Source organism: Sciurus carolinensis, chromosome 9 (assembly GCF_902686445.1).
Source record: "Sciurus carolinensis chromosome 9, mSciCar1.2, whole genome shotgun sequence".
NCBI lineage: Eukaryota > Metazoa > Chordata > Mammalia > Rodentia > Sciuridae > Sciurus > Sciurus carolinensis.
This window is the reverse complement of record NC_062221.1, coordinates 8,772,630-8,844,718: the sequence shown is the minus strand read 5'-3', so window position 1 is coordinate 8,844,718 and position 72,089 is coordinate 8,772,630. Positions and strand designations below refer to the sequence as shown.

The window sequence follows — 72,089 nt, the reverse complement described above, 5'->3', positions numbered from 1 at the left end:
TGCATTGGGGTAGTTGTTACCCAGGATTAGATCATTGAAACATGGGAAGAGAGAAGAAGGAATCAGAAATAACCCCCACTGGTTTAGGCAAATAAGAAGATCATAGTGATGCAAGAGAGAAGTAGGAACTGTTCTGGGGCATTACTTACACTATTTCCTCTGTCACGAGTACACCTCTTGACCTTAGATTTCCACGAACTAGCAGTATGGGGACAGCTCTGATGTTGCACTCCCCAAGGGTTATTGTCTAGACCCCTCCCAAACTATGATCTCACTCTTGCCATCCTTGATACGTCATTTATGACCCATTTCAGATGGTTGCTACCATCCAACCATTTTTCAGTCCTAGAGAATACCTCATTCTTGGCACCAAATTGGGTACCAAATCTAGGTACCAAGATGCTTCTTGATTCAGCATTCAAGAAGAGAAGTAGGAGGGCTAGAAGATACATAGAACTTATTGCATAGCTTGAGCTTATGTAATGGCAAGAGTCAGTATAAAATTTTCTGCAAAGCTGTTATCTTTGCAGTTGATGTTACAGTTTAAAGTTTACAAAGCAAGAAATCAAGAAAGGAAAATAGAAAATAGAGGAAAGAGAATTCTAAGCTGAAACCCACCAGGAGAGACTGGAACCCAACCAGACCCTCCCTATCTCTGACTTCAATGCTGAGATCATCTTTCCAAGGGTTGACACTCTTTGACCAGGAACTAAACACACACCGAGACCAGGGGTCAAGGAGGCTAAAGGAGGATTCAGAGGAAGGTAGAGCATTCACGGAAGTGGCTAGTGTTCCGTACTGGTACCTGACACAATGCCGAGTTGTCAACAGCATTTGCCCTGACTTTCTATTCTCAAAATAATAGAGTGATTCATCTGCTTCCTCCAAATCTCACAAAAATCTCTCTTATGGCCCACCCCAATGGGAAACTTACAGCGAGGAGAATTCTAAGAAAGGAAGCTGAGCCTAGACCAGTTGACATGTTATAAAGTTACCACAGTCCACCCCTTGTCAACATGGTACCCAGGATACCCTTAAACCATACTTAGTTTCCAAGTAAAAACAATAGCAAAGTCATGTTTCTGGCCAATATGCTGTTACAATCTGGTGTGCAATTGAAAAGAGTACAGAAGGTCCTTGTCCACTGTGGAGGGATGTTCCTCCAGCTCCTGACCATGGCGGGGAGGTCTTCCCACCGTCATTCCCTCTTCCGGAGCCTTTCTCGGGCACACGATCCTGCGCGTTGCTGGCAGCTGCTGCCCCAGTGTCGGGGGCAGTACACTGTGAGGGTCCCAGGACTTCACGTTCTCTCACATAATGCTCCTCTGCAAGGTCTGATGTGTGCGATCCAGGTCACGTCCCCTTTTTAATCCAACAGTGTGGCCTTTCAAAATGAGTAAACCATAAAAAGACCATTCAGAAAATAATTTTTTAAATTTTCCTAAAATTTGATTGAGGAAAATATTTTACATGACTGCTAAAAAGAACCCAAGTAATTATATAATTTCCCCCAAATTAAAAGATTTATACCTCTATCAATTCAGACTCTATGCTATCTGAAATTCTTATTTTTTCTGAAAACTGAATTTATTTTCTCCATTCAAAATTACGTTTTTTGTGGGAAACTTAAATGTCAGTGTTTTGAGAAAGATTTACCAGTGATCACATATCTAACCAGAATGTTAAAATCTCATTTTCTTGTTGCTTATTGGTGTTCATTTCCTTCCTTTTTACATATTAAACTATTCTGTTACTCTTCCTATGTTTAATTGTGCTCTCTAAACATGAGGCTCAAGCCAACGTATGCCAGGTTTTTCCTTTATGACTCTGAAATATTTCCCATAGCTGGGAATAGGGCAAATAAGTTGTAATGGCAAGTAAAGCCAAGAGATGAGAAGAATTTCAAGCAAGGGTCATTATTAGTCTGCTTTTTAAATTAGCTGTGTTCAACAAACCTCACTCCTCCCTCCATTTCTTCCTCCAGGTCACCATAAGATGAGCAGCCCATGATGTTGTGTTTCATGATAGGCCAAGTGGCCATGGAATGAAACCTCTGAAACCATGAGCCAAAATAAAACAAATGTTTTCTCCCTATGAGTTGATTATCTCAGGCATTTTGTCACAGTAACAGAAAGTTGACTAACACAGAGAATACATTCATTTTCAGATTGAAGGGGTAAGACTTGGAAAATTTAATCTCTCCACAGTCCAACAACTGACATAATTCCAAGGCAAGACCCCATTGTCTCCTGGTCTGTATTCTTTCTTCAATAAATACATTTAAATGATGCTAAAAATATCAAACTGAGAACTGCTTTGTAATAGTAAAAATTCTTCCTTTCTTATCAAAATCCACTGCTTTGTTTAAACATTCAGAATTTGTTATATTTAGCTTATGTGTGTGCATGTGTGTAAACAGGGTCATATGTTAATAATGCATACAAATGTCAGTTTGGAAATTAAACCTGTGTTATGACAATTTAGTTTTTTTTTCCCTGATTGATCATAATTTTATCAATTTAATTTATCATTTGAATGTGTGCTAAATAACCGCACACAGGATAAGGCAGGGCTAATTGACATTTGCTCCTGTACTTTCAGTAAGAGGTGAATCTGGGGAAGTGGCTCAGCTGCTCTGGGCTTCAATTCCTTCTTCCCCATGATGAGAAGAACCTTCAAGTCGGCTCAGCAGTCCAGGCACACCTGTGCCATCCTGAGTCTGCGGCAAGCAAGACACACACATTTTATGCCTCGCTGAAGTTTTAAAGAGTGAGTGCTTGCGTCGCAGAACATCCTCCAGGAGAGGGGAGAGGGCGGCTTGCTGGTAGTGCATGGAGTTCTGTCTAGTTCTGGACTCTGCACGGTGTTCCCATACCACACTCTCCTGCTACGAAACCCAAAAGAGGGCTGGGGTTGTGGCTCAGCGAGAGGGCGCTTGCCTAGCATGTGTGAGGCACTGGGTTCGATTCTCAGCACCACGTATAAATAAAATAAAGGTATTGTGAAAAAACAACCACAACAAAAGAACTCCTGGGGATGTCCATCGACGTACCTGGAAAGGCCACCTGGGTTCCGCCAAGCCTGCTCCTTCTCCTGCCAGTCCCACTCAGGGTCCCTTCGGTCTTTGGCCTCCTTCCACTGTTTTTTTCCATGATGTTGACTGTTTTCCACCTTGTATTTTTCCAAGTATTGAACACATTCAATTAAAATACAGCCAAGGATTAGAAGGCAGAAAGGAAGCCCAGAAGCCAGGATCAGCAATTATATGACTTCTAGAAAATTATGTGTATGAATATGTATATAGCATGTCTGTGTGTGCATGTGTCTGCTTGTGTGTTTATACACGCAGAATAGATTCCACCCAAAGCCTCAGAAATTTCACTAATTTAAGAACTTTCAGCAATTCAAAGTTAAAAACAGAAAAGGAAAAATAATGACTCTGAATGCTGAGATACTAAAATGTCAAACATAACTGCGCATCTATTTGTACTGCAATATATGTTAAAACCCATTACAACCTTTGTCTTTCTATAGGGATAAATGTCACTGTCGTGTGTTGAACAAATTATATTTTGAATTTCCTTTTTATTGAAATGCTTATTTTTTGTGTTAGAAAGGGACAGTTGTAAAATTATTAACTGTACATTAGTCTCATACTGGTTTCAGATTCTATTAAGCAATACAAACAGCAGCTTAGTGTTGGGAATTAGCCCCAAATGCAGCATATTCCATAGGAATGTATTCCGTCCTTACGAGTTATTTCATGCTGCATGCCAAACACCAGAGCTATAAACAAGAGAATCATCAGTCTATCAAACAAAGTATAAACAATAATAAATTTTGGCCAGTATAAAGAATGAGAGCAGATCTCCTCAAGGAATGAATGATGTTTGGCTTTCTCATGATGCATGGCCTTTATTGAGTATCTATTACATGCCAGATGTGATTCCAATGGACATGAACATCTTGGACAATATTACACTGTCCTTTATCTCAGAAACAACATATCAAGACCAAGATTTAGAATAGTATTTCAGATATGTACCAAGATTTGTGTGTTCAAAGGGTCTAATTAAAATTTTTGACATGATCTTCATTATCTATATCTAACCAACAGTAACATAGTAGTGTCTCCGGGGTCAACTGAAAACATTCATGTTTATTTTTTGTTTTTCTTCTCTGTAGAGATGACCTTTGTGTTGTGCACTTAAATATTTGATCCTTGTAGAGAAGTAACCCAGATGGTTCTAGAGAGAGATTGCTACATTACATTCAAATTAAAATACAACTGTTTTATATATTTTGTGTGTATATTTTCCTCTTTTAAATAGAAATATCAGAAAATTGGAATAGAATCTAAGGTCAGTTAAAATGGGAAATTCATGTTCCTTCAAGTATTTGGATTGAATCTTTGACCTTATTCTTACATTTGGACTGTGATGTTCTCTCCAAAAAATCAGAACAAAAAGAAGTCAAATAAATTCAGGGGGACAATTTTCTTGGCCTGAAAGAAGAATCTCTTGAACACACTTATACAAGTAGGATGAATAAGAAATCTGTGTGAATTAGTGATTGAGAAAATTATGATGAATTTGACTATTCTCCAGTGTGCAGGAAAGGCAAATGGACTTCTGTTTGTGAACCTGGATTAATTTATAGGATACAAATTCCAATTCACTTTTTCTCTCATCATCTAATAGTCATTGAGTCTTTTGTGTCCTTTTTTTATATTTGTATAGCTCTCTTCATTTGTAATGGTGCTTTTCTACTTAAACCTAAAAGCAAATGTGACAACTATTCAGAAAATTTGAATAGATATTATATTTGATAGATATAGCAATAGAGAAACCTTTGCAATTTCTCAAAATGGGCATCAGGAATGATCCCAGCAGGAAACAGAATTTACCCCAAATGGTCCAACAAAGATTGTAAGATTTTTAAAAGCCTTACAGAAAAGAAAATAAGTGACAGCAAGTGTATAGACACTAATAGAAGAGGGAAGTTTTAACCACATGGGAAGAAATGGCAGGAAGACATGGCGGCCCTGGAACCTAGCAAGGGCTGCATTGCACAGAAGGAGCCTTCCAGGGGGAAATTAGAGACATGGAAGTGAGGAAATGCTGTCAGAGACTCAGTGCCAAAGCAGAGAGGGAGCCATTGATAAAACCTCCTCTCCCCCAGACCTCCTCATCCTATTAGTCAAATGCATAAGACACCAAAACTAGAAGCCAATCCAACCTACTGCTGGCCAAATTCAACCAGAAGCTAACCAGGAAGAAGACCAGGGAATGTCCTCAGTAGGGTCAACGTCCCAAGGAACAGAGCAAGACAGAGGACAGAGCATGAATGTGGAAGGTCATTTCAGGTGCAAATGACAACTAATTAGTATACCTAACAAACCCTTTAGAGTAAAGACACAAATTGGAAATATAAACAATGTGTTTGGGAAGGTTCACTGAGCAACAGCATGAAAAGTGAAAGTATTCAGACTGTAATAAATTGACTGATTTAAAGCCTGCATTCTTTCCTATTAGGATTTTTTGTCTACAAAGTATGACCCTATGTTTGGGGATAAAGAATAAAAGTCTCGAAACAAAGTGTAGATGTTATATCTCTTAAAATAAATTAGACTTGAAAATTGTTATTTCTGTATGCCCTGAGACCCAGTTATTCCATCCCAAGTAGATGTCTTTGAGAAATGTGCAATGGAGACAGGTCCAAGAATGTCCACTCTAAGACTATTGGTAATAGCCAAAATGGCAGTCCAGATGCCTGCTACAATGGCATGCAAGTGCCAGGGATAATCCTTCTGTGAAATATCCTATCAGGTGAAAATTAGAAAATGAGAGCTATTCACAGCAACATGGAAAAGTCCTACCAATGTTATGTTGAGCAGAAGATGGAGGTAAATCTGTTAACAGCATGCTCTCTGCATATGAAGTTTAAAAACTATACTTCTTGGATTTATCCATATGTAGAAAAAGTATACAGAAAAACAAGAAAACAAATACCATAAAACTGAGCATAAAGACATCTCTATTTGGAATGCAGGGAGGTATTACATAAAACAGGCATCTGAGAAGCATCCGATCTGGCAATGATTTTTTTTTTTTTAACTTGGATGGTGTTTACATGGACGCTTGCTTTGTAAGTATCTAATGCTGTGTGTATTTGATCTGCTCTTCTATATACATGCAATATTTCACAATAAAAATGACTTAAAATTATTACCTGAGTTTCTGTTGTTCGAAAATTTTGCATTTCATAATGAGGATCTTTCTTGGTAATTAAATACATAATCCCTTTCCAGGAAACTTTAGTCTTTGAAATGATTTCCTTTCATTTCTAATCTTTAATTATAACACTCATCAGATCCAATAAATTAAGAGGAAGATTCAAAACATTTTGTTTCTGCAATCTCCACAAAGTTCATATTAGGTGTACTGCCATTGAGGAATACAATTTGTCCCCACATCACGCATGCCATGCTTTTTTAAAGAAGAGGAAACAGAATCAAAAATATACCTGATGGTTTGATCTCAAAAAAGGGAATTATAGTATGAAAATACCATTAAATAATAATTAAAATGACATCAGCATGTTCAAGATGATAGATAGATAGATAGATAGATATAGATAGATAGATAGATAGATAGACAGATAGATAGATAGATGATCAATAGATACAAAATTGGCTTCTGGTTGACCGGATTCAGGGTAGGGTCAAGGTAAGTGACAGGAGAAGCATCCTCAGGGATCTCTGGGAGAGAGTCAGGCCTGGGAAGGAGGGAAAAGTCTTACCAAAATTAAATGTAAATTGGATTAGGAGCCTGATTAAAGCTGTGAAATAATTTATTCATAGAATAAACTATTCTTCCTACAACGTATTTGACTCCTAGTCCTTGAAATTTAGAAAAGTGCTGCTACATCTTGACATTGCTCTCCTTTAATAACTAAGCATATTAGAGAGGTGACTTCCCATCATAGGGCAGTAAGAAATATTTCAATGACAATGTGCAGGTCCTGAGTGATGCCCTTCTCTGTCACTGGCCCTAACCTTTTATTGTTAGACAGAACGCATTCTGCAGCTGTGCTAAAGTTTCCTTCTCACGATGCGCTTTTCTCAAGACCTAACGATGTTTGCATGTGCACTGTTTTTATACCTGCTCATCTTTCCACCTTTCCTTGTTAGCACATGCAAGGGCTCATGCCAGTGAAGGGCTTAGTCATTGTTGCACCGAGGGGGTAGAGTAGCCCAATAAGAATGCAGGGGTCAGTTGCTTCTTGGCACATTAGGCAGCATAGTCTCCAAGCCACTCTGATGAATGGAAGCCCTAGCCATATTCAAACTGCAGGGAGAATTTAGTTTTCAACACTACCGCTTGTATTTCCTTATTATTCTTAGATTGTTTCTCTATGACAGTGTTCAAGGGTTTTGAAAATGGAGGGGGAAAAAAAAAAGAAAGCTTGGAGTGGTTAATATTAACATATATTTCAGCATGGATTTTAAAAAGCTCTCTTCGTTATATTTCAACTACTTGCACACATTCCTTAGTCTCAAGCAAGTTTTTTTGGTTTTGTTTTTGTTTTTTTGCACTCTCAGAAATATTCCATTTGCCAGAGCAGCTACGAGCTAGAAAGGAATGACCACGTTAAGACAGTTATCTTACAAATAACGTCACCAAAGCAGGTCCCTATGTGTGCACAAGTAGGCGTTACCTAAACACAGGCATGTGCCTAAGAGCTGGAATTCAATTTTCAACTTTAAACTCCTCTGTCAAACAGAATGATTTTAAGGATCAAATTAAATTCCTCTTAGCCTTCTTAGAAGATTAATTTTAATTCCCATTAAAATTCCAATAATGTTTTTCATAGAAATAGAAAAAGCAGTTATGAAATTCATAATTTGGAAAAATAAGAGGCCCAGAATAGCCAACACAATCCTTAGCAAGAGAAGTAGTGCAGGAGGCTGCACAGTACCTGACCTTAGATTATACTACAGAGCTATAGTAACAAAAATGGCATGGTATTGGCACCAAAACATGCATGAATACCAATGGTACAGAATAGAAGACACAGAGAACTATCCACATAAATACGGTCATCTTGTACCAGACAAAGGTGCCATAAACATATATTGGAGAAAACACAGCCTCTTTAATAAATGGTGCTGGGATAACTGGAAATCCATATGTAGTAGATTGAAATTGAAACCCTATCTCTCATCCTGCACAAAACTCAGTCAATGTGGATGAAGGGCTTAGGCATTAGACCAGAGACCCTGCTTCCACTAGAAGAAAAAATATGCCCAACTCTCCATCATGTTGGCTTAGGAACCGAATTCCCCAACAAGATCCTAAAGCACAAGAAGTAAAATCAAAAATCAATAAATGGGATGGAGCCATACCAAAAAGATTCTTCACACCAAAGGAAACAATTGAGAACATAAAAGAGAGCCTGCAAAATGGGAGAAATTTTTTACAACCTGCTCAGATAGAGCATTAATCTCCAGGATATATAAAGAACTCGAAAAATTTAACACTGAAAAAACCAAATAGCCCAATCAATAAATGGGCAAAGAAATTGAACGACCACTTCACAGAAGAAGAAATACAAATAGGAATGGTCAACAAATATATGATAAAATGTTCAACATCTAGAAATTAGAGAAATGCAAATTAAAACTATACTGAGATTTCATCTCACTCCTGTCAGAATGACAATTATTAAGAATACAAGCAACAATAAATGTTGGTGAGGATATGGAGGAAACGGTACACCCATTCATTGCTGGTGGGACTGAAATTGGTGCAACCATTATGGAAAGCAGTATGGAGATTCCTCAGAAAACCTGAAATGGGACCACCATTTGACCCTGTTATCCCACTCCTCACCTTATACCCAAAGGACTTAAATCAGCATGCTACAGTGATCTAGCCACATCAATGTTTATAGCAGCTCAATTCATAATAGCCAAGCTATGGAACCAAACTAGGTGCCCTTCAACAGATGAATGGATACAGAAAATGTGATCCTTATACACAATAGAATATTACTAAGCTATAAAGAAGAATGGAATTATGGCATTTGCAGGTAAATGGATGGAACTGGGGAATATCATGCTAAGTGAAATAAGTCAGTTCCAAAAAATCAAAGTCTGAATGTCCTCTCTGATATGTGGATGCTAACCACATATCAAGGGAGGATAGGGAAGGAAAGAACAGAAGTTCATTGTATTAGACAAAGGAGAATGAAGGGAAAGGAGTAGGAATGGGAATAGGGAAGACAGTGGAATGAATCAGACATAACTTTCCTTTGTTCCTGCATGAATATAAGACCAGTGTAACTCCACATCAGGTACAACTGCAAGAATGGGATCCAAACTCGAATGGATGCATTCCATGCATGTATAATATGTCAAAATACACCCTGCTGTCATGTACATCTAAAAAAACCAAGTAAAAAGAAGCAGCTCCTTTATCTAAAAACTAAAAAATATAAAAGACAAGTGACTTTAATCTCAATAAACAGGATTAATTCATTTGAATAAACCAAAATCCCTTTCCCTTCGATTGTTATTTAAATTTCTGTTTCCTTCCCTGTCAAACCTCAGGAAATCTCTACACTTATTCTGCCAACCCCTAATTACTCTCTAACTGATTACAATGGGGTATCTGCCCTTCCACCCTACTAAAACCACTTTTTCTGAGTCACCAACTATTTGCAAGACACAGCAATATTTTGGGGTGCTCATGTGTTGAATCGGACACGTAACAGCCCTATTTAAAGCAAGAAGCAAGCCACAGTCCACTTCCTGATTTCCTATGGTCCAGGAGCTTAGACTAGTTTTCACAGTTTTAAATGGTTACAACAATCAAAAGAACAATACTTTATGCCATGTGAAAATTATATTAATTAAATCTCAGTGTCCACAAATGAAGCTTGATTGGAACATAGCCAAAACTATGAGTCCATCAAATGACTGCACCATGGACGCAGAGTTGAGCTTCTGCCACAGGACAGGGTAGTCAGAGAGTCTGAGCTATTGACTCTGTGGCCCTTTACAGAAGATGGGTACCAATGCCAACTCCCTCCAGCTGCGTTTTGTGATGCATTTTCTGCAAAAGTTTCTACCTGTCTGATCAGTCTTGCTCAGTTGCCATGATGATTCAAGAAGGTCCTATATGCAAAGTACCTAAGGCAGTATCTGTCTCATGGTTCACTTGTGAATTGCTGTCCACTGGCGTCCTGGCTTCTCCACCTCCGCCCGTCCCTTGGTGCCTGGGATCACAAGGTTCCATCTTGGTTTCGGCTCTCCTCATTCCTCACACTCTGATCTCATTTCCTGCAACACCCTCAAGCATCGTCTACTTGCCGAGATCTCCCAAAGTCAGTCCAGTTTCTGCCTCATTTGGATGTCCTTCAAGGAAAAAAAAATTAGCACATCCAAATTAAACATGTCCTTCCTCTAAAATTTGCTCCATTTTTTTGCATTCCAGAGCTCAGTGAATAGCAGTCATCTACCCAAACTTACATCCCCAAACCCACTTGCTTTCTGCTCCCCTTCACCCTTCCTAGCCAAGCAGTCCGTGAATCACTTCCCCAGCATTTCTGATGCTGTCCCACCATCCATAGAGCCACCCCTTGAAGCCCTCTGCATTTCCCTTCTGGAATATCTGACTCTTCTTTCTGCCAGCAGTCTGGTTGTTTTCCAATCTATCCTCCACGTTCCAATAGAGTTAGCTGCCATCTTCCTATACAACCGGTGGGGTCGCAGGACTCTTTCAATGACCTAGTGATTATCACTGCCCACAGGATATGGCCCAAACACTTGAACCCAGCCTTTCACAACTCATTCATTCCCTCAGTCAATGTTTATTGAGCATCTATTACATGTTTAGCACTGTGCCAGAGTGTGAGTTGAGCAGTAAAGAAGACCAGCATGTTCTCTTCTCTTATGGGGATTTCAGCCCATCAAAGGTGATCAATATTAAAGTCATAAATAGTGCAGAAACTAGAGAATGAAGGATGGGGGGCAGAGTCAGAAAATAATTGCAACAATAACTATTCTAATCTTAAAATAACAAGGGGGAGATCCAGGAAATTACCAAGCAGCAAGCATGAAGTTAAGAATCATTCCACCCAAATCGCAAAGTCAGATTTTCATAGCGTCACCTGCAAATGTAGTGGTCTCTGACTGGAGGACCCTCACCTTCAAGGCATGGCCCAAATCCTACCTCCTCTAGCGTGGGGAGCTGCCCCAGCTTGTGTCTGTGACAGTTCATCCTAGACTTCCAGCTCATCTGTTATTCAGACACAGCATTATGAAGCCTCCCTTATCTTGCCACCCTAGATTATGATCTTCTTATACTCAGGGGCTATGTCTTATTGATTCCCCCATGACTAACCCAGTAAAAACTCTAGCTTGTTTAATTAATTAATTGTGTCCCTTCTGTGACTCAGGCCATAAATTGATTTATATCTATACTATTATAATAACAAATAGTTGATAAAAGAAAATCATAGAGATATTTAAAGACATAACAAGTTGCTCTTGGATACTAATCTAAAGAAAATAGTACTTTATTAATTTGCATTTTTAAGTAACAAATTTTAATATCATGAGTTTTCTCATATCAGTCACAAAAAGTCATGTGCTTTGTCAAAAAGGCTTATTTAGCTATTAAAACTCAATTTTAAGGCACCTTTTTTTTTAAATTTTAGCATACTCAAAGCATACATTAGTGACATAAAAATCTCTTTGCTAATAAATTTCAAGAGTAATATCCTCAAAATGAAATATGTGATTTATATGAATAATATATATACATTTTATAGATATTCAAGTCATAAACAATGCAGAAAATAGAAAATAAAGGATGGGATACAGAAAGAGTCAGAAAATAATTATAATGATAACTATTCCAATCTTCACAATATGCCAAAGTGGAGATCCAGGAAATTACCAAGCAGCAAACATCAATACTAGGGAAGAATAAGAACAAATAATAATAGAAGTGATCAGGAAGTACTTAAGCAAGAACAATTTAATGAGCAGCTAGCAGCAGGAGTTCACATAGATTGTGGAATCCAAACCAGTCAGGAAGGGCGAGAACCGGGAGTGCACGCCAGAGGAGCGTGAGTTTGTCTATTTTAAATTATACCAATGGCAATGTGAAAAAGGGTCAAGAATTAAAACAGTCCTATGAGGATAAAGATAAAATTAACTCTCGGCTCGTACACCAGAAGAAACAGTCCTTTAGTGAAATACAGCTCTCGGGAAGACACCTTGAACCCAGTTAGGCCTCCACCACGGGATTCCAAGTGGTGGGTGCCGGTGCCTCAGCCCATCTCCCCACTGACAGGTGCACAAATCCAGCTAACGAGTGGTTTCCAAGCCAGCCACGTCTGACCTGCCCATCCAGGCCTTCTCTGTGAACAACGCCAGGATGGACACTAGACTAGGTAAAGCCCTGAAAGCAGCTGTTAGCTATCGGGGGTGACAGGTGAGTGTAATGAGTTTTCCTTCTCTAAAGATAATTCATATGTAAGGTTTCAAAACAGGGAAGACTTTAAACTTGACTCTGGGGTCAAGTTAAAATTGTTACATGGGCCTTAGGCAGCTTCGTTTATGAGAAGCCATCTAAAAAAGCGGAGTGCAGGCCAGCTCCAACAGCTCTGCTCTAGAAAGACCTGCCTTCCACTGAGCAGTGAGGATCCTCTGCTTGGATGAGGAATGGAAAACCCAACCAGCTGGGACATGCGTGTGCTCTGGCCCACACAGGCATGCTCAAGGTGGCTAGGGGCCAAAGAAGTGTCGGCCAAGTGGACAGTCTGATAGCACGACCTCCACAGTAGGTAAAGGACAGCCAGCACTATTGTCTGAACAAACTATAAGACAGTACAGAAGGTGCCACCCACCAAAACTGAACCAAAGAAAGGAAGAGGGTAGAAATGCCTGCATCGCTTGGTAAAGACACAGCAGAAGTATAACCCAAGCTGGGGCAGGCGACCCAGCCTTTCCTCGGCCAGCTGAATTCAAGCACAATTTTACAAATGTCACTCATTTTTCAGAATTTTTCATCTGCAAGTCTGTTGATTTCTTTACATGGGTCAAAATACATATGCTTCACGATCCTAGAGTCCTAGCTTGTTCTTCCCTGGTGCTTCACTTTTCAGTACCTTCTCTTCCTGTGTAATTCTTCCTTCTTCTAAAGTTAAGTGTTTTAGAAATTGATGCAACTCTATAAATGCCAGGTCCTCTGTACAGAGCATGATGCATTTATTCAGTGATCATAAATAATGATGCTTGTAGTTTTAAAACATTCACATATAACAATTCTGCCAGGGATTCTGTAGTATTTTTCCATTCTTTCCCGTTATCTATCAACATTTTAATTAGAGAATGTAGTGACCTTGACATTTTTAGAAAGTGAAAGTAATTCAACATTAAAGTGATCCATCTTTTACTACATTTTATGTCCTCTTTAAGGTTAAAAACATTCTCATTCCTATTAGTTTTCTCCTCTTTCCTCATGAATATTTAAATACTTTTTAAAACAGTTAACTCATATTAATAACATTTTACTTAGACAAAAACACTTAACTGTTAGATTTTTTTTCTAAGCCTCTAGAGAGTCTATCAGCTTTACCAGTTTATTGGATAATACTTAAAATAGTCTCAAGTTCTAGCGAATCACAGAACCTTACAAATGGTTCATTACATCTCTGTAAATAAAGCTTGATAAGAAATAGAAATCCTGAGCAATGATCTTGGAAGTTTATAATTTTTTTTAAAAGGTTAAATTTGTAAAAGGTAGAAGATGAGGATAAAGCTGGCATTCCCTCATTCTACATAATCATTTCTGATAGTATACTATGTAGATAATTGAAATAAATCTCATGAAAAGTAGACGTTCCTCAGATACACAGTATGTAAAACTCAGCTGTATTTATGAGGCTTGCTACATTGTCCCCATTCTCGAATATTCAGCAATTCTGGGTTTCAGTCAAATTTATCTCTTTCTCCACATTTCTGTAAAGTTATTTAAAGCAGGGATACAAATTTTAGTAAAGTCATTGTGTAAGTAGATTTCTATAACATCAAAAGGATAAGGATTTCTTAGCGACTATTTGAATTTTGGGCAACATGTATGTGTAGAATTACTGGAGTTAATTTAAAAATAGCTAGTATTTATTTATCCCTAACTATAGACCAGGCACAGTTATATTTATTTTACCTATATTAACTCATTTATCCTCATTCACATCAAGTCCTATTATTAGTCACATTTCACTGATAACTATAACTGAAGCACAGTTTAAATAACTTGTCCAAGTTCACACACATAGCCAACAGGATTCTAGAAATCCTTCTTTTAAGTGACAGAAGCTATCAGGCTACCTGCTGGCTTGGCCAAGCTATCCCGGTGGGTCTTGAAGGAAAGAAAACCAACTCGAGGTCTCTGGCCTCCTAGTTAACATTTCTCCCCATTAACTCATGCTACCCTTATATTTTCAAAACCAGAGCACAAAGTCCAAAGGAGAAAGCAGTAACTTTGGGCAAATATGGAAAGGAAAGTTAAGAAACTGCAATTTGATCTGAATCTTTGAGGACAGACAAGTTTTCGTACAGCAAAGATGGGAAGGGGTCTGAAGGTGAGTCTGGAAGGGTAAAGGGTGAAGGTGGAGAGTAGCACCGAGAAGGGAATCTAGTGATGGGGGAGGGGTGTGTGAGAGCAGCTCAGGTGAGCTGGGATAAAATGGGGCTGTCCTAGCAAATTTTTGCAAATGGTTTTTAATTTTCTTTACTGATGGTGCTTGGAAATAACTTCTCCTTTTTAAAAATATTTTTTTAATTGTAGATGGACACTATACCTTTATTTTATTTATTTATTTTTTTAATGTTGTGCTGAGGATTTAACCCAGTGCCTCACACATGCTAGGTAAGTACTCTACCACTGAGCCACAACCCCAGACCCTTAGTAAATTCAAAGTTCATAAAGCTTAAGAATTTCTTTTGAGAAAAAAAATTTAGGGCAAGGAAAATATGGAGAAGGTTCTCTATTTTTTTTCTTTGTCATAGCAGAAGTGGCTCCTATGGGCATTCCATTTTATGATCTCCAGTCGCTGTGCGGTGAGTTCGCTGGAGTCTGCATGGATAGACTAACTGATCAGTGGAACCCAGTGGGCTCTCTGAGACAGTGAACTAAGATCTATGCAGGAGCAGACGAGGTGATGTCTGCCAGAGGATCCATCTCAAAAGCCGGCCTTGATTCTCAGCATCTCTTCAGTAGGACAGACTTCCAGATAGGAACACTCCTGAGCACAGTGAACACTTACATATGTTTTAGCACCCTTTAGCAAGCAAATACCAGGTACTGAGTCGCCACAAAATATGGGCGAACCAATCGTACATTTGAAATCAGGCAAGTGCCCTATAATACACACCTGAGCACCCTCTCAGGACTGAAGCCAGTGGGCCTTCAGGTGTGTCGTCAGCCAGAACTGTCCACAAAATTCCACCCATGAGCCCGCTTTCCAAACAGTTCCTTGCTAACCCCTGCCTTCTTGTTCATCCTGCTCATTTTCTGTAGTGTCTTAAAAAAACTCTGGACAATAAGCAGAAAAAAAAAAAAAATATATATATATATATATATATATATATTCAGAAATAGCTACTGTTAGCATTTCAGTGCATTTAGTTTTTTGTATACATATGTGTGTGGCTATAAAACACACATATGTTCTATACAATATGGATAATAGTATACATATTATTTCATTAGCTAATTTATTTAACTACCATATCATAAATATTTTCCATATCATTGAATATCTTTCCACCTTATTTTGAATGACTAAAAACTATCCTGGATGTAGCATAACTTATTTAAACAAACCTCCAGGGAGGGAACATTAAAGTTGCTTTCAATTCTGTACTATGATATAAAATAGTATGCAAAATATCCTGTGTGTAAATCTTTGTATATATCCATGATTGCTTTCAGAATAATTTCCCAATTGATGAGGATCCACAACAATATATATGAGAGAGCTGACTTCCTCCCACCCCAGCAAAAACAGAATTCTGAGGTGATCCTCTTTTCTTTTGAATCTTTGCTCATTTTATAGATAAAAAGGCATGGCTTTAAATAACATTTTTATTATTGGAAAGAGTAAACTTTTTTCACGTTGATTGGGCCTTGCATTCCTTCTTTTGCATGTCCTGTTGAGTCATTTGCAGATGGTCCAGCTCTGACCACAGCCCTGGCCTCAGCACAAGCAGGGCTCTGGGGCTGTCCCTAGTCCTTTAGCATTGTGAGGGCAGGCTTGTCCTTCAGTGGGTTCACACTGCCAGAAAAACAGGGAGAGTGCAACCAGATCCCACCTCACGCAGCACAGCCAGAAAGGAAAGAGAAGGACAATAGTAAACAGGACTCCATTCATATCACGATTTCAAAATGTAAACACTAGAAACACATTAATCAGAGAAATTTCAAGTTTTATTCCTCTTTAAAAAAAAAAATCAGTATTACGGTTTGAATGTCAGGTGTCCCCAAAAGCTCACGTGTGAGGCAGGGTTCAGGGGGGAAATGATTGGGTTGTGAGAGCCTTAGCCCAATCAGTGAATTAATTCCTGATGGGATTAACTGGGTGGTAACTGGAGGCAGGTGGTGTGGCAGGAGGAGGTGGGCACTGGGGGTGTGGCTTTGGGGTATGTATTTTGTATCTGGAGAGCGGAGTCTCTTTCTCTTTCTGCTTCCTGATCACATGAGACACTTCCCTCTGCCACACTCTTCCGCCATGACGTTCAACCTCACCTGAGTCCTAAGGAGCAGAGCTGGCTGTCTATAGATTGAGACCTCTGAAACCGTAAGCCCCCAGTTAAACATTTCCTGCTCTAAAATTGTTCTGGTCAAGTCCTTTAGACAAAATGGTGAAGAAGCTGACTGAAACGATCAGCAAGCCAGTATATCCCTGAAGAGCAAGAAAAACTGCATGCTTCTCACTGAAAATAGCTATGATCCATTAAGCACTGACTGAGTACAGAGCACAGTATCTGGAACTTTTGCAAATCCTCATTTTCTTAACCCTGGCTAAAGGGTAAGGAATATTGCTACTCTATGTGTTAAAAATCAATATCAGAGGGCAAATATGTCCAAGTACCCAGGACTAATAAGTAGCAGAATTAGGCTTCAAACCTCTGTCTCTGGTCACAAATCAGTATCTTTTACCAAAGGATGAATGTGCAGAGTTGCAGTCTGCCTTATCTGAAATGTTTAGGACCAGAAGTGTTTCCAATGTTTGAATTTTGGAATATTTCACATACATAATGAAATATCTTGGGGATGAGACTCAAGTCTGAACAGGAAATTATTTATGTCTCATGTATAACTTACATAGCCAAAACATAATTCTAGACAATATTCTTAAAACCTTTTGTGCATGAAACAAAGTTTCGTTTTGAGGAACTTTCCATATGTGTTATCACGTCAAAAAGTACCAAATTTTGAATCATTTAAGATTCTGGATTTTCAGATTAGGGATGCTTGACTTGTAGTAGAAAAGTCCAGAGGTTTAGCCACAGCATTGTTGGACCAATTCATCACAGTAACAACGAAGCTATTGATTTCTTGGAAGCTTCTCCTTCTCATCTGCTTGCTTCTGTTGCCATAATATCCCTGGGAATAAACCCCACCCTTTTGGAAGATCCCTCCAATACAGCACTAACTCTCTAAGAAATCTCCAGCCCTCAAAACTATAATCACATCTCAAACTAAGTTGGGATTTAGTGCAGGAGCGACTATGGTTAGTGATTCACAGAATCAACTAGATTTAAAAATATGACCATCTCCTGAAACTTGGACCATGATCACAAAGGCATTTCCTATTTTCATCCTCAGACCCTGAAGGCCGTTTGCCACCCACATCTGGCTTTTCTACAAAAGGTAAATGGTCACAAACATCTCTGATGCTCCAAGGTGCATCTCCAAGAGGGTCCAATTTCAAATCTGAGCAGAGCAATAAATGAATACCTAGGAGAAGCTTGACACGGGACAGAGGAGGCAGATGCGCAGGGTCTTTCTCCACTCACAGTAGGGGTACAGTGACCACCAGGGGTTTCCAGGCCACTCTCCCCAGCCCACTCCTCCTGTGGAGGGAAGGAAAAGCCAAGGTTTTTATCTCTGTTTTCCCATCACTTAGCATAGCAGCAAACACAAAGAAGCTCAATAAACATTTGCTAAATAAATATACCAGGAGAGACAAGAGAAAGCTGTTAGTCACAAGGAGGTGTCACGTAACATCAAGTATTATCAGCCTACACATTCTTGACTACTGATAGGCAGGGGGTTCACCTCCAAGACAGTGTTGACTGTTTAAAACAGGATCTGCTCCAGCCCAGAAATCAGCACTGAGGCAAGAAGAAGAAAGGTGGCCAGAATCCTACAAAAAGTCCTAAAAGTCCCCCGTAACTTCACCCTTTCTCTTTTTCTTTAAACTCCTGTCTCTGAAGGGTCCCTCCCCTTGTCATGGCCGGGGTGGGAAGGGGTAGCTCTTCTCCTGTGCTAGGTGCCTCAGGAGTAGAGTGAACTGCTAAGGCCCAGCCCTGTCTCAGAGGTTCATCTAGTGGAGAAGGCCATGCTGTTCCCCTCCTTGGTCAGCACCACTAGGACCCAGGGAATGTGACTTTTTCAGCTTTGCGTTCCCACCAAGTTCTCCTGCAGAAAACTGCTCATTATGTGCGCCATGATTACAGTCATCTGACATTGCAGAGCCAGGCACAAAGGCAGGGCCTGAGCTCCTCTGCTCTCTGCAGAAACCAACGTCGGACACCCATGCCTCGACTTCTCTACACAGATTTCATACTTTGCATTTGTAAAAAGTTTTATGAACGAGTATTCCACATACAATCCACCCACTCAGAGTGCACAGTTCACATGTTTCTAGTATATGTGTTAAATTGTGCATTCACCATGAAACCTAACTAACATTTTCATTGCCCTAAGAAGAAACCCTAAACTCACTTTCAGTCAACACCATTCCCTCCTGCCCTCTCCTCCTTAGCCCTCGGCAACCAAAATTTTACACGTGTGTCGAATTCTCTACATTCTACAAAATGCCTTTCCTGAAATGAAATGATTCTCAGGTGGTCTTTTATGACTGGTTTCTTTTCAAGGTTCATCCATGTCTTAACATGTACTTGGATACCTTTTAACTGCCAAGTAATATTCCATGGATACTTCACATTCTCTCTAGTCACTAATCAGTTGATGGACATTTGACTAGTTTCTGCCTTGGGGCTTTTATGAAGAAAGGTGCTACAAATTTTCCTATCTATGTATTTTTGTGGGCTTGTGATTTTATTTCTCATGGATATATATGTCAGAATGGAATTGCTGAGTCATATAACTCTGTGCTTAAACTTTGAGAAATTGCCAAAGTGTTTGAAAAACACTTTGAAAAGTGGTTACACCATTTTGTTGATTCCCACCAACAATATACCTGAGCTCCAATTTCTCCACTTCCTGACAAGTACTTACTATCTTTAGCCATCCTAGTTGGCACAAAATGATATCTCATTGTAGTTTTGATTTCATTGTCCTGATGGCTAATGATGCTAAGTCTTTTCATGTGCTTGTTGACCTTTTATCTGTCTTCTTTGGAGAAATGTCTAATCAGATATTTTACACATTTTTTTTAATGCATGATTACTTATGTTACTGAGTTGAAAAAAAATCTTTATATATTCTGAATGCAAGTTCTTATAAGATACATGATTTGCAAATATCTTCTTATATTCTGTGGATTTTTTTCCTCTTAACTTTGGTATTACCTGTTGAAGTACAGAAGTTTTTCATATTGATGAAACCCAACATCTCTTTATATTTCTTACACCTACTACTCAACTATCACTAAACGCAGGTACAGTTTTTGCTGTATATCTGAAAAGACTTGCATAACTCAAGGTCACAAAGTTTTATTCCTATGCTCTCTCTTAAGAGTTTATAATTTTAGTTCCCACATTTAGGGCTATGATCCACTTTGAATTCATATTTGTGTGAATACTTGTTCATAAAGCTTTTTACAAATGCAAGAGATCCAACTTCAGTCTTTCAATGTGAGCCACCAGTTGTTCTGAAACCATTTTTTTTTTTTTATTCCACCATTAAATGTTAGTGTATGGACTCAACTCTATACTCTTTTTTCACGCATATATCCCTATGTCAGTACCAACACTGACTTGGTTCTTGTAGCTTTGTAGTACATTCTAAAGCTGGGAAGTGTGAGTCCTCTAACTTTGTTCTTTTTCAGAATTATTTTCACTATTCTATGTGGCTTGCACTATCCCATGAATTTTAGGACTCCCTTGCTAATTTCTGTAAAAAAAAAAAAAAAAAAAGAAATGCTTATCAGGATTTTGTTCTGGATTGTGTTTAATTTGTAGATCATTTGGGGGTAACCTCATTTTTGTAATATGAGATCTTCCAATATATGAAAATGGAATGTGATTCCATTTATTTAGAGTTAATATAATTCATTTCAACAATGTTTTTGGTACAGTTTAGGGAACATATTTTGTACATCTTGTGTTATTCAGTACTGGGAAATGAACTTCAGGCCTTGCCTGTGCTAAGCATGCTCTCTCCCCTAGAGCTACGTCCCCGGCCACTTCTATCCTTTTGGTTAAATTTATTCCTAAGCACTTTTATTCCTTGGTCTATTGTAAATGGGATTATTTCTTTCATTTTTTTTGATTGTTCATTGCTACTATATCCAAATACCACTGATTTTTCTGTATTGATCTATATTCTGAAACCTTCCTTATTTATTAGTTCTAAAAGTCACGTCTATTTTTCTGTTTTGTTTGGTTTTGTTTTCTTGGTTGCTTAGAGTTTTCTAATTATAAGATCATGTCATGTGCAAATACAAATAGTTTTTCTTTCTTTCTTATCTGGATGCCTTTCATTTCTTTTTCTTGCCTAACTGCTCTGGTTATGGTGGTGCACACCTGTTATTCCAGCGACTTGTGAGGCTGAGGCAGGAGGATCTCGAGTTCAAAGCCAACCTCGGCAACAGCAAGGCGCTAAGTAACTCAGTGAGACTCTGTCTCAAAACAAAATACAAAATAGGGCTGGGGATGTGGCTCAGTGGTTGAGTGCCCCTGAATTCAATCCCTGTTACCCACCCTCCCCCGCAAAAAAACTACTACAAAGTTGCAAAGTGGGAAGATCAGACATCTTGTCTTGCTCCTGGTCTTAGACACAAATCTTGTTCTGGGTAGCATAAGATTGTTGAGCAACATTAACTATGATGTTAGGGAGATTCACAAAGATGGACTTTCTTCTTTGGGGAAGTCCTTTCTCTTCCTCGTTTGTTGAGTATTTTTATCATGAAAGGTTGTTATATTTTGTCAAGTGATTTTTTTTTTATTTTATCTTATTGATGTGATGATATGGGTTTTGTCCTTTGTTCTGTTGATATAGTTTAACACATTAATTCATTTTGGTAAGCTCATCTTGCTTTCCTGGGATAAATCTCACTTGATCTTGGTATATAGTCATTTTTATGTGTTACTGGATTCTAATTCTCACCATTTCATAGAGGTTTTTTTTGTTTGTTTGTTTTTTGTTTTTATCTGTATTCAGAAAAGATAAGGGCCTGTGGTTTTTTATTTGTTTATTGTGATTTCTTTATCTGGTTTTGGTACCAGAGTAGTCCTGGCCTCATAGCATGCAATGGGAAATATTCCTTTCACCCTTCTAGTTTTTTTTTTTTTTTTTTTTTTTTTTTGGTAAGAGTTTTAAAAGAATTGATATTAACTTGTTGGAAAATATTTGGTGATATTTTGTTTTATAACTTTGTCTATTTTTACTTTAAAACAAGCAACTTGGGTAGCATATCCAATAGGAGGAAATGAAAATCCACCCTTTCATTTTAGAACCTTGAAATTAATCTATGTGATCCATGATCCATAACAGTATTGCCGAATTTTGAGTTACAGGAAAGACAAGGAAGTTTCCTAATTCCTAATTCATCCTTAACAGTTTTCCAGAGAGAGAGAGAGAGAGAGAGAGAGAGAGAGAGAGAGAGAGAGAGAGAGAGAGAGAGAGAGAGAGAGAGAGAGAGGGGAGGGAGGAGAGAGAGAGGAGAGAGAGAGGGAGAGAGGTAACATTTATCTCCGCGGAAACACGATGTTCCTTTACCACCAGCTCCCGCGCTTCGCGACCCCTCAGGATGGGATGCGGGATTCCAGGGCAGGTGCGCGCTGGGTAAGTGACATGGGACGCCTGTGGCATCCGCGGCCATCAGAATCTGGAGAGGGCGGGGTTGGGCCGGGAGGGTCTCCTGGGGCGGGGCGGAGGAGGAAGGCAAAACAGTCTCATCCCTGGAACCCACGGAGCAGCAACACCCCTTGCTATAAATTTGGAGCTGCCTCTTGGAGGCTGATCACAGCGCCTGACAGCTGGGATCCCAGGCAGTAGCGAGCGACGGGACGCCTGTGAGGGTACACAGCTGCCAGCTTTGCCGGACCCTGGCAACGATCGACGGCCATCGGCTGTATCTGACCCAGAGAGTGAGGGCGCACAGCCGGGCACGGAGGCGAGGCACAGCCAGCTCGCTGCGGGACGTGGCGCAGCGCCCCGGACAGGGTGAGTGCCCCTGACCTCCTGGCCTGCTTGGGGACTGCAGGGGCGGGAGTAGCAGCCCGCGGTGGATGCCGCGCTGGGAGGCTCCCCAGGACCCGGGAGAGCCACCGTGTTTCCTGTCGCGCTCCCTCCGGAGCCAGCCGCGGGTCCCCAGGTGAGGTGAGGGGCTTCTGGCACCGAGGCCACAGCCTGGGCTTATTTGCAGCGCGCACTCCAAAATTTTTCATTTGGTTTTGACCTAGCTTTTTCGAGTACAAGCTAGAATTCAGCAGAAATGGGAGGCGGCCGAGTCAACTTTCTTCCGAGGCTTCTGGATTAGTCTGTAACTGAGAGCTGACAGGCAAGCCCGCGTGACCCCGCGGGCCCTCCTTTTGAAAAGTTGTGCGCTCTTAACGTAAAGTTAAGTAAGCGTCCTCTGCCTAACCCTCTGCTTCCCAGGCAGTGTCGCCGCACCGCTCATCTCCCCTTCCCCCTGTCCCTGCCACCCCTACCAGTGGATAAGTGGCATCGGACACAGTCCCCACCGGTGCCAAACTCTCCTACCCGCAGGTGCTCCCAGGAGATGCACCAAATGGGGAGCACAAGGGAGCAGAGCTTCTCCATACCCCGTCTCCACAACCTTGACCTGCGCACTTTTGTAACTAAGGCTGGATTTTAGTGAAAGACATCTGTGTCTGGGACTGAACAGAGTCTGTTGCGCGGTCCCCTAGTCCACTTATCTAACACCCCATTTTCCAGTTCTCCTAAACAAATGTCCACTTCTGCCTCTGCACAGTGCCAGCCTTCTGTGGTCGCCAAAGAGCTCAACAAATCTTCTCGAGTGTCTCCTCTTCCATTTTCTTTGGGCAAGCACTAGAGAGACCTGGCCATTGACCCTCCTGGGGCCATCTCTTTACCTAATCTTTGTTGGCTAATGACCTCATTAAGTATCCAAACTCCACTACCAGCCCTCAGAAGCCTCTCTGCTCAGTGCAAGTTTGGGTGCTTCCTTTCCCCTGGGGTCACTTTTGGATCTTGGCTGCATTTATTTCCTGTGTCATTCTGGGAAGAGAGAGTAACAGGGAGGGAGGCAAGAAGCCCCACACCCTGTAGTCCTGTTTATAAATATTGAGCAACTTGTGTCCTCTTGAAGGTGCTTCCTCCCTAACTTGACTCTCTTGGTAGTTACCAGCAGAGAGGTCTAAGGCCCCAGGTGTTTATTTATCTTAGCACAAACTTTCACCCCTTTATGATCTTTTCTAAAACTGAAACTGGGGGTCTGAGAGTATAGCTCAGTGGTAGACTGCTTGCCTAGCATGTACCCTGGGTTAAAGAAACAAACAAAATCCTTTTTCTCTTGTAGTGATTCCATAGCTATAAAGGTCCTATGTAGATAATCTCTCCTTAGGTTGTGATGGGTTCCCTGGTGATGTTGCCCTAGGAACCTCTTCCTCTCCACCACCCTCGCTGGCAGCAGTGCAGGACAGGGAAGCACAGGGAGAAGGGACTGGGGACTAGCTATTCAGTAGCCATTCAACTGTGAACCTTAGGTCTCTGCCCAAAAGGTCCCCTTCCAGTGATAAAAGTTCTTGAGTCTTTTGGTTTCTTGGTTGTTGCTTAAAAAAAAAATCTGAAAAAATTAACCTGTTAGCCCATATTGGCAATCTTCAAAATTGTCTAATTTTACTGCTAAATTATCTGCCTGGACAAACATTAAGTTTCCAGTGATAGATCCGAGTGTCCATCTTCTAAATTATAGTTGGCAGTTCCTATAACGTGGTTCAGGGAGGAGCCTCAACTGGCTAAAATTTCATGATTATTAGTTTCAAAACTGTTACTACTCTGGCTCCTTTTTCTCCCTATTTTTTTTTCCCCTTGACTTCATCATTCTCGGTTCTCATCGTGAGGTCTTGAATTCTGGTTCTCCTAGTCTTTGAGTTGATTCCGGAATCAACTGCCCATCATCATCTCAGAAGAAAACTGATTGTTTCTTCCATTAGCCCCACTGATGGCCCTCCCTGAGATTTACAAAATGTCTCTTGGTCACTGTTGCTCTGGCAAAGCTCTCTGTTCCATAGCTCCCTGAGCCTAAATCTGTCCCCTCTCTCTTACCTTGGGTCATGTTCAAAGAAAGACAAACTGTGGACTGTTAGGTTTCTCAATTTTCTTCGTCATCTTCCTAGTTGAGAATGGAATTGTGTGGATATGTGTTTATAATTTTGTTTTATTTTGTTTTGATGTTGCTGCAAATTATTACTGTTGTCACTTTGACTAATTAATAGTAATGAGTATCCTGCCCTATTCTAGAGAGGAAATGAGGAAAGTATAATCTGCTACTTAACAGAAGCCCAGGTAAAATACCTAACTGAGGAGGAATTTGAAACTCACAGTTTAAATGCATGATAAATGATACATGGCTCTTCTTTGCTGTCAGTGCCCTGTCTAAGCAGATAACTGAGAGTTACTGTATTTTGCTGTCAAATCTGTTCCAGGAACAGAGTCCCATTATATCTACATGTTTCAGCTGCCCATGCTTCACCCTTAGGGTTTACCTGCCCCTTTTCTTGCCCAGTCATGAATGGGGAAGGTCAAAGATGCTCCCAAGCAGGCTAGTAATTAAGAATTTTGCTTAGAAATGTATGTCCAAGTGTTGCAAAGATTAAACAGCTACTTCGAGGGCACACTGTGGCAATAGGGAAATATGGTTCTGGAGCAGAAGATGTGAAGAAGTATCCAAGTCCAGGTTAGGAACACTTTCCTCCTATGTTATTTAGCAAACTGGAAAAGTCAGCTTTTCAATGCATCTGGGCCAAAAAGTGCTATGTTTTCCTTCAAAAATAGTTTGAAGGGTTTTCTTTCCAAATCACCCCAAGAGATTGGATTAACATGACTTGCATTTCATTTCATGTAGGTGCTTATTCAAGTAATACACTATATCTCTGATAAGCAAATTTTGTTCAATTTCTATCCTAAGTTTAGCTATCACTTTTTACTTTATTTATGATAAGGATTTTTAGCTTCTAAAAAACAATTTTTGAATAGCTTAACATGTAAAATCACCTTAAATCAGGGACCATCCATAGAGATTTGAACTAATGTTTAACTGATTTGGCTAGTAACTATGGTTATCCTAGTAGAGTTCTAAAATATGTTTCAATCAGAGCCCAACCAAAAAAAAAATCTAAAGAGCTATAAATTTTCCATATTTTATTAGCTAGTTATAACTCTAATGTCAATAGAAAACAAAGTATGTGTTTAGACTAGTCATGGAAATGACAAGTGAATGTAACTGCTAGCTTTAACATTAAAGATTTGCTATCCAATTTTGATTTCTATTCATAGCAGATATTCATGAGGGAAAAACTTCCTTGCATATGAAAACTAAAACTGTCCTTCCAAATATTTCACTATCACAGAATTGATTCTATAGTACAAATGCTATATGACTGCTTCCTTTGACATTATTCTTGCAGATCAATTGGGAACGATTTGCTTTTGGTCTTATCTGGTTTGTTTGGTTCCTCGATAGGTCCATCATCTGAACATCTTAAGTAGAAATGAATGTTTAGAATCTGACAGTGATTGTCAGAGTATCCTTCCCATACCCAATATTTTTCAATGTGTCGCTATTCTCATATTTGATTACTTTTCTGACATTTAAAAGTTTAGAAAATGGGTCACCTATGAGTTTGCTTTGTTTTCCATGATTGTGAGGTTCTTTCCTATTTCAAGCTCTAGATGTGCTTAAAATTTAAAATCATGAAATTAATAATCCTTTGATTTGAATCCACTTCTAAGTGGTTTCTTATTAATTTTATATGCATATAAAATGCCTTGATCTTTACCAAATGGTATAAAATCTTACTTAGATCAATGGATCTAAGTACTCTGGTTAAATGCAGAGTAAGAATATTGGAAATGCCTCTATGGCTGGGTGCTCTTAAAGAGAATTTATGATGGCTTAATTCACTCCCTCTGCTTTTTTCCAATATTTTCTCATTTTATATTAATCAAAGCTCTTATCTGCTTTGGAAATTGAAGAATTATGTCTGTGAAATGTATCAACAACAGTAGCAGCTTCTTGCAGAGGGAATACTAGCAATCTGAGCCATGTTGGGTCCTGAAGACACATAGAGTATCAAAATGGTCTGGGTTGGGGGGAGGGAAGAGGGAGAGGGAGGGAGGGAGGGAGTAGGTGAAGATAAACACATATTTTAAAAGGGAAGACTCTTAAAAACAGCCCCTCCTTCTGTCCTGCCTTTCAAACCAGTGGAATGTCTAATATGGTTGCGTCCTTGGGTTCCAGTCACTTCTGTAGTAAGTACTGTCCCTGTGACACCTGGGAGCACATCAGATGTGTTCTTATGTTCTGTGAGTTTCCACTTCACAAGTCACTTCCTTGCTCGTTGGTTGGATGTTTTCAGTTGATACTACAGAAAATGTTAATCGTATTTTTCAGATCCTTACATTTTAAAAGAGAAATGAGACTATTCTAAGGAAATTTGGAAAGAAAACCCTTAGACTATTCTATTGTCTTGTTATACACAATAAAATGAAAGTGATGCTTCAGCCTTACTAACTGGGGAACCAGGCATTAATACCATTTTTTCAATCTGAAGCAGCAGTGTCAAGGAGAAAGTAAAGACTGAGAAAAGGAAAATGAGAAAGAATAAAAGGTTGAACTACCAAGCCAGTGGTTCTTTAGGGGTTGAGAGGCTTTGAGTAAAGCAAGACCATTAGACACACCTAGAAAGCATATTCAGTCTATGCACATCCCACCTTCATCCTTTTGGAGACTCATCACATGACAGACGAGAGCAACCAACCATCCTCAGTGACCTCAGGTGTCACAGTACATAGAAGAGCAGCAGCTTCAGAATCACCTGGGAGCTTATCAGAAATGCTGACTCTCAGACCCCACCCAGACCCACTGAATAAGAACTTGCATTTTTGCAAGAGCCCCCAAGAGATCCAAACACGCATGAAAGTTAGAGAAGCACCATGCACAGTCTTGTTTAAAATGATTACCCAGAGGTGATTTTCTTGGCCTTTTAATCAACTCACATGTTAATAAAACTAACATTGATTGAGTTCATATCCTGTATTAAATGCAATGTTCAGTTCTTAAATGTGGTCTTTGACTTAATCTTCACAATGAGCCTATGAGAGAGTCACTACTGTATCCCCAATTTATAGGTTGGGGTACTGAGTAATGGTGGGGAAAGCAGCTCACCCAGATGGGGTAACCGGGAGAGCCGAGATTCAGACACAGGGATTCTGATCCCAAAGCCTCCACCCTCGCTGCTGCCCGCTCTGCTTGCCACTACGATGCCTACTTTTTAATGATTTGAAAATGTATTCAAAGTTATATTTTGAAATCAAGTCCTATTTTCTTCATATGAAAACTAAATCAAATGTATCTTTTTCAATTTTTAAATTTTTTTCTAATTAGTTATACATGATAGTAGAATGCATTTATAAATTTTGATAAATCATACATAAATGGAGTATAATGTCTCATTTTTCTGATTGTACATACTATAGGATCACATCAGTCACGCAGTCATACAAGTACATGAGGTAATGTCTGTTTCACTCTACTGTCCTTCCTACCCCATACCCCTTCCCCTCCCTTTACTCCCCTCTACCTAATCTAAAGTAAGTCTATTCTTCCCTAACCCCCCTTATTGTGAATTAGCATCTGCATATCCAATTGCATCTTAGTTATAACATTTGCCTTTAAGTGTCATAATGAAGAATTCTAGAAATTCCTGTTTTAGTTGGCCAAAAACTACTAAAATGATGCAAGCCCATCCAAACTTGTCAAAATGTATGCATATAATGCGTGTGGGGGGGAGGGGGTTATATATCATCGACTTCAATCAAGCTTTTTAAAAAAGAATGATAGCTGTGCTTGGTGGCCTGTACTTATTGTCCCAGCAACTTGGGAGGTGAGGGAGGAGGATCCTTTGAGCCTAGGAGTTTGGGGCCAACCTGGGTAACATGGCAAGACCCTGATGGAAGGAAGGGAGGAAGGAGAGAGGAGGAGGGAAAGGAGGGAATGGATAACATAATGTTAAAAATTAACTCTTGATATATCTCTATTCTCCCATAATTTACTGTTGAATTTTTGGTGTTTCGATGTTATAAAAACAGTTGCCTTTTGGGGCTGAGGAGATAGCTCAGTTGGTAAAGTGCTTGCCTTGCAAGCACAGGGCCCTGGGTTCGATCCCCAGCACCGCAAAAAAAGAAAAAAAAAAAAAAACAGTTGCCTTTTGAACCAGATACACTATTCAACTTTCCAACTCAAATATGTATTTCTGTTTTGGTCTTGGATACAAATGCTTATTTACCACAAGCATGGTTTATAAAACCAGAGTTGACTATAGCTGTTAAGCAGACTGTCCCCAAGCAAGTGGTGACTTATTTTAAACCAGTTATTCCCCAAATAATTCAGTCCCTAAACTATAGATCCCAGTGCACACAGATTGACAGCTGTCAGAGGGGTCCCCCACCAAATGCCTCTTGTTTGAATGGGGGGCTCACTGCAGGTGGTCAGAAGACTGAGCTGAGTCTGGGTTCCCTGAGATCAGGCTTGAATTTCGAGGTGTGCCAACAGGACTGAGCAGCCGTGACTTTCTCAGTGTTGAAGGCACATCTCTGGGAGACAGAATCCCACCTGCTGCTTGGATCTAGATCTCAAGATATTCAGATGACGCTAACAATAGAGTCTAGATTTTAAGTTGCAGGTTAGGGCACAGTCAGCCCAGGGTTGCTCTCACGCCCTGTGGTGGGGGCTGCAGGGGGAAGTGATGCCCAGGAGAACTTTAGCACATAGCAGGCAGAGTTTCGTATGCTAACACAAAGAAAGCACAGGCGGTCATTCCGGATGGCCACTTAGAGTCCCACTGGTTTCACCAAGCCCAAATATTTATGGTTATGGCTTCATTTAATCTGTATTGGTATTTTTTTCCTAAACAGATTGAAAACAATCTCACAGAATTTCTCCTATTAATTTTCATAAATTTACAATCTTATCACTATCATTTTTCATACATTTTGACCCAAATTCTTCTTTATAACTGATTTCCATGCATTTTTTAAAAATATTTTTTAGTTATGGATACCTTTATTTCATTTATTTATTTTTATGTGGTGCCGAGGATCCAACCCAGCGCCTCACGCATGCGAGGCAAGTGCTCCACCACTGAGCCAGGACCCAGCCTCCCATGCATTTTGGTTTGGTTCTAAATCTGCATAGTAGCCTCTAGAACAAGAATGCTCCATTAACCCAAATTTAATAAACTCTTTCCATTCAAATGATGTCACTTCGCATACAACACGTTGCACCGTGACGTCTCCCAGCCTGTGCCCTTCACATGTCCAATCACTGCCAAGTTATCAAGACAGGGAGGACCTAATGTGATTTTGCTTGATGAATTTTTGCATATGCCCTGCCCTTTGATGTGCTGACGGAAGAGGTACGCCAACAGGACATTTTGAAGTCATGTGGTAGAAAATTATACAGGTAGTATTTATTTTATACAAGTACATTCTGCATAAGTATATAATATTTTATGTACTTAATAATATTTACTGACAAGGTAATTATAAGTAAACAAAGCAATGTACAGAATATAAATCAAATTACCGTGTGTGTGTGTGTGTGTGTGTGTGTGTGTGTGTATAGGTTCTTGTCAAGATGCCTTTAAAGTCTGACTTGGGTTCTTGGTGTTCTATTGAAAGTAATTTGGTTGTATTAGCACTGACTTGTGAAAAAAGTCATGTATGTTTGTTAAATGCCTGCATATTTCTGGAGCAGAAAAGAAAGAAAGATTCAAAAAATATATAATAAATCTTAAAAATGATTCGAGGTTATTAATTTCAGGTTTGATTTTTTTTTACATGACTTCCAAATTTCCTTCCAAATGAATCCCTATTACTTTCATACTTCTTGCTATTTGTCTTGTGATTTCTGTTACTTTCCTTATAACTCACTCTGGATTTCAGGTCTTAGATAACCACCATTAACTCTCTGGAGACTTGTACTGTAAATCTGACCCTCTCTGTAATTTTTTTTCCTAAGCTACATTTCAGCCTTACAAAACAGTCGGTAGTTTTTATAGCACCTTGGCATTTTAAAGAAGAAGCCACCTTACGGAAAATGCCTTTTGCTAGTAGGTCCTTCTAATTCCAAAATTCGTCTCTTACCATACTACAGTAAAGTTTAAATATGTAGCTGCTCAAAACAAACAGTCACCCATACATTATCTGTTTGAATAACTCTTCAACTTAAAAAAATATTATTTAAAAAAATCTTCCAAATTCATATAAAAAAATATTGATGCATTTGACTTCACACACACACACACACACACACACACACACAAATGGTTAAACAATAAAAAGTACCATAAACAAATTCCAGAGATAAATAAGAAACCTGGGAAAGCTATTTGCCACAATAATTAAGCAAAATTAACAAATGAAGATAGCAAAGAACAGACTAATATACATAAAAAGAAAGAACATAAATACACACATTTATATGCATGTACATTCACTTTTTATAGTCCTAAAAGGATACACAATTTCTTCATTATCTCTAGGAAGTTATTCTAGGAACAAAATAAGAGCAGGTGAGGAGATAGATGTTTACTTTTATTTTATATTCTTCTGTAACTCAACATTTATATTACAGGCGGGTATTACATCTGCGAAAAAGAAAAACAGAACAAAAGATCTTTTACAATGGTATTTTTTTAAATTATGGTGCAGTAACACTTGTATAAATTTTTACTAAAAAGATCACATAGCTAAGCTTACTCTAGATGCATAAGCAAATATCCAGACCATTATCATGTTTTTATTAGTAGCCATGTCTACAGAAAGCATCTTAGAATAAGACTACATTATTTCACCAAAAAGTATTCTGTTCTTTCTCTGGTGTATGTCCATGAGGTATTGGGGAAGCTGGTGACCATGAGCAGGCAGGAAAATAGGATCCCCTGACAGCTGCCTGGTGCCACCTAACTCTAAATAAGGACAGAATGTTCTTGAGGCGAAACACATGATTTCATTCCTTCAAAAACATTCTTAATATGCAGTGTGAACGATTACTCTATAAATTAAAAAATAAAAATATGACCACATTCATGAATCACTTTAATCTTTTTTTTTTTCCTTTGCAGATTTAATACATGAAAGATTGGTCTAGAACGGATGGGGTTTCATCTGAATAATCACTGAAGACATCCAAGAAAGTGGCCACCAGGTAAGAGAACTGTGTCTACAGCATTGTGTCCATCCATAGGTTTCCTAAGAAGTTATCAAGGATACACAGGCCCTTGTTCTGTGAAAGAAATAGAGGAAGCAGAAGAGAGACATTCCAGGCTCCTTCCGTCCCTTCCAACATAGAGATTAAGATTGCATGTATTTATATGACTTGAAATGTGAACAGTCTGAGTTACCAAGGTGCTTCCATGTGAGAGATCTGCAACTCCCTGGCAAAGACTCTTCGTGGCCATCGGTAACTGCTCTGAGCAGTTCTGTCCTTGCTGTGTAGGCTTCTGAGGGCCAGCTAGGAAATGCCTGTGCTCTCTTATCAGCCGCCTAGCGGGGTATCTGTGCTGGGATGCCCCTCCCTCACTTCCAGAAGTCTAAAGCCTGACCTGCTTAAGTCCTCAAATGTGACCTGCTCACCTGCAGAAAAGCCACACGTCTCAAAGTCTCATTCTTGTAAACTTCTTTCTTACTCCAGTTTGGATGTGGGGCTGGGCAGGGGGTAATATGAAAATGGAGTTGGAAGCCTGGCCTTAACCTTCACGCCATGGAGCCCCGCCCAGTGACGCACAGGGATAGCCTGGGGTCCCACAGCAGAAGGCGAATTTCTCAGAACTTGGCATATAGACTAGTACCATCGCCTGGGTCAGCTCTTTTCTGCCCAACTCCTGTCTCATGGACCTGTCTGATGTTTTCCCCATTTTTAAAAGGAGTCCTTAAGTTATCCCAGTAATGGGGGAGGGGAGCCAAAAGCCCTCAACTCCAAGAGCAAGCTCTCAGCTTCCCCCCTCTCTCCAGGGAAATTGAAAAGGTAACTTGCACCATTTCTGAATATGCTGTGATTCTATTTCATCAAAATAGAGGTTAGGTAGATAAATAGAAGAAGTGGCTTTATTCTTCACCAGATTGGCATAAAGGAAACGCTTTCTGGAAGGCACTCCATGGTAGTGGTGTTAGGAAACTATTTAGGACTGCTTTAATCTGGGAGATAAAAATAGTCACATTCTACAGAGTTCCATCTATCTTTAGTTTTGTGGTGTGTTTGTGTGTGTGTGTGTGTGTGCGCGCGCGCTTTCTTTTTCTTTCTTGTCTTTTCTTTTTTTATTTTTTAATTTTGTATAGATAAGCTTGGGGGTTTGGGCTGTGCCTGTTTTCAGACAAAATTCACTTCAGTAAAACTAAATTATTGGGGAGATTGTAAGACAGCATGCATCTTTACAGTACTCGACAGAAGTAGCTCTCTCTCCATGACACCTCAGCAGCCCTACTGTGGTACAAGCCAGAGGGTTAATCCAGGGAGTGATTCTTGGACCTGCTTCCCTTCTCCTATAATTCCAAAACCTTCCGTTTCCAAGTCACACATTTGAGGCAAAACCTCCCAAAGAATCATGGTGTTTTGCTTAAGAAAAACAAAACACTGAAGAAAACATACTTCAAATTTTTAAACTTCTTCAAACCTTTGAGTTTCAGATGAGTAAGCAAAACATACTTTATTCTAAAAAGCTGGACTTTGTTTAAGAACCAATGTCATACCAATGTACCACTAACCAGCAACTGTGTCCCTGGCTTCCTGTAACGCTCTCTCCAAGGCCCCATCCCGGGTGGTAGGCACTATACTGAAACCCAGGCAGGGTTGGCAGAAGGCCTTCCAAGCTCTGTGACATCCCTTTAAAACTTCCACCAGCTCTGAGTACCGAACTCTGATCTCTTATTGATTTAAACCAGTGATGTGCAAACAGCATTTCAGACCTTGTTTTAGAGGTCCAAAGAATTTATGTTGAAATCTACTTACAGTAAATGGAGAAAACCTGATTGGTACATTTAAAAGAATAAAAAATGTACTTGATGGCTTAACATCTGTGGACTTGTATCATCTGATAGGGGAGCCGTTAGCCATAGGTGGCTATTTAAGTTTAAATATCAATTAATTACAATTAACTAAAATTAGAAATTCACTTCTTCCATTGCACCAGCCACATCTCAAGTGCCCGGTAGACCCAGGGAGGTAGACCCAAGGAGCTAGTGGACAGTGGAGAAGTAGAACTTTTCTATGCTCAGAGAAAGTTCCATTGGATAGCACTGCCTGAAGCAGATGTGTTAATAGCACAGTGGACTTTCATTGCCACTTGGTGGAAAACTTGTGTGCTCATTTTAACTTCCTTCGAAATTTTTTAAAGTATTTCTGAAATTCTGGTTTCCTAGCCATTGTATTACCCGGGACATACTTTTCACAGGTCTCTTTTACCTTTTCTTATTTGTATGCATATTTAAATGCAGGGGAGTAAGTAGTTTATGTAGTCTTCTAAAGTTCTTGATTTCTTCAGTATTTGAAGAGGCACCTGCAGCTACAGGGAGCTGAGGACTAGGGCACTTGACTGTCTGTTTACCTCCATCCCATCACCTCCACCTGAGCAAACTTTCCATAAAGTTTGTCTTACTACAATGACAGACAGGTCTCATTTGTGTAGGCTTAAATAGAGTTTGTAAACAATTTGGAGAGCCAAACAATAAGTATGAGGACACTTCTTTTTTCTTTTTTATGGAAATGTATATGAGTTTAGAAGTCTTTGTTTTTATGTGGAATATATAGAAAGCTGGATGGATAGAGAGATGATTGATAGATGAATGATAGACACACACAGTAGTTTTAATTTTTAATGATTATAATCACCTCCTATTACAGTCTACCTGGAAGTTCGTAGTCATTGTCCACTAACGTGATCCCATTAGTGAGACAGCAGCCTTAGCCCCTTTCCAGTCACCTCAACCCAGCAAATCTGTCACGTGTGTTTCCTGAACTAATGGTTACACATGGCAAGAAATTAAAAACATATTTGTCTTTGAGTTATTGACTCATAAGGGGGCTTGAAGTAGCGATAAAGCTAGCTGTGAGAAAGGAATATAAATATCCAGCCAATATTCCCTTTATACATTTCCTTTTATTTTCAAGGAAAGCATACACTATAGAAGTTTGGACACGGCTAGGGATTCTAAAATATGAATATCAGAATCTTACCAGTGGTGGGGGAGGGTGGGGGAAGCAAGGTTAACCATTTGTGTTTAATAAACAAAAAATATAATTTGTTTTGAGGGTAAGCAAATTTACTCTAAATAGCCTTCTATTCACACGGTTTATCTCTAGTGAAATTATTCAATTGTTCTTTTGCTTAAATGATATGTGAGGAGATAAAAGCTCAGAGAATGAGCCCCTGAACGTAGAGGCTGTGATTTGCTGGCAGGAAGGACATTTAGCTGGTACCAGCAGTGGCGTCACCCTGTCCCTCCTACTTCTTAGTCCTTCCCTTGAGGACTTAAAATTTAGATGTACAATTCTTCTTTTTTTTTTGATTCCAAAAAAGTCTGGGAAATCTCACAAATGTAATAGTATAGCCCAAACCTGGTGGAAGGAAGCCAGTTATCTGGCACTAGTCCTTTGGTGCCTTTTAAATATGTGCTAGACTCACCCAGGGAGCCCTGGGGCGCCAGGGACAATGTGATGTGCAGGGCCCACAGGCAGCCAGGAGCAGGGTCCCTCCTCCTGGCACTCAGGCGAGGCAGAATGCTTCTGCACAAAGCACGTGCTCCCTAAACAGCTGGGGCGTGGTAGACAAAGTGCACCAGAGGGTAAGGGCTGTCTCTGCTTCAAGAGTCTGTACCTTGCTGCTCAGTGATGCTCCCAGGTCAGAGGAAAAGGCGGGCACTGCGCCACCTCCTGGGCCTCCAGTGGATCAGTGCACAGAACAGGTGGAAGGGGACGGAACTGCTGTCTTCCTCAGCAATGCAGAGCGAGGAATCTGCTTGGGCAAAATGAAAGCAAGGCGCATGTGGGTCATTCGTGAGAGACGGCCACAGAGGCTTGTGTGACGGACAGCATCCTTCGTACCACCGGGGGCCAGCCCTGTCCTCCTCCACGCTGGCCAGTAAGGAGCACTGGTCTTTGTTTTGCATGCAGTGTGTTTGTCTATACACAACTGAACACGTAGGGAACATCACCAGGTGTCCTTTGGAAATTGGCCTACAGTGCACCAGCTATTGAAGTGGTAGGAGACTCCCCCTGGACTTCTGCCAAAATTGAGATTTAATTAGATGGATGAATCAGACAAAACAAACCATTTGAATTAAAGAGTGAAAAATACAGCGTGCATGTATCAGTGAAATGAGAGGAAATCTCTATGAATGGAACAATAAATGAAAATAAATTTTTAATTCATTTTAGATTCCTTAAGGTAATGTGACCAATTTAATAGACCTAATTTAACATGAAGAAGACCCATAAAGAGATCTGTGTGGTCTATTTTGTCTTCTGAGAAAGATGCTTCCACGCCTTTAGCTTTCATATTTAATCATTTTTTTTTCTTGTCTAGTTTTGTGGTATCACCGTCCATCAATTCAGATTAGTTGGGGAAAAATGTCTATCTCTATTTCCCGGGAGAAAGTAATTCTGTGCTCTTTCTCAGCAATTCAGTCTAACAATTAAGAACCCTTAAGCTAAATAGAAAAATTCATTTCACAGGAAACTTTTATTCAATATGTATAATTAGTTTTAGTTAACTTTATTAATGAAATGTCGCAAATCAATTAGGTTTGCAATAATCAGATGGGGAGGACCCAAGAGGGGCCATTTCTCTCACAAGAGGGGAAGGTGATACACAATTTAGTCGGGAAGCAAATGTAATTAGATTTGATCAGTTGAGTATTCCTGTCCTGATGTGGAGTTAGGCACATGCCCAGGCCTGAGCATACAGTTGGAAAAGAAATAAAAAAAAACACTGTGACTTAGAAAATGTCCCCTTGGTCCTATTGATAACAGCTGGCCACTGGAGAGGGTCTTTGAAGCTGGAGGTACATGGATTTTCTTCAGAGGGGTTATGTTTTAAGTTGCTTTGTCAAATCTGAATGCCTTTAAGCAGGGCAGGATGTGGACTCTGCTTGCCTCAGACTCCTCCACTCCCTAATGCCTGTGTCCAACGTTTACATATTTATTTAACTGCTCAACTCCCAATGGCCTTTCAGTTTTCCACTCTTTTGACCCAGTTATTAACTATTGTAAGTTTTCCTCTAAAGTAGGAGAATCCAGGAAATGTCCTGACAGTAAGACTCCTTCTGAATGAAGGTCTATTAAATGCAATGTATTCCTCTCTAGGACTGCAGCCTGAAATAGATCCTACAGTCAGTTACTCAGTAGTTTTGGACCTTGGCATGCCAGTTACTGTTGTCAGCTCTGAGCAGAAAGTTGTGAACAAAGCAAAAATCCCTGTCCTCATGGAACTTAGAGTCTAGTACATGGAGAGAAAAACAAGCAAGTAAAATGTTTTAATATGTTGAATGACATAAGGAGTGGGAATACTGTATAGAAGCAGTGGGAGGGCATGCTGCAATTTTAAAAGGGGATTTAGGGAAAATCTCCCTAGTAAGAAAAGAACTATGTGGACATCCAGGAGAAGATTGCTCTAGGCAGAGGACCCAGCAGATGCAAAGGCCCTGAGGCAGGATTTTATAGACATATCCAAGGCTCAGCAAGTGGATCAGAATCCTTAGAAATCTCAATGGATGTAACAAATGACAACATATTGAAGGATATGAACTGACAAACTAGAAGCAAATTTAGAATGGACGTGAGAAAGGAAATTAAGGGAATGTAAACACCTAAGCAATTTTAAGACTTAAAATCTTCGAAATATGGTGAAATCTTCCCCAAACTATAGATTTAAAAGACAGGTCAAGTCCATAACTCAGTCCTTGTTGGCTAAGTCTGTGGCAGCAATTTTAACTGATCTTGAGACACATGTCCTCCTGGACACTTATGTATCTTGCTTGGCATGTTTTACACTTCAAAGATAATTTGCTGACAGTCCTGATCTGTGATCCTGTATCTCTGGACCTAAAAACAACTCTTAAGTGATCGATTTAGAGCGGCATGACATTGCCATTAGATTACTTTCCACGGAAACTTCGTCTTCTTAGACACTTAACACCAATGATCTCAGTAAAGGGGTTCCAGTGGACGTGGTATCATTTCATAGACTGTGCATTCCATTTAAATTATTTTACTTTCGAGCCCAACAAGAAAATTCTAAATAAAAGATACATTTGGGATTGCAGGTGCATCATCCATTGACATATAAGTTGGAATGAAATTAGTTAGTGGAGAATTTCAAATCCACCAACGAAAAATGTATGGAGAGTCTGAGCAAGGAGAAAAGATTGACTTGGTCTCATTTTTATTGGCATTGTCTTTTCATATCCTTTGGCTCTTTCCTGTCCTGCCATTCTTCAAGATTTCCTAATGAGGATTAGGGAACAAGGGTCTTTAACAGTCTGTGCTTGCAGGTTGGAAATAAGAAAATGAAGATGAATGACTTCTCTCCTGCCAATTTGATTTTCTCTCGCTCCTCTCCTATCAGCTGGGGCACAGGAGTTAGTCACTCTTTCCAGCAAGAAGGACCGAGGGAAAGGCACCCATCTGTGGTGTCCTGCCTGTCCATGGTCCTCCATTGCAGGGCTAGAGACCTCCCCAAGAGTGAGAAATGAGAAGTGACCAGGAGAGAAGGAGATAGTGGAACCTCATTCCCCAGAGGAAAGCAACAGCTCAGTGGCTGGGAAGTTCTGTGGTCCAAAAGGTTTTAAAAATATGTGCTTTCTGATCCAACAAGTGCCATAATTCTTACTTATTGTAAGTAATTCTCACTGTTTTTGTCACAAAGGTATATTTCAAGTTGTTCCAAATTTGAGTAGATCAGTAATTAAATAACTATTATTAGGAAGTATTTTAACGTCTGAAAAAAATAGGCCATAGATGTTTCCTAGCGGACCCTTGAATTTTCCATCGGTACCTGTCCTTCCCACTAAGATAGCTGCTAACTATAAAGCTGTGCTTTGGCCAGCTCTTTATATCTGATTCCTGTTTAATTTAGTATGCACGTATCTCTCAGCCTCAGAAAGTCTGTGACGTGGACAGAGTTCAAACAACTATTTCGCTCATTTGAATCCAGAACTTTTTAAGCCTGGGTCAGCTGCACACTGCATCACTGTGCAGCTTTTAACCCCAACTGCAGTGTGGTAAAATGCTCTTCCAGGACCTCAAACCGAGGTTGGTCTGAGAACAGTCTGGGTTAAGCAAAGCGGGAGACGTGGGACAGCTTTCAGGGGGCCTTCTCCCCATTGGAGCTCTGCCCTGGGCCCCCGTCCTCTTCTCTAGAGCTCCTTGGTGATGCCCCCTTTGGTCTTCTCCCTGCCTGCCACAGTGGAATGCTACTCACTGGTCTCAGAGAATTAAAAAGGAAGCTCTGGAAGTGGGGCCGAGCTGACAGAAAATGTGGGGCTCAGCTCTAAACAGCTGGTGTGCGACTGACTCTTTCAACTGCAATAGAAGCCAGAAAGACCCTTTCTGGTATCTTTCCAGGTCCTGGGGCTAGTTCATGGTACCAAGTGGTTCTTTATTGATGACTCTTCAGGAATTTGTTTCCCAGCACTGCCAGGGTGACTGACATCCCATGAAAGTGGCCCAGCGAGCTCTGGGACGTTCTGAGAGCAGACAATACATCACCTCAAGCCAGGAGATCCCCTCTCCTCACACAGAGGCATAAAACTGGTTCAAATGGACCTGAACTCCTGTGCGGGAGAGTGAGCGCTTCTGATTTCAGGGGCCACATCCCTCTGTTGTAACTCCGGTGTGTCCTTGGAAACTGATGCTCAAAGGCCAAACTGCCAAAGTCTAGTCCTCTTCCTGTGAGTGAAACCGTTTTAGTTGTCCGTCAGTATCTGGCCACTGTCCCCTCAGTGCTCCTTGCAGAATAAGACCATTCTACCTCAAAATGCCAGCGGCACTGGGAGGACAAGGTGAGTTAAAAGAACGCCTGAAATCCAGTCAGGATCGCACCCAAGGGCAAGAGCCAGGGAGTCCAGCTTCCTCCAGGTGCCTCGCCCGCAGGTTTCGCTTCTGAAACAAAGATGCTGGGAAGCATTTGAGAGAAAACAAACTTCTCTAAATGACGAGAGGTGGAATAATGAAGGTGGGAAACGGCATTCTAAGCAGCCTCGCCATTTTTTTTCTTTCCATTTCCTGAATGTGAACAGATTCTTCACTTGTCTTTTAACCGCCCTGGAAATGGTTATCTCTACTTAGCTCTTTTTCAGTGCCAGGTGTGGTTTGCACAGAGTCACTAATGTAAATTGTCCTCCAGATCAGAAAAAAAAAAAAAAAAAGAGAGACTTCAAGTAATCTAAAGTTTGCTATATTAAAAAAAAAAAAAAAAGGACTAAAAATCTCCAGTCCAGGAATGAATCATCTTTGAAACTCTCCCAGCGGGTGATCTTGTTTTAAGGGTGAAAACTTTTGGAGGAGAGTTGGGAGAGCAGCTGTTTCACATAGTCTTAACGTTTCTCACCACAGTACGTGGAGGTGACCGTGTCCGGGGCCATCACAGTGCATTGCCACTTATAATGAAGACAGGAAGGGTAGAGAGCAGTAGTGAACGCTAACTGGACATTTCCTGGTGTCAGGCACCATGTTCTTCACTCCACGCCCCCCGCCAGCAGTGCTTTTTTTTAAAATCCAACAACAACAAAAATAAACATCCAGGTTAAATCCTCTTATTGGCTCCACTTGGACCCAATGGGAACCGAGCAGAAGTGGCCCTCATTGCTGACTGGTGTCAGCGTCAGGACCCAAATTTAAAACTGACTTCAGTGCTTTGCTTCCAACCATTTCTGTCCCAGAAATAACCAGCCAAGTTCAAGTTCATGGACCCCTGAGATCCTGCTGTTGTTTAACTGCTACAATAGAGCGTTTTTGTTTTTTTGTTTTTTTGTTTTTTTCATACAAGTGAACACTGTGCTAGTATTTAATTACAGGTTTATACTGATATTGGGTGCAAGTATAAGCTAGCGTCATTTGAATAATAGGAGAAGAGTCATGAGCTTTGAAAGGGATCCTCAGAATTAGAGTAAAGCAGATATTTTTCTGTCACATTTCAGTGAGGAAAATTGCTAATTCATATGCCACCAGCCGTAGGCAGAAATGCAACAGGAAATGAAGACAAACTTAACTACTTTAAATGCTGTGGTCTGTAGTACAAATTATTACACTATGAATTCGTTCCCTTCTGCTGTCGAACTGATCATCTGGATTACATAGACAAGCAGTGCAAGACATTACTAAAATTATTCTTGAGTGTAGCTTTGAGGTCTTTCTAAAACACTAGGCAATTTGCCTGCAAATACATAGAAAACACTTTTTAAAAGGGTTGGGATTGGTTCTTTTCCCCCTCTGTTAAATATTAGCCTTTGAAATGAACCTGGCTGATCTGCCAAATAACACTTGCAAATTGTTGTGTTTTAATCAAGTGACAGACTGAGAGGGAAGCCACACCGGGCCTGCTTCTGCTTCTAGAGGCAGCAGGGACCAGAAACATTATGCAATAATGCCCAGAAAAGAGGGGAGCCTCTTAGCATTGTGCCTGGCAACCAATGTAGCCACTTATCCCAAAAGCAGGCATAATTAGAATCTATGAAAATCTAGCACCAGAATCCAAACCCCTGGTGCACTGCTCAGTAAATTGTAGCTTTTAAGTCAGTGATATTTTCAACCATTTCATTTAAATATGTGAATATATGAGTGTGTGAGGTTTTAAGAGGCCTGTTCCATATGCTATGGAAAAAAAAAAATCATCATTTCTGTTCAGGATAGTCCTATAAATAGGAAACCCCATTTTTAGCCTTCCAGAAGGCTCAGACCCTGGGCTGCAGCTAGCAGAAAGACCCAAATGGGTTAGTCTATTGAAATGTTCACATGACCCAGGAGCACAGTGAAATCTTGGGGAGTTCTCCTTTCAATAGGTAGCACCAGCAAGATCCACCTCTCTAATAACTTGAACCAGGAAATCCCAGGCTCTTGCATTAGTTTACAAAATTGTAGCAGAGCCTAATAAAGCAAGCCTGAAGGGACATTAATTTTTAAATTAATGTAGTATGAACAATAAAACAAAGTTTTATTTAAAAACCCTCATAAAAGTGGTCAAGTTGGTGTCTTAATGGAACTAAATGAGAATTTTATTACTTAATTTTTCTTTCATTGCAATAGGAAAATAAATGCTTTTTAAATTTTAAAATTAAAACAGATCTTAAATATCTGCAGGGACTATTTGGCATAGACCTTTTGCAGAAAATAAATGTTCCCCTGATTTGAAACTGGCCATTGATCTGTGTTTGAAGGTATGCTCTCTGTCCACCAGAAATAGCAGGGAGACTTTGTATCTTTTCAGACGAAAGGCTCTCTGTTATGTTTTCTTCATTTCTTAAAGTGTCGTGACTTTTATCTTCTGGTGTTAGATCATAAACAGATTTTAAGTGTTAAAACATAGAAACAGGTATTTAAATTGAGAGGTGAAAGTCTTAGCCAGTGAGTTATAATTTTTAAAAATAGGTAATACAGACCTCTAGTGGTCGAACAGTTTGAAAGTCCCTGTAAGAAAAGGAAATGATGCAGAAGGTGGCTGCATTTTAAGCAGAATTTTTGTTATTTAAAATTATTTACATGGAAAAATTCACATTGTTCATAGAAACAAAGAGCAAAGGTTAAAAAAAATGTGCTTCAAGGACAGGTATGTGCATCCTTTGAGATGTTCCTTCCTCCAAAACAAGTGAAGACCCTCTGAGTCAATGCCCAGCAAAGAAGTCTGGGTCTGTATTATTTTTCTTCTAGAAATTATATGAATGGAGTTGACAAGTAGTGGCGTTATGTGAAAAACATTTTTTTTCTTTGCCTTATTTTCTTCCTCACTATTCCACAAACTCCTCCTGCAAACAGAATCTCCAACAGCCTGGTTTGCCTACCCTGACCTCAGGTTCTCTCCCCTGGCAGCCACTCTTTGGTGGCGTGGGCCATGGGCTCTCCAGGCTACTGAGGGAAAAACTATTTGATCCAAATGCAAACATAAGTGACAACCAAATACACCTCTAAACAATGCTTCTCAAAGTTTAGTGCACGTCCAGATCACCTGGGGAATCTTATTAAAATGCAGATTCAGACTCAGTAGATCTGACATGGAACCTGAGAACACTTTGCTAATAACAGGTGCTGCTAAGGCCGGTCATCCAGGGCCACCCTGGGAGAAGCATTCATTCATTAATTACGTGTGTGTGTGTGTGTGTGTGTGTGTGTATGTGTATGCGTGTACTTGTTCTTTTATGTTACTTTAATGTTATGTTTTAAAATTTAACTTTTAAATTTATAAAACATTTAAATCTCTTCTAGTTAATTATGTACAAATTGTCTCTGGGAACCTGATATGGAAATTTTGAAAAGCTGATCTTAAAACATTTTTAAAATGAATTTGCTATCATCTCTTTAGCATGGTGAATCATGGAGGTTGTAAGTACCCCTGTAAGTGCTTAAAGTTATTGGGCACTTGTAGCCACAATTAAGAATCTGATTAGCCAATTGGGAGAGTAAGTAAAATCAGATTTTGTGCATGTCATAGGTGTTTTAAAATTACTGAGGACCCAAAAAACATCTGCATCATAAAATCAAGCAGAAATTTAAAAGCATAAGGTGAAACCTTAAAAGTCAATAAACCAGAATACACCATAGGAGAATATATTTTTCAGGTCAAATCTTTTATAATTTCATCATTGAAATAACTTGCTATCATAGCATGTTGTCAACTTTAATTTCAAAATCCATAATTTCAGAACTTATGTCATGGGGTAGTCTTTAAAAGCCTCTTGCAAAGTTTTAACATCTAGTTTCAAATCAAAAATAATATATTAACAGGCTGTGGCATAGAGGGAGTACATAAATTATCATGGTTGCCCTGCGTGAATAGTAATTCACAGGTTTGGCTTAGACACGACTTAGATGAAATAATTAACTATGTACAGTACTTAACAGTATAAAAGTAATTAATCTAGCTGCCTCATACTGGTTTGGCCTAAATAAACATGCAATAAAAAAAGTCATAGGATTTTATTATTTTTTCACTCACGTTTCTACATTAGTAAGTTGGAATTTTTATATAGCAGAAGGAAGATATCTTTCCTTTAACAAAAAAAAAAATAATTTTCTTTTCAAATGTTAATGTACTGCTTATAAACCAGTGCGTTCCATGAATTTATAATAGTGGGCAGATGTTCTCCATTAATAGTTTTATGCATTCTTTCTACTTCATGGTTCAGACAAAATGATTATTTTAAATTAAGGTGTAAATAAGAAAAATGGGATTTTTATTGCTTAAAAATCACACAGACCCTGTTGATGGTTCCGCAGTGCTGTGTTGGTGTAGCTTTGGCATAGTATTTCAAAATATTTCTTGGTTTTTGCCCTATGGGTTCTGGACAGAGACAGATTGTCTGTTTGACCTGGAGGCCCTTTACCAGCAGATTCCAAGGCCAAGAGCAAGGTTGTCAGTTGGCAAGAGAGCAATAAATATAGTAAGAATCTCTGTTTGGGTAAGAGAAAAGGGCTCAGGTGATTCCTGCCAAGGAGAAAGGAGTTCATTAAGCTCAGTCCTAACTTTAAAAGCCCACTCTTGTGTATGGCTGTTCTTATAGATTATGACATGTTTCCCCATATAAAATTCTACTGACTAATCATTCCCCACTTCATAAATGATCTCATGAAGGTGAGGCTTAGTCGTTCTTCCAAAATCAAAGAGCAGAGAAGATCAAACCTCAAATCCAAGGACTTCTGCTTCCAGCCAAGGTGGAGCAACAGGCCCTTGAGCTACCTCCCCACCCAAAACAGCTAAAAACTGGACATATGTATGCAATGAAGGTTTTCAAGGCCACAGACAGCAGATAACAAAAAGCAGTGATCTCCAAGCACAGGAAACTAACGAGGGGTACCCGAAGGTCACCCCAGGTTGCTGCCTGGAAGAACCTTCAGCAGTGGTCCAGGACAGGCAGAGGCTGGTGGAGCCCAATAGCTTCCTGATTGAGGAGAAGAAGCTGGGAGTCCAAGGAGGCTAAAGTTCACAGGGTAGATGACCAGAGAGGAGAGAGTGCCCCTAAAAAGGTCCTGGAGATCTGCAAAGAGTCCCCTGTTTTTCAGTGCATGTGGGTGAGAAATTGCCCAAAAGGATTAGAGGGAATGAGCCCCAGAGATTAGCTAGACCAGAAAACAGATCCTATTCACACCAGCCAGAGCAGAAAATCTTGTACTTCATGGGAATCTGGTAGCATATTCAGAAGGGTTTGCCTCAGGAATAGGACAACATCACTCATAGACTAAAGGCTGCTCTGATCCCACCTAACAAAACCCAAAAGAGGCACACTCTGCATGTACCCCAACTGCTCCCAGAACAAGTAGGGAGAATTTTTATAGAAAATCATCAAATGCCTCACAAAGTAAAATTCACAGTATTGAGCATTCATTATAAAACTACCAGGCATGCAAAGAAGCAGGAAATTACAGTCCGTGAAAAGAAAAATAATCAATAGAAACAGACCTAGTAATGACACAGATAATAGGATTATTATACAAAGACATTAAAGGTTATTATAACTGTATTTCATGTGTTTAAGAAACTAGATGAAAGTTTGAACATATTAAGTAGAGGCATGGAATATATAAAAAGGACTGCAATTGAATTTCTAGAGATGAAAACTACAGTATCTGAAATGAAAACTCAAATGGGACTTCAGATCCTAAGATCAGACTTTTCTACTGCCCTCAAAACATGCTTCCCTAGATGCTGAGTTTGACCCCAGCAGCCTAATGCATAATATTTGCTTAATACTAAAACTCTCAGGTGAATGTTTTCTTTTCATCAGGGGTGTGGTCACTAGGGAGGCCCATATTTCCTTCTCAGTGTGACCCTCCTGGCCTGCCTCTGGCTCTCAGAGCAGATTCCACCACCTCCCACAGACTGGAGCTCCTTTCCTCCAGAGTGGACTCCCCAGAAAGAGGGACCCCCAACCCTCAATATGGCACCCTCTGAATCAGTGAGAAGAAAGGTCACATAATCAGGTCACCATTTTCCATCTGTGTTTTCTGTCTCACACCGAAAACTCAAGTCATCTCTACACGAAATGCAATTAGTGTAGACATGAGCCCTCCGCAGCTTCAGCCATGTCATCTAAGGCAATGTGCATGAAATCCTGAGCTATGCTCTTCCAGCCAAACAAGCAATGAACCAGATAACACCATACTCTTATGTGGAATTTAAAATATGCTAATAACATGCCTTTTTTTTTTTTTCCAACACAGGGGAAAAAAATCAACTTCGTTGTTTAGGAAGTTTTATTAGGGCTAGAATCCCAAACAATGTATATGCTAATCAAGTATCACTGTTGGTCAGAAGCACTCCATATTCGCCCAGAAGTAATTCCATGTAACTCCTCAGTCAATGTGTCTGCCTAATCCATAGCAGGTATCTTCTCTCCATGACCCTTTTTGGTTTGTAGTCCCAAGTCAGCAGTGAATTAATTTAGAGAATATATTACTATCAAAAGCACCTGGTGTTGTGGTTTGGCTATGAGGTGTCCCCCAGAAACTCCTGTGTTAGTGCAGCAATATTCAGAGGTGAAATGATGAGGCTATGAGAACTGTAAGCTGATGAGTCCATCCTAATTTGAAAGGACTACTGTCCTGGTTGGTAACTGCAGCAGGTGAGGTGTGGCTGGATGACATGTGTCCCTGGGGTCATCCCTGGAGGGTTCATGTCCCTGTGGTCCCTTCCCCTTTCCCTCTTTCTGCTTCCTGGCTGCCATGAGCTGATCTTTTCTCTACCATGCCCTTCCATCATGAGGTGCTGCCTCACCCAGGGCCCAGAGCAACGGAGTAGTCAACCAGGGACTAAATCTCCAAAACTATAAGCCAAAATAAATTTTCTCTCCTCTCAGTTGTTCTTGTCAGGGATCTTGATCATGTAATGAAAAGCTGAATGACACACCTGCTAACATAAATGTGTAGGTCATTTAATGCACTTGGAGCATCAAAATTCACTTTAGGAACACCTTACTGGGTAGTGAAACATTTGAAAACAAATATTTTAGTGTTTATTTAAAATATTTAAAATTTCACCTTCTCACCAGTGATGTAATCAGGCCCAACAAGTTGGCATGGCTCTGTGAAATAGCTGCACTCCATCTCGGCACTCAGGACCTTCTCAGCATGGGGTGACACTTGTCAGATAAGTGTTAAAATAAATATGCAAGAATACCCCGCTATCATAGATTCTAAGCTGTATCCAATTCACGTTAATGAAACATAGCTCTAAGAGACACAATAGTATCCATCATGATTTATAGAAAAATAAAAAGGAAAAAAGTTGCTGCTAGCAGGAGCAATGTAAAGGCTAGTGGTGGAGAGAGGTCCAAGTGGCCTTCTGAGGTCCTTCTCAGACCCCGAGCCAGGCTGGTCCGTGCACGTGCAGACAGGGCAGCCTGGCTGGGTAAGGGTGGAGGTAAGCTGTCCCTCATACCATGGCGGCTCTGGGCCTCCCACTGCCTCCAACTCCTGGCCGGCCATGAAGGCTGCTTCCCGTGGAAATGGGAGAGGAGCTACCTGACCAGCAGAGGTGCACTTCAAGTGTTTAGTGTCCCAGAAGCACATTAGGCTAGCAGTCTGTTTTCTCAGGTGAAAAATGAATGGGTTGGCTTGGATCCTAAGTTGCAAATTGGCAGGACAAGGACCAAATCTGAACTGCAGAAGAGCTCAGTTTAGTTCCCTGGTGTTGTGTTTTTCCTTTGCATTAGCTGAAAATGTTTCAGAATGAGCTCCTTCACATAAGATTTGAAATTTTCAGCTCATTTTCAAAATTCAGTCGCATCCCCCTCTGATCACCGTGATCACAATTGGCTTTAGCTAAGGAGTGTATTCCCCAACCTCCTCCAAGAAACAGGAGGTCCTCCCTTCACCACATACCACTTCACTCATCTCTGTTCTGCCCAGTCCCTGAAGTTTTTGGGTATGTGAACCCTGGAGCATATAATCTCCCTGGAGCATATAATCTGGTGGCCATTCCAGCCACAAAATGCTGTGAATCTCTGACTTAAGTTATTTCAAGGGAAGCAAAAGATGAAAACATAGTAGTTCCACTACATTATAAATTAAAATAGACTTCACTTGGATAACCTGATAACCAACACCCCTGATAAAGTAGGAATCGTGTGTGTTTCCGAGAACAAAGGGCATGCACATTTGTTCTTCTATGTCTTTGAAGAAGAGCAATACATTTGACTCGTGAATTTCCTTGTATCACAGAAGTTTCTGTGACTTCCTGATCCACATAAACTACTCTCCAAACCTAAACTGAAAATCCCTAAGTTGCAAAATGACTTTTCATGTAACAAAGAACACTTTCATTTTTGGTTTAACATAGAGACATCATATAATTTATCTAGATGATAACTTTGAGATGATCACTGACTTATGTATGTATACAAGTATGGCTATTGGCTTTGACTGATTTTTAGAACATATTTTCTCTGAATTGGAACCTTTTCATATGAAGATGTCCAAAATGATTAGCATGATATGTTATTCTCACAAAGTTCTAATGAACTGTATAAATCTGCCTGCCTTATTCTAAGTAAAAAAATATTAAGCCTAATATGGTTTTCATTATTTTATATAGTAATAATACCCAAAATGTTATTACCAGAAATAATACCGTGTTGTATGATTATTAGAAGGTGAATTCATGAAATCATATTAAGAAACAACAATTAGGGCTGGGGAGATAGCTCAGTTGGTAGAGTGCTTGCCTTGTAAGCACAAGGCCCTGAGTTCAATCCCCAGCACCCCCCCAAAAAAAAAAAAAAGAAAGAAAGAAAAAAACAACAATTACCACATGTTAAGTCAGATAATTCAAGGAACAGTCTTATGTGAATACTGGGAGAGTTGTGGGCAAAGAAAGTTGTTTTTCTCTGAATTCTACTTTTTAAAGGAAATCTTTATCATTTAATTAGTTAAATTATGATTCACCAAACAAAGGTCTATGATATGATATTTTTTGACCCTCTAACTTAAAATAATCTTAAAATCATCTATACTTCTGATGTTCATTCTTTGATTTATTGAAGATTGATTCTTTATATTGCTTTATGGGATTACTAACAGATTATATCACCACATATTATTATATTAAAAGAACTTCTAACCCAATTCCAATTGATTTCTTGCCCATAAGTAATAATGCAACAAATTGACATATAAGGTAAAGTTTGTGGGGCAATTTGGTATATGAGTGGACACATATGAGTAGATATTAATTATATACAATAATAGTAATAATAGATATTATTTATTGAGTGTGTAATATCTCAGAATCATTTTCCCTTGCTTCATTTAACCTTGTATTAATGGCATACAGTTAATTTTATTCCATTTTAAAAATAAGGAAACTGAGGTCAAAAGAGCATAAGTACATGAGCCAATTACATGATCAGTCAGAGATGGAGCCAGGACTTTAACCCTGGCTTTCTTAACCGCTCAGTTTAGGGTTGGTTCATTTCCAGCAACACCCTCTGCTAACATAAATGTACGTTCCCCTGTAAGATTCTAAGTGGTGAATATATGACTCTTGATATGGAAATTAGCTTTCCACTCCAGCCGTTTATTAAACTGATTCTTATTGCTACCTAATCTCCCCATATGGAATGTGTTTCATACACTATCTTATGAAGAAATTAGTTTAAACACCTCCTCTTACAGTGTTCTTCCCAGGGCAGGGTGGAGGATCCACAGTATCATTCCTATTTCAGAGATCAAAACCCCATGGAGGTTTAATGATTGGCCTGAGGTCTCAATTTCTAGAGGGGCAAAGCAAAAACCCCCAAGACCCCTGTCCCTAATTCTAGGCCAGTGTTTGTTCTAGGTGGTTTTTATCCCTGCTAATCCTACAGTCAACGGATTCCTGCTCAACTTCTTAAATGATTCCGCTTATTTCCTCCGGGCTTTTGGTTTTATGTATTAAGATTTGGTGTCAGCATTCGCCATATCTTCTCACTCCCAATTTTGAGTGTTTCCATCTGATCGTTTCTTTATTTTTGTACTCTATGAGCTTTTTCCTCATTTCTGTTTTACCCTGATTATCCAGGAAAGGCTGCATACATCTTTTGAAAGCTCTGATGTTCTCAATGAAGAGACCTTGCAAGTGACCTTATTTGTCTCCCAGGGAGCTGTATATCATGACTTCAAATGCCCCACTAAAATGTTACCCATTTGGCAGCAGTATACAGAAAAGGCTGCTCTCCCTGATAAGACATTCAGTGGGGGTTTCATAGCAAGAGAATAGAGTTCTTAATGGGAAAGAGGGAGGAGTATAATTCCCTCTGATTCAGCAGGTCTTTCAAACTTCATGGTGCTTTTGTTCTTGAACTAGTCTATAAGAATTCTGAAGGGAAAATGCCACAGACCTCGGTAACCATCAGTATTGAGGCCAGAGAATTTTGGCCCTAGAAGTCTCTTCATATTACTTTTTAGAAAGTTCTTCTCAGAAATGTTTTTCCTCAGCTACAAAAACAAATATCCTATGCCCTCGTGGGGCAGATAAACAGTTTTGTAGAGAGGGCAAGCAGCAGAACATGAAGCTAAGGAACTCGACTCTTGAGCTGCCAAATCTCCAGAAAGGCTCCTGTGCACCTAGGTGTTCATCTTTCTTTCTCACTTTACCTCCTTTTAATCCTAATGAGAGTTTGATGGCGTGACATTTCCTGTGTTGTTCCTCCGAGAAGAAAGGCCTAGGTGAACGCAAAGCTGAATTTATATTCAAATATTGCAGAATCAATTCTGAGGGTGTGATGGACTTCCTCTGGCCCTCAGTCACCTCTGCCATGCCTATGATGGCAGTGCCACCAGAGGGCAGGGTTCGACTACCCAACTGGGTGGCCTCTCCCTGCAGTGGGGCTGTGGGGTCAGACAACAGCCATCAGCTCTGGAAGCACCTGTGAAGAATGCAGTAGATTCCCTCTTCTAGTGCATTTGTGCAGAATCCTGTACTCCTACAGAATGCTTAGAGAGGGTAATTTCCAAAATGACCTCACACAGCAGGCATTCAGTCAGTTTCCAGGCTCAGAGTTCCTGCTGAGCATCTACCACCATCTGGGACTGCTCAGGGGTAACCCAACAGGGTTTTTATCTTTTGAGAAATCTATAGCTTTCCTGGGAAAATAAAATACAGAAAACAAAAGCCACTGATAAAATGGAATGTTTAGTTAACATTTCATAAATGAGATACAAATTATCAAAGTTAAAAAAAAAAAAAAGTAAGACCCAGAAGAGGTTTCCCCATAGCATCACTATTGACAATTTGGGCTAGATGGTTCTTTGGGGGACCCATCCCATGATTTGTAAAATGGTCAGCATCAGACTGATCTCTACCTACTAGATTCTGATACCCCATATACCACCCCTCCCCCGACTGTAAAAATGAAGAACATGTGTAGACATTGCCGGATGACCCTGTAGAGCAAAACCACCACTGGTCAAGAAGCACGTGACAGATAATGTTATCAACCAATAAAATAATAGAGCCTCAACAGCCTCCTAGAACATCGGAAATTAAGGACCTGCTCTTTAAGCCTGTTTCTTCAGTTAAAAATTAGGAAGGATGATATCTTCCCTCCTAGGGCTTTTTAGAGATTAAAACAGTGCCATATTTGGCACATAGTAAATAGTCACTTAATCATAAATGATAGATATTTAACTACAATTATAAGTCAATTCTGTGAATCAGAGACCAGCAGAAATAGAGAAGAATAAAATAGCTATACATTAAATAAATTTAATTGGACCTTTGTATATCACTCTGTGCTGAAGTTACACAGCCGAAAGGATTAAATTGACATTTTGCCCATTGACATAACTAATTATCTCAGTGATGCTCTGTCTTCCTTTAGGCAAAGGTCAAAGAGCAGTAGCTTCTGCATCTCCAGCATCTGATGAGTTGCTAATGATCCAGAAATAAACTTTTAAGTGCTTTGGAGGGTTTCTACGTGTAGAGAACTTCTGTGTAAATAATTCTGTAAGAGGAGGCTTGAGAATGATAATTCACTTTCACTCTTTAAATTTGCTTTATAAGCTTTACCTATCTTACAGGAGATAAGAACCAAAATTAATTGGGGAGAAAAAAAACAAACAAATGATTTGAAACAGCCACAATCCTCAGCTGGAACTGAGCAACTGTAAAGATTTTGAAATTGCAAAGGAACTAGGCTGGAGAAGTTCAGCCAAAAAAAACGTTTGTTTATAAAAACTAGAGAGCGTAAGATATTTCCATCCTTCCAGTTTATCATCTGAAATTTCTGCTGGCTCGAGGGGAACTGTGCTCCTCTGTTTCCTACTGTGGGTTTCCCTCCCTGACCACATTGCCTTCAGATTGGAGGCTGGTAACTGGCAGGACAGAAGAGTGAGGGGTTCAGCTAGCTGGAGGATTGACAGGAGAGTTGTGATTCCTGGTGAAGAAAGGCGAGCATCCCCAGGTTGAGCAGTAAATAACAGAGTGGAGGTGATGTTGACAGTTGCTGGCTTGTACAGTTTTGTTGCTGGTCATAAAAGGAGAAATCACCTACTGAACATGAAACTATGAAGGTGGGACAAGATGAAATTGCTATGGTGGAGTTAAAAAACAGAGGGACTGGTGGTTTCAGTGTGGCACAATGTTCTGAAGTGTCCTCCCTAGCCTTCCTCGGTTGGTGCTGTGTGATATCACAGGCTGCTCGCTGCGCAGCCCTGAGAAGAAACACTATTTTTTCACTTTACAAACCAAGGGATGCATTTTATTTTACATTTAGAGAGGGATGAACTTCCAGAAAGCAGAAATGGCATGTTATCTTCTGCTACTCTCTTGGGAAGAGTTCATTTTCAACTCCTCCTCAGACTGCACACAAACACTGGGAATAGATCTTAATTTCGCATCTGATGTGTGACATCTGGTGACTCATTTATTGCTAATGACGTGTTCACAGGAAGCAGCAGTCACCGGCATCTCATCTTATTTTTCAGTTGGCACAGCGTTGTTTACCTCTTATTGACCCGCCACCCGGGGTCCCTTATCGCAGGCTGTTGAGTTAGAAAGCGCAAGGAGACCAGCACAGAGAAGGGGTGGAGCAGTAAATAACAGAAGATAGAATCATCTAGAATGTTTTATTATCATCAGTAGTGTGGTCACATTGTAATTTATGTGTTAAAATTATATAGACGTCAAAGAGGACTTTTCAAAGCTGACAAAACTGTGCAGGCCAAGCAGATTCTTAGCAGTGTCTCTCAGCTCCTGTCCCCCCATGCCCATCCCTTGCTGATCCTTTAGCTTCTTCTACGTCTCGCACCACAAACAGTTTCCCAATCTCTCTTATCCACGTTTTCTTGCAGGGTAAATATTAGCCACCTACACCCTAGTGTGAATTTAGCACCAACCAGTCCCGAAGTTCTAGCATCTTGGAGAATCTCCACCTGCATCATCTGATTTGATCTTCCTGACACTGCTGTGAAGCAGCCTGGACAGATGTTACTAATTTGTCATCACCCATCACAAGTATCAGTGTATTATTTTCTAGATAGAGAAAAGGAGGCACAGGTTATATGAAAAGCCAGGTTCTGCAGCTCCTCTGAAGTAAAGCAGATGCTGGATTCAGATCTTCAGGTCCAGGTCACTTGCTCTTCTCTGCCACCTACCTGAGTCGGGTTGGACCCTCCCAGGTAGATCTTGATTCTAATGACAATGTGGAGGTGGGGCTCCACCCCACCCCTAGCACAAGGACTATCTGAGTAGACAGTGTCATGCTGGGCACACTCTAAGCCAATCCTGAATTTGTAAAGGAAACAGATCTTAGTGAGTAATTTTTTTTTCTTTTTTGTACCAGAGATTGAACCTAGGGACACTTTACCACTGAGCCACATGCCATGCCCATTTTATATTTTATTTAAATAAAATGTTAAATAGTGACAGGATCTCACTAAGTTGCTTGGGGTCTCACTAATTTGCTGACGCTAGTCTGGAACTTGCAAGATCCTCCTGCCTCCACCTCCCAAGCCATGGGGATTACCAGCATGCGCCACCATGCCTGGTTAAATGCGTGATTCTTAAACCATACTTAGGAGTCTCTTTTACTTGGTAGCTAAAGGTCCACTGAACACATTAGCTGAGGGCACTTTGGTTGTTCGTTGGATTTGGTCTCGCCTGTTAATCGTGATGATTGTCATTTAAGCTAGAGCTGCAGATTAAGATGCCTGTAGATCTAATATTAGGGTGCCCCCATCTCCTGGTGGGCTCAGTAAACCCACAGTTTCTGATTTAGTAGGTCTGAGGTGGGGTCTGAGATTGGCATTTCTAACAAATTCCTGAGTTCGGCTGCTACTGCTGCTGTTCAGTGACCAGCACTCAAACCCATTGCCAGAGGGACAAGAGGGCACTTGAGTGAGTGAAGCGTCCAGACCACGCAGCAGTGGCTAGCCCAGTAGGCAGGAGCACATGAGATGTGCCCTCTCCAACCAGAGGTGCTGAGAGCTTGAATTATACTCTGGATTTTGAAGAAATGGGTACAAAAACTACAAAATATCTTAATATTCTTCACATTGAATACATGTTGAAATAATAGCTTGGATCAAATATATTATCAAACTTAATTTCACCTGTTTTGTTTACTTTTCTAAGGTGGCTACTAAAAAATTTTAATGACATGTATTTATTTTGGACTGCACTGACCTAAAGAATCAGAAAATAGAGAATGGTAAGGCTCGTTGAACTACAGAGGATTCAAATTCCAAACACTCAAAATACTTTGTGAAAAGAAAATATTCCTGTTGTTCAGATTTGGCCTACAGTCCTCAATTTATAGCCAAATGCTTGTGGTCACAAGTATTAAATGTGGAAACTATTCAGTGTCTAGCATTTTACATGTCTGTCAGCATTAAACCAGTGTCTTGTTATAATGTTTGAAGTAAAGGCTTGGATTATAATAATGGTAACTATTTCTGCTGAATTTCTGAATTAAAAATTCTATTTTTTTTTTTTTTTTTTTGATGGTGCTGGGGATTGAACCCAGGGCCTTGTGCACATGAGGCAAGCACTCTACCAACTGAGCTACATCCCTAGCCCTAACCTTTTGAATACCTGAATAAAAAGGCATTTTTAAAAGTGCTTTTATGTCTTCCAAAGACTTCACTTTTTACCTACATCAACCTATAAAGTAGAGGTGAGAACAGGTGTTGGTATTCCCATTGTAAATATTTTGTGATATTTAAGGACTATCAAGGGAAGAGATTAAGTTTCCGGTGTAAGACTGTGTGGCTGATTAGTGGCAGGGCAGACTCTGTGCAAAGACTCCAGTCCAGTGCCTCTGCCAGACTGACCGCCGTCCCTCACTTTTACAGTATTTTAGATTAAAAAGGTAACAAAGAAAGAATAATGTGCACAGGACTGAGGTTTGAAAAATATATAAGTATGACAAAAACAAGGGACAGAAGTCTTTTAACTTTGTCCTATTCCAGCTACTAAGTGATCCATTGCTGTGGGTTTCTCTTCTAATAAGGTCCTTGCCACTGTGTTTTCACTTGGGCAATGAAGCCACATTAATTGCTAAACTTTAACAAGTTGTATTTTGCCACAAAGAATCTGAGGCTAGATCCATTTTGTATGAGTTATTTTAGCAATATTGCCTTTCAGGGAGTGGTGTCATCTTGACTCTCTAACTTCAGGGAATGCTTTTCAACCATAAACCAGTCTGTCTGTACCCTTTCACCTTGGAGTGACAGCAAGCAAAGCAGAGATGCCTGGGAGTCTCAAACAGAATGGAGCAAGCTGGTCCAGACAGGGCCCAGACCCATGACCTTGACTTCCTTGGCCTGGAACCACAGCCAGGTTACATGGGAAGCATTTCTTTGTGTGCTGGTTAACTTTTATAAAGAAAAAAAAAAAAACAGAAAAGAAAGAAAGAAAGACCTGTGACTATAATAATCTTACATGGATTTTCTTTATTCATCTTGAGCAAAAGGCAAAATTCTTTTCCTCTTTGTTTGTTTGTTTGTTTGTTTTTGTGGTGCTGGGGATTGAACCCAGGGCCATGTGCTTTTGAGGCAAGCACTCTGTCAACTGAGCTATATCCCCAGCCCTTCATCTTGTTGTTTTTAATAGAAAGAGTTCTGATGTTCAGTATAGACTATTAGTAAATGAGTGTGGTACTAAAACCATCTCTATAGATAAATATAGACACATAACTGATTTAATGATAGGTCACTTCTGTTTGTCGAGTTGTCCTTGCCTTCAAAGGAGGCACACCTATTCAGAAGAAAGATCTTGAAGTTGCAGAGCTTTGGGACATAGTTTTGTTTTTCTGGCTTTGGATTTTTGGGGTTTTTTGGTTTTTTGTTTTGTTTTGTGTGTGTGTGTGTGTGTGTGTGTGTGTGTGAATGCAGAAGCCTGGGAAAGCCAAGTGCTTGGTTCACATCACCCAACTACAGAGAGAGGAAGCCAAAATGTCAATCGCAGGCTCCTTCCACATCGTCCGGGGCTGACTTGCAGGCTGTTATTCAAATATTCCTACTGCGATCAGAATGTTCAGCCATTGGAAGAAACATGCACAGTATATTGAATACTCTCGAGCCTCATTTAAAATTTAAGTGCTGTGGTTGGTATGGTAAAAACTTTAATCTGAAATGAATTGCCATGCAGGCAATAAGCTCTAGTATAAAACTCATAATACATATAAATTCTAAAATGTTATCATGGTTTCTTAAGAGTGCAAATTAGTACTTCCTTTCCCTCCCAGTCACTTTCCTTATGCCCCTTAAAATGTCATCAGAAACGAAACAGTTTGTTTTGCTGAAGTAAAGTTTCAAAGAAGTAAAAGCGGAGTGGTTCCACGTAAGAATGCTGGGTCTTCATTCACAAATTGGAGAAAGCAGCTGTCACACTGACCGGAAGTCCACATGGGTGGAGACAAGAAGGCTGTGTGAGCCTCCAAGAGCCACATTGCTAAAATGGCCAAGAGTCTGATCAGCTGAAAGGCAGTGATGAGTCCGGTGGGGCCATTCCCTGAGTCATAGGTTTAGAGAACTGGGGAGCTGGGGAGCACAAGAGCACAGGGGTTCATGTCTACCCAGGCTTCCTTCCAAGTTAGTCCTCACATTCCTCTTCTCCTGCCTCTGGAGCCCTCCTCTCTCCAGCCTCCCTAGACAGCCTTCCACCCACCCTTCATATTCAATGTCATAAGATTTTCCACCAACACCAGCACATCAGAGAAAGATTTTTAAAGCATATGAATTAGACTCAATCACATATTTTTCATTCCTACCTGTTTCTCTTTTCTTTTGGGGATAAACTGAAAACTATTAAAGCAGTCAGGAGTTTGGGATAGTGGAGGAGACAAGAGACTTGGGATGTCTGCGTGACCAAGTTGCTTAAACTGTAATTTATTTTAAGTTGGGATTTCTAGAGCCCAAGTTTTATTATAGTTTGGTGTTACATTATTAGATACCTGTCTTGATGAATTCCCAAGAAGCTAAAGTGTGGGATTAACATATTGCTTTTGTTGAAATTTATATTCTAAGTTGAAAGGAACTTCTGGACTTTCTTTGGGTTTGTGGGTTACTTTTGGTGGGGCTGAGTGGAAATGAGAGAAGATTTAGCCACCATCACCACTATCGGTGGCTTGTAGTTGGAACATGCAGAATGCAAAAAGCCAGGGCTCTGTTTGCATTTTCTGTGGGATTAGACCACAGTGGCCAATGGAAGTGGAAGAGGGCCAGGACCCACTATTTACCGCGTAGATGTACCACAGAGCTTGAGGAGATCGGATCTTAAATACTTGATTAGTATGCTCTTAGTAATTTTAATAAAATATGTTTGTATGGAGGGAAAAATCACCCAGGAAGTACGCGGGTAAAGAAAATCATTCACAGGGAAAGCATTGAGCGAGAGAAGTTGGGCTGGAACCGGCAGGCGAGGACATGGAATTCTCCCGTGCGTCCGACGGGGAATCAATTCTAGACACAGGCCCGCCGTGCCAGGGGTCTGCCATGCTGGCATTACCAGCATGGAGGCAACCGCGGCCTGGGACGGCTTGGATTCCTCACCAAAATCAGTTAAGCTTTGTAATTCATAGCTTATGGGTTTCAAGCAACTTAAGGGTTACATGCAAAGAATGTTAGGGCAACTTCAATCCAGATGAAGGTGATGGACAAAACAGGCTTGGTAATGCTTCTTCCTGCTCCAAACACACAATACTGGACCAGAGCTCCGTGCAAGAGTTAAGACCATATGGACCGGAGAAGGACTCTTACAGCGTACACAGCTGGGTTAAGTGCTAATGATTTTATCCCCAAACCAACTTTCAATTGTTTTCAGTATGTGAGTCTCGGGGGCCCTGATGGCCACACACTGTGAGCCCCAAGTGACATTTCACAGGCTGCCACCACCCCAAGAAAGTGAATCCACAGGTGTGACAAATAGAATTTCTATCTATGGAGCTACAAATAATGAAGCAATTTGATAGGGCCTCTTAACAAACAGAGATCCAAAGTGTTTGAGGAGATGAAGGAAAATATAGACTCCTTGAAACACAGAATGCTAAGAAATAAGAACAAATAGATTTTTTTTTAAAGAACCAAGCAGAAACTCTACAAATGTCAGTGCCAATCTCTATGAGTAGATGAATCCGCAAGAGGATGGCCTACTAAGAATTGTTCCCTGCAGCATTTCTAGGGTTGGGGGGACACAGGAAGAGAAGCAAATGCTTTCCAAAATCTGAATTGTAGAATAAATTTAATCAGGAGAATGGTTTCTAAACAGATGGTTTATTAAGCTGTCCAACACTGCAAGCCAATGACTTAGGAACACTGGCCTTTTCCTTTTGATATTTGAGAGAGAGACTGATAGAAGATGATTCTAAAATATAATTAGTTGGTCTTTCCATTCTCTCTTTATTATCATAATAAGCTATGGAGTATTTTTTTTCCTTTAGATTGCAAACTCATAAGAAAAGATGCATGTAATGAACAATTCAATTAGATTGGCTTTGGCTTGTCTAAAAGCACAAGAAGGTATTAATATTCTAATCAAAAGTCTCAAGGAAATAGTGTTAGAATAAAAAAGAGAGACAGACAAACAATCTTTCTCAAGTTTGTTTTTGAGAACCCAGGAAACTGTCAAGGAATATAAAGCAACTCTTCCAAAAGCGATCAGTGTGTGGATGTGGTTTGGCCACGGTGAATGAGCCCCTGTGTTTGCAGCAGGCTGAAGGTTCCCACCTGACTCATGGAAAATTTGCTCAGCTGCTTAAGATTATTTTTACCCATCCTTCAGAAAAACCAACAGCCCAGAAGTTTTAGCCTTTTATTGGTAACATAAGGAACTTACCAGTGATAAACTTTTTATTCTCTCATGCTTTCTTTACCAATGGCTATTCTGAGTCAGTGCTTGCCTTGTATTCAAAAATAATAGTCAAGATTCAAATGAAAAATTTCATTAAACACTATTTGAAAGATATTCCCAATACTTTCACATTATCTCATTTAATTCCCACAGAAATCATGTGCAATAAGAATCTCCGTTCTGATCTGACAGATGAGGAAACGGAGGCTCACAGTCAGAGCTGCACCCATTTGTAAATGGCACAGGATGATTCCATTAGGATCTCTTTACTCCAAACACATATTCTTTCCCCAAGAGTGCTGTAGAATTCATATAAACCCACAGAGCCTGGATAAAAGCTATGGAGAGACCTGGAATAGGACAAATAGGAAAAAGTCACTCCTTTGTGGATTTTAAAATTACGGTTAAATTCAGCTTGTAACTGATATTTAAAATTGTACACGTGGGGTACCATGTGACATTTCAGTGCATTTCTGTTGTATAAGCTGAAATCGGGTTAAACATACCTATCGCTCCAAAATATTTCTCCTTTTTTATGACAAAAACACTCAGAATCCTTTTGGCTGTCTGAGATGACGGTGATCATTGTCCAGTCACCCCACGTGCAGCAGCACCCAGATCTTGTTACTCCTACCTAACCCCTAACCGTAACTGTGTTCACGTCAGTGTTCTGCCTGCTCATGGCCCTGCTAGGAAGAGAAGCAGGTGTCCCAGCTTCCTGGAACTTACCATTGCAGTGTTCCTAACAGACCACATCTCCCCTCCTGCAGCCTCTCACCAAAACAGCATCCTTAGCTCCAATGAGAATGAGCCCCACGCCTTCCCACCCACTCCGTCCCCGTCCCAGAGAGCTACCCATCTCGGGAGTTCCACTTTTCCCTCTTTCCCAAGAACCGTGTTCCTCTAAGGAAGTTCATCAGCAGTGACAGCAGTGCAGACTGCAGACTGGTCTGGATCACCTTCCCTTCCAGAAAGGCCCAACAGTTCCAGAAGGGTGACACGGGATTTGTACATTGACAAGAGCAGCTTCCCTGGGTGACGTTGCAGACATTGCTATGGAGGGGACAGTTCAAGGAGTGACAATCTTCAATCCATCTGGGCAGCTGGTTGCCTTTCTATTCTCACCATCTGCTCCCCTTCTGCCCTCCAGAGTCAGGTGCGCTCTCTCAGTTCCTCTCCCCTCCCCACCAAGCTGGGTCAGAGTCTCCACGTGCCTCTGGTGCAGTGTAACAGTCAAAGCACTGGAGGCGGGAAGTGTAAGGCTTCTGCTCCCCCAGCCAGACTTGAACACCACCAGGGAGAAGGACTGCCACCTTATTCAGGGTGCATCCGTGACACCCACACTTAGAAGGTGTTCCCTGACTGCGTGCTGAATGGACAATGCCTGCCGAAGGCACTGATTGCCTTTCTGCTTTCTTCTTCTTGCCCTGGGTGCACCCCCTGAAATTTCTCACCCCCCTTTCCTGCACTCTCCAGTGTGAACAAATATGTTACCTTATTAGGTAGGGAATCTTGGTCATTCTACAAATTATAATGTCAAATGTCCTTCTAATTAGCATATTCAGTTCTACATCCAGAGTACCTCAAGTGATATGCTCATTACAATAATAAACACGTCACTGAAGTTTCAGAGGAGGCTTGAGCACCTGACATCGTGGTGAGCGTGAATTAGCTGGAACTGCAGAAGAGGCTCTCCCCAGCGTGGGAAGAAGCTGGAGTCCCACAACTCTGCTTTTAAATGGGTTCTCAAATGCAGACTTGCCCCCATCCTAGTCCATTATACATTTCAGAGTAGTCAATAAAATTGTATGCACTTCGAGCGTAGGATTAATGGAAGCAACCTGATCCGTGTGCCCTCACAGCAGGGTCAAGAGAGGAAACCAAGTGGAGAAGGTCCTCTGCACTCTGGCAGCTCAGGTACCCAGCAGATTCTCACACAATCCCATGTATTCTTTCTGTGTGTGTGTGTGTGTGTGTGTGTGTGTGTGTATACCTTAAAGTCCAAGCTGAGCCAAATATTTACCTCTACCCATATTTTCAGTTCACCCAGGCCCTTTTCAACCTTTGACATTCTTTTATTTTTACAGACTGCATTTTGATTCATTGTACACAAAGGGGGTACATTTTTTCATTTCTATGGTTGTGCAAGATGTAGATTCATACCACTTGTGTAATCATACCTGTACAGAGGGTCATGATGTCTGTCTCATTCCACCACTTTTCATACCCCCTTGACATTCTTTGACATTTCTAATCCCCTCCTCCCCAGGCAAAACCCAGCTGGTCACAACTAGATGTTAAGAGAATAGCAAATAGTTAAACCATATTGAGGCATAAATGACTACTAGCCTATAAGCCTTTGATGAAGTAATTAACTCTTAATAAAGGATATTTATCTAAGGAAATTCTACTCCTAAATTGGCATAAGTTCAGTAACTATATTAAAACAAATGGTAACAAGGAAAGTGAAGGAGAACTAGTCACAGCTCCCTCGGAGCCAGGCCCTGGCTTCCATGAAATTATTCCTTCGCTGTCTGCTGTTTCCTCAACGTGGCTCCAGGGCTTTCTGCTGGTTTGCTTTTGTTTTCTCGTGCATGGTGAGACTCAGGTTGACACTGGGTGTTTTCTGTGATGCTGTGAGCCGCAGCATGTCAACCAGCTTCATAAGCGCCATAGAAATTATTCTCCGTACTCTGTGCTCGCAGTACTCAGTCCCGGCTGTTCACTGGTGCAGTTACCACTCACTTCCTCAGCCGCGGTTCCTTCATCATCTACCCCTGAAATGCACCAGAACCTGCCGTAGTAGGCAAGACGATTCAAGCGGGCCCGCTCCCTGGGCTGACCGGCCAGGGGAAGACAGATGCGTCGGGATGACTGAAGCGTCCAAACCCGTATCTAAAGTTCCGAAGCAACTCGGAAGAGTTGGGAAGGCTGCGCAGAGGCTGTGAGGAGGGCTAGCTGGTGCTTGTTCGTGACTGCTAATGGGTAAAGGGAGGGAAAAAGATTGAGGTTAGACACAGCTAAGTGTCAAAGGAAAAGGTGTCGAGGACATGGAACCCAACACTTGGATAGGGAGAGAACGTCACCAACTCGGGGAAGTTCAAAGACTACTTGGGAACCCTTCTCATGCATTCTCTCTTAAAAGCCAACAACAGGGTCTCACCCTTTGCCTCACTCCTTTGTTCCAAGACAAACACTCCTCTAAGAATGTGCGTCCAGCTCTCCTGGATGCCAAGCACACCGTGCTGGGCAGACCACGGTGTCTTGATGTTGTTCTTCTTCCCCAGGGCACGTTGCCATGGGGAACGCACAGTCCCTTGCATCTAGGGATCTGCTCTGGGCTTAACAATAGGATCTACGCATCAGCACCACTGGCCTGCCTGGCTGTCCTACCTGTGCCCAGTGCTGACCTGTCCCTCGGAGGACACCTGTCCCACACCCTGTGATGGAACTGTCACAGCACCTTCAGCCTCTTTCACAGAACTTCCTGGTGGACTCACACAGAGCAGGGTGTGGGGCTCCTCCTGAGCTTCTGACTCTTCCTAAGATCCTACAGAACTGCTGCTACCTCCAGCTGCAGAAACAGCTGGGAGGAAGGAGTGGGGGAGAGTACAGGCTCTCTTGGATGATCTAAGCTGGAAGTTGCAGAATAAGTCCTTATAGCCCATAGCAGCCTGTAAAACCATGAAAAGAGTGTTCTTCCCCAAGTTCTGAGCCTTCCCTCTCCCCCCTCAACCTTTCTCACCATGACCAATTTCTCGGTAACTTAAAAGCAGCTATTCTAACCACTGAGGGAAATTCTGATAATTTTTATACCTAAGTAAAGATTGTGAGATGAAATCCATGGTTTAAAGACTCCACTACAACTGTGCCACACTTCTGAAGTTAAAGATAAATTAATCAGCCTTGTTTACCTCAGGAGAGACTTTCAAGTTGTTCTGAATAACTACATTAATTCAGTAGTGTTTTCTAAGATTTAGATTGTTCTCAGCTCACTTAGAAGCTAGAACTTCCTTGTAGGAAAAATATAAAAGCAACATCCTTAGGCAGATTTATTCACACTGGACTCCACCTCTATTGCTCTGGAGGATACTTATCAATTCCTGAAAAAGCAGAAGTTCTAAATTAAACATGTAATCCCAGACTTTATCAGTTCACAATCTTTCTTCAGGAAAATGTGATCTAACATTTATGGTAAGACACGGGTTGAGTTACTGGATTTATGATTGAGAAATAAAACTGCTGACAACTGGAAGTTAAAATATTTTCCATTTTTATTTCTGTTTTCTCCAGGAGCGTTTGGTATAGCATCTGACACTATTGCAACCCAGGAAAATCAAAATGACCCTCAACTCTTCCATTGACGATGGTATTAAAAGAATCCAAGATGACTGCCCCAAAGCCGGCAGGCACAATTACATATTTATCATGATTCCTACGCTGTACAGCATCATCTTCGTGGTGGGAATATTTGGAAACAGTTTGGTGGTGATCGTCATTTACTTTTACATTAAACTGAAGACTGTGGCCAGTGTTTTCCTTCTGAATTTAGCACTGGCTGATTTGTGCTTCTTGCTGACTTTGCCGCTGTGGGCCGTCTACACTGCCATGGAATACCGCTGGCCCTTTGGCAATTACCTGTGTAAGATCGCTTCGGCCAGCGTCAGCTTCAACCTCTACGCCAGTGTGTTTCTGCTCACGTGTCTCAGCATTGATCGCTACCTGGCCATCGTGCACCCAATGAAATCTCGCCTCCGACGCACGATGCTTGTGGCCAAAGTCACCTGCATCATTATTTGGCTGCTGGCCGGCTTGGCCAGTTTGCCATCTGTCATCCACCGAAATGTCTTTTTCATCGAGAACACCAATGTCACGGTTTGTGCTTTCCATTATGACTCCAACAACCCCACCCTCCCCATAGGGATGGGCCTGACCAAAAACATCCTGGGGTTCATCTTCCCTTTCCTGATCATTCTGACGAGCTATACTCTTATTTGGAAGGCCCTGAAGAAGGCTTATAAAATCCAGAAGAACACGCCAAGAAATGATGATATTTTTAAGATAATCATGGCGATTGTGCTTTTCTTTTTCTTTTCCTGGGTTCCCCACCAAATATTCACCTTCCTGGACGTGTTGATTCAGCTGGGCGTCATCCGCAACTGTAAAATCGCAGACATCGTGGACACGGCCATGCCCATCACCATTTGCATCGCTTATTTTAATAACTGCCTGAATCCTCTTTTCTATGGCTTTCTGGGGAAAAAATTCAAAAAGTATTTTCTCCAACTGCTGAAATACATTCCTCCCAAGCCCAAGACCCACTCGAGTCTGTCAACAAAAATGAGCACGCTCTCCTACCGCCACTCCGATCATTTAAGCTCCTCCGCCAAGAAGGCGGCGCCCTGTTTTGAGGTCCAGTGACCTGTCTGGGACTCAGTCCTGGGAAAGGAAGAGCCGGGAAACATTCCTCTCGAGCCCTTCGCTACAAGTGAGCACCAGCTACTTGTCAGAACGCAAGCAGATCGCAAGTGAAGAGGACCCACGCTACTTTTCTAAAGCTCTGAACAAAAGCTTTTCTTCCCCTGCGCCGCAAAATAAAGCAAAGCCACGCTTTTCCACGCTCTGCATTAAATAGATGACGGCTGCTCAAAGAACGACCTCAGAAACTGGATGAATGTGTCCATGTGGAAAATTCTGCTGCCAGCCATGCAATCTCCCCGTCTCCTCTTTTCTGTCCTTTTTTTTTACTTCCACATAAAGGTATTTAGGGTATGTTAAACCTCCAGAAGAGCAACGGTAGATCTGAGTTCAAGCGTGCTCCGCCCAGTTTCCGCAGGGCTGTTTAGCTAGGAGCAAGGGTGGCCCACTCCTTCCTGCTAGGTCGCATTTTGTTCAAGGATGAGCTGAGCAGTAGTCATCAAGTTGCCGAACCTTTCCTGAGATTCAGTCCCTGCCTTAGAGATTCACACTTCCAAAACCATGCCAGCGAGATTGCTTAGATGTACGAGCCCGAATAAAAGTCAAACCACTTACAAAGCTGTTATCCTGCTCCCTGGTGGCTGTGTCTTCCTAGTCCTGTCTATTTCGTATCTGAGAAATGTATATAGTTTGTGGTTAAAAAGATTACATATCATAATGCCTTACTGTTTTTTAAAAAGCCTATATTCCACACATATATGTATATCGCTAAGTGGCTGTTATTTGATTAAAACCTGGAAAAGTTATATTTACTTTGAAATAAAATAATTTTATTGTAAGGCATCTGGCGTTGGCTGCTTAAATTAGATACTATTTATTTCTAAAATAAGACACCTGTGGATAAGAATGATCATATTTTCATTTAAAGTTTGACTCAACTGATAGCTTAATTCTGCTAGCTATAGATTTTTGCATCCCATCACTGAAAGGACAAAGAACAACATGGAATAACATGGAATAAACACATTGTTTTGAAATTTAGTTTTCCACACAAGAGCAAAAATCATTCTCATTCCTTATAACATTAAAATAATACATCATTTTTTTCATAAATTTTAAGTGAGATTTTTCTAATTGCATACATAACCATTGTGGAAAATTTAGAAGATATAGAAAAGTATTTTAAAAAGTCATCATTAATTTTCCAACTCAAAAATGATCATTTTAATGTTTTAGCCTACTTCCTTCTATTTTTTTGTATTCATACACATATACATTACGACACTGGAGTCGTAATGTATATAGAACTTTGTATACAGATTTTTTTGTTTTCTTAACATGATAGCATGGTAGTTTCCTAACCCATTAGATATTTGCTAAAACACTTCAGTATTTTCACACTGTTACAAAATACAGACACACCCAGATTAGCTAGCTAGTCACCAGATTGGAACTGTTAGCCTTTTTCTGACTTTTCTCAGCATCCTAAGTCACAGTGATATGAGCCCTCAAGCCGTGAAACTGATCATTCCTCACCCCCTCTCCGTGGTGCAACTGAGTAGACAGTCTAAATGTTTTTGTATTCTTAATACACATTGTCAAATATTTTCCAGAAACTTGCAATAGTTTATAATGCCACCAACGATGCATGAACATATCTCACCACAGCTTCAGCAGCATGGGGTGTTTGCTAAATTTAAGCAGAAACAAATTTACTGGAAGGATCCAGGTGTCGCCCATAGGGTGGGGATATGACTAGGTCGGAAGAAGCTGTGGTCATAGAAGGTTCCCGCCAGAGGCTGCTGCCTTCTCCTACCTGGGCCTCTCTGTTCCTGTGGCCCACATCGGGCAGGCCATTCTGCTTATTCTTCTCCAAAAGTTGTGGCCAAAGGATTCAGGTGACCATAAAACTGTTGGTGGAGGCCCAGGGTAAGGAGGTCATTCAGAGAGGTCTTGGAAATAACTCATGTTCTTTTCCTCTCATAGTATTTTTAATTTCACTAACATAATGCCTGCCACTCACTCCAGGGTTTCTTTATTTTCACAGAGGGACTAACTCTAAAAATTAATTTGTAGCTGATCCCAAATTATAGTATAAGCTTCTCCTATTTGAAATCCCTTCAGGTCAGCTTCATAACAGTTTCCCCTTTTCCAATAATTATTTGAATCCAAGAGATGGCTGAGGCAATTTCTGAAAGGCAGTTGTATTTAGATATCCTCCAGCTCATGTATTTAGTAACTGATATGAATATCACATTCCATATCTCATTTTTGTTTTAATTTCATCAAATGATGCTGTCATTTTCCTCCTTCCCCTTTGTGAAGTATTTAGAACCTTTATTCTTGCTTTCTCAGTCATACCACTTAATATTGAAGTTGAGATTCACTTACCAAAATGTCAGGATGGTATGCCATGATTCATTCTTCATGAACATGTTCAGAGTTTAGGTACACTCTTTATTTGTGGAATATTCTTAAGGTTTATGCAGAAAAGAATATGTTCCATAAAGATCTAGGTGCCCAGCAGAATTCAAGTGTTATATTCATTCCTCCATATTGAAAAGATGAATTCCTCCATGAACGAATCCATCTTTTCAGTCAATACAATCATTCATAGGTTCAATCAGTTTTATATGGTTTCCCTGCTCTGCACTGGGAGACTAGAGTTGTGTGACATACAGCTTATAATGTGTGCAAGGCCTTTCAATCAGCTTCTGCAGGCAGCATGAAAGAGAGCCAAGTGAGAAGTACTTGATTGCCAAGCTAAGGAAAGACTCACAGAGTTTTGATAACAGATTTTCAGTTTCATTACTCTGCATATTGCTGCAGCTTTTCTCTAGTGGATACATGCCAACCTGGGACCCAGAGAAGGGAAAACTGATTCAAGGAGATCACAAAAGTGGTGAATGATAGAAAATAACCACCCCTGAGATATTTTAAGATGAGATTCCTTAGGGTAGAGAAAATTAGGAGAAAGTAAGACTGATAGAATGAGGAGTGGACAGGAGGTCTCCCAGGATTAAGACCTCCATGGCAGAACTGCAGGGTCCTGGGGCCATACTGGTCTGGACACAGACCAACCAGAGGACATATTAGCAGCCATGTCTCCCATGCAGGGAAGAAGCGGTCTGCATTGAGAGTGAACAGAAAAAGCAAGAGAGCCTTGGTGGTTCTTGATTTACTGATGTGCTTCTGTATTCCTGACCACGCCATACTTTAAACTCAACATTCATATCTTTAAGTGAGGGCTCCATAGCTAAGATCTACAGGTATTTCTTCCTGCTTATACAATAAGAAATTACCTTTTGTAGTGTCCAGCACATCATCCAGTGGCCATACAAGAGGAGTCATGTTGTCTAAGTCCCAAACTTTCTCAGTCTCTACCTAAATAAGGGCCTTGTGGACTACCCCTCTTTCATGTATCTCCTTGTAAGAGAGTAAAGGCCAGGGTATCTCACAGGGTGTGTGTTACAGGTGAAGGGCTGTGGTAAGTAGGACAGGCACCTAGCTGGGACTGAAGTTACTACAATACCTGCTATTATCTCCCCATAGTGAAATACTCTTATGTTACCTGCACATTATAATAAAAATTATTAGACTATGAAGTCATAAAATAGAGGAAATGAGTACCACATACCTTGCTGCCTGGACCCTCCTCACTAGACGGGGTTCTGGGAGATCTCTGGATCTCACAGAACCAGCAAACTGCATTCTACATTGCCAAATCCAATGGAAAAGACATCCATTCATTAAGCCAACTCACCTTGCTTAGGAAATGATGCAATTGAGGTTAAAACAATTTTCATAATCAGAAAGAACCAGAAACAGAAATCTGGCTAGTCCTCCCTACCACCTTTTTTCACAAGACAGTAGCTTAGAATGAGACAATTTAGCTCTAATAATAGTTCATTCTAAATCATTCATACACAAGGAAGCATTGAATAAATAAGCCTCTAAGAGTTTAAAGACCTTAAGATTTACCCTCCAAGCAGTGTGATAAGAAAATATTTATCTATACACACAAGAGATATAAATTTGGTGAATAAATGATGTTAATTTTGAACTATTAAAAGCTAGTTCGCTATTATGATTACTTTGCTTCAAGAATCCAAATGATAATGAGACACATATACCCTGAGGCTAGTTCCTGATTCTTTCTATGTCCTATGGAGCTTATTTTGAAAAACTAAACAGATGAAAAATAGAGATTTGGGCTGAACCTCCAAGTGAATTGGGATTTCTCTCATGGAACTTCTTTTCCATGCCTGATAAAGCTCTGCTATGGCATACGGGCACATACAATTGCTAAATGATAGTTTTCCAGAAATAAACAAATAAGGTTCAATCCTCCAAAATGGCAGATGGAAAGCAGACTGGTGTTAGGCAACGGGGAGAAGCAATGCCAGAGGTCCCCAGAGCAGAGCATCCTGCACTCTGACTACTGAGCAGACCTGCTGGGGATGAGCCGGCTCTGGGTAACACAGGACTCCCAGCAGAGGACCCATTCTTACCTGAGGCCTCCTCCTGGCCATGGCTGCTGCAGAGAAGCTTCCAAGCACACACAGGAAGCAGAGTGCTTTAGCTAGAGGCTATGCAGGCAACTCTCTTACCAAACAACTGTTATTCTTTTTCATTCATGTAGTAAGTGGAAAATAAGAGGAATGACTTTTCCATTATCATCACCTTACAGCTGTTCCTTGAATCATCCTGTCTGTTCCACCTTCTCCCAGAAATGTCCCCATATTTCCATTTGGGTGCTTACTTTTCATGTAGTTGAGAATGGGTTTCCTATCAAAATCATTCACCCAAATCCAATTGTCTTTGAACTTATTCTAGCTATCCTTCATCAAATTCTTACCCTAGGACAGGCATAGAACCCCCTACTTATATGCATTATATTATCCAGTCCTCACAACAACCAGTCATGTCAGTTCTGTTATTATTCCATGAGACAAAAAGAAGCTTAGAGATCTGTTCAATAGAATGTGACTCTACATGTGAGAATTGACATTTGAACCCAGAAATTGTGTCTCTAGAATCTGTGCCCTTCATTGCTAAATTATATTGCCATATTCAACACCTCCCCCAACCCCAAAAGTGGCATCGCAAATTATGAATCATGTAGGTACTCCTCAAAATACTGTCCATGCCTATCTATTTCAAATCAATAAAATATTTAACTTTGTCTTAGGCCACATTTACTGGATTTCAAGCTAGGATTTCTATAGTCTTTGTCCTTGAAAATGGCTCACTAATGGAAAGCACTAATTGACCTTACACCCCATTGTACTCGATTTTACATTTATAGTAATTTGATTTTGGATGAGTTTGTATTGGGTCTAGCAAATAAGCAGGCTACAACTGTTAACTGTCACAGTAATTAGTTAAATGCTCTGGTCTTCTCTGCAGCCAAGAATCCAGATAGCATTTACTAAATGGGAGCAGGAAGGAAATTCCTAAATTAATTTTCATGTCAAAGTTCTACCTTCTTACAGCCCAATGGAATGATGTTCTTTTGAAAAAAACATTGGGGAAACACAAATTATATTCTGAGATTTCCTTTTAAGTGAGACAGTCTCGATGTGGCAGTAGATTTAGATGAAGAATAGAGCTGGAATAATGAAAACAAACATGGGATTTATTTTAACCATGCGCAGAGGCCTGGAGGATGGAGGTGGTGAGACCAGCAGTGAGTCCTGAGCACAGTTATAGCAGCATCATTGAGAACCACCTCAAAGTGGATGCTGTGCAGGAGACAGGTGAGAAAAGAGCGGCAACAGGCAGAACATGCTGTTTTACCTTTTCTTTTCTTTTCTTTTTTTCTGCTGTAAAGCATGCAGAAAGGAGCAATCGCACATGAGATATAGAAAGCAAGGCAATCCCACCGCAGGTTGAGGGAATGACCACAACAGGATGCAAGTCCAGCCGCCATGATGCCTCAGAAGGCAGGGATGTGTGTGGCACAGAGGTCTGTTGAACAGTGATTCTCAACAGGAAGTGACTGTGCCCTCCCCGGGGGATTTGGTAATGTTTGAACGTGTTCGCTTGTCTCAATTCAGGGGAGGGTATACAGGCATGCCAGGGGTACAGGCCAAGGGATGCTGCTAACCATCCCACAATGCACAGAACAATCCCATCCAGCACAGGACTGTCTGGTCTAAAGTGTCAATCAAGACAAGGTTGAGAATCCCTAGGGCAGAGGAGGAAGGAAATACAGACTTAGGCTATGTGAATTAGCTGCAATGCATTGTGACAAATAATGAAGGGCTGCTTCCTCAATTTTTAGAACCTATAAAGTGCCTCTTCCCTCTGTTCTCTCACCTTCTCAAACTGTATTGCATGTAAATTCCATCCAAATAGCCTACTCGGTGGGAAAATTGTGTTAAAAAGAACAGTGTTATTTCTTGGGCTAAGTAGGCAAATCTATTAAGCTTGTTCAGAGCGGTATATTTCAAAGTTGTTTGCAAATGTTACAGGAAAGGCAGTTGGCAGCAGGCACTCCCATGGAAGACAAAAAAGAAGAAGGTGCAGTTCCACTGAGCAGCTAATCCTCAGAGAAGACACCAAGTACAGAAATGTCACTTGAGCCTGCGCTGCTGCCGGGAGCTCCACCAGGACACTCTGCACGATCTTAGCATTGATATGATTCTGATGAAAACTTTCATGGAACAAAATCAAAGGTGTGTGTTATTTTTACTCAATACTTTCATAGGTGATTTGAGTGGCTTTCTGTGAAGAGCCCATTAAAGCAGGGAGATACCAAACAAATCCTACAGAAGAACCATAGAAAGGAGAAGCAAAACCACTGACTGTGTGGAGGAAATGTTGCTGTGATGGAGGAAAACACTGGATCCCAAGCTTCTTGCAGCTGGGATGGAAAGATGGCGGTACTGAGTTCCCATTCATCTTTATCAAAGCAAGAGCAGACAGGTCCCCCAGCAACATGCTCAACACAGAATTCCCAGTGAGTGGATGGAGACAGAGAGTCACATAATGGATTCTTTTTAAGCACCATTTTTCATTTAGGCCTGATTCAGATGAGCTTCTTTTGCAATGTTCTTCTATAAATGCCAAGAACATGACACCAAGATGGAAGGGCATCCAGTGCAATGACATGAATTAGCCAGTGGTGCACTTCACAGGGGTAATGATGTTATTATGGTGTCAGTGGAAACCTCTGAGTCCACTGAAATCTTAGATGAGATCTGCTCTGATTCCCTGAGACAGCCCAAGGTCTCTGATAATCACTGCAGAAGTCTGAGGAGCTTGTTACTTCGGTCTCTCCTAGTTCCAACCATCTGCCTCCCCAGTTCAGTTTAGAGAAGACCTCATTATTCCAAACAGGCTGTAAGATGCCCCTGTTCCATGTGATACAGGCAGGAAACACCTCCATGTTGGACGCACCCGTGCTCACACAAACACGCAGACACAGCACTGGCATGCCGAG

The 72,089-nt window shown here is 40.6% G+C and overlaps 1 protein-coding gene and 1 non-coding gene across 4 annotated transcripts; one reads left to right on the top strand and one right to left on the bottom strand.

Moving 5' to 3' along the window:
* The first annotated feature begins 22,231 nt into the window (after nucleotides 1-22,231).
* Nucleotides 22,232-65,479, top strand: Agtr1 (angiotensin II receptor type 1). 3 transcript variants are annotated; one of them, XM_047564167.1, is made up of 4 exons: nucleotides 22,232-22,274; nucleotides 22,409-22,655; nucleotides 31,823-31,905; nucleotides 63,518-65,479. In XM_047564167.1, the coding sequence occupies exon 4, from the start codon at nucleotides 63,566-63,568 to the stop codon at nucleotides 64,643-64,645; it is 1,080 nt and encodes a 359-aa protein (XP_047420123.1). In that variant the 5' UTR covers nucleotides 22,232-22,274; nucleotides 22,409-22,655; nucleotides 31,823-31,905; nucleotides 63,518-63,565; the 3' UTR covers nucleotides 64,646-65,479. The 3 variants fall into 3 exon arrangements, with proteins under 3 accessions (XP_047420123.1, XP_047420124.1, XP_047420125.1); XM_047564168.1 differs by lacking the exon at nucleotides 22,232-22,274 and having other exon boundaries at nucleotides 22,389-22,655; XM_047564169.1 differs by lacking the exons at nucleotides 22,232-22,274; nucleotides 22,409-22,655 and adding an exon at nucleotides 22,696-22,806.
* On the bottom strand, nucleotides 54,875-54,946 carry Trnam-cau (transfer RNA methionine (anticodon CAU)). The gene has a single exon. It is a non-coding gene; the product is annotated as a tRNA-Met (tRNA).
* Nucleotides 65,480-72,089: the final 6,610 nt, after the last annotated feature.

Bases quoted from the DNA above. Each gene is read 5' to 3' on its own strand.
- Agtr1 (XM_047564167.1), top strand. From the start codon at position 63,566: ATGACCCTCAACTCTTCCATTGACGATGGTATTAAAAGAATCCAAGAT.